This window comes from Solanum dulcamara, chromosome 10, assembly GCF_947179165.1.
Source record: "Solanum dulcamara chromosome 10, daSolDulc1.2, whole genome shotgun sequence".
Classification (NCBI taxonomy): Eukaryota; Viridiplantae; Streptophyta; class Magnoliopsida; order Solanales; family Solanaceae; genus Solanum; species Solanum dulcamara.
In genome coordinates this window covers 9682799-9754887 of record NC_077246.1, presented here as the reverse complement: position 1 = coordinate 9754887, position 72089 = coordinate 9682799, and the positions used below count along the sequence as shown (strand labels likewise).

At 34.2% G+C, this 72089-nt stretch overlaps 3 protein-coding genes and 2 pseudogenes across 3 annotated transcripts; 3 read left to right on the top strand and 2 right to left on the bottom strand.

The window, feature by feature from the left end:
* Positions 1-2401: 2401 nt before the first annotated feature.
* LOC129870196 (autophagy-related protein 18f-like) lies at positions 2402-8456 on the top strand (annotated as a pseudogene).
* Positions 8457-24926: 16470 nt separating this feature from the next.
* On the top strand, positions 24927-27569 carry LOC129905018 (F-box protein At5g03970-like; annotated as a pseudogene).
* Positions 27570-30872: 3303 nt separating this feature from the next.
* Positions 30873-38298, top strand: LOC129870982 (NADP-dependent malic enzyme-like). Its single transcript, XM_055945849.1, has 19 exons — positions 30873-30994; positions 32118-32238; positions 33374-33448; positions 34214-34365; positions 34450-34555; positions 35077-35142; positions 35223-35318; positions 35427-35498; positions 35579-35662; positions 35741-35839; positions 36151-36198; positions 36285-36338; positions 36455-36553; positions 36643-36732; positions 36815-36892; positions 37184-37258; positions 37359-37449; positions 37916-38044; positions 38210-38298. Exons 1-19 carry the CDS (start codon positions 30873-30875, stop codon positions 38296-38298), a joined length of 1746 nt encoding a protein of 581 aa, XP_055801824.1.
* An 18720-nt stretch (positions 38299-57018) lies between these two features.
* LOC129870361 (uncharacterized) lies at positions 57019-58191 on the bottom strand. Its single transcript, XM_055945118.1, has one exon. It carries the CDS (start codon positions 58120-58122, stop codon positions 57157-57159), a length of 966 nt encoding a protein of 321 aa, XP_055801093.1. The 5' UTR covers positions 58123-58191; the 3' UTR covers positions 57019-57156.
* Positions 58192-61503: 3312 nt separating this feature from the next.
* LOC129871393 (kinesin-like protein KIN-14N) lies at positions 61504-68996 on the bottom strand. The gene is made up of 17 exons (XM_055946301.1): positions 68597-68996; positions 68063-68314; positions 67714-67858; positions 67525-67634; positions 67303-67422; positions 67008-67211; positions 66298-66507; positions 66137-66211; positions 65875-66021; positions 65649-65787; positions 65435-65544; positions 65033-65194; positions 64737-64951; positions 62505-62586; positions 62315-62419; positions 62113-62217; positions 61504-61919 (listed from the first exon to the last, which is right to left on the bottom strand). The coding sequence occupies exons 1-17, from the start codon at positions 68651-68653 to the stop codon at positions 61740-61742; spliced, it is 2418 nt and encodes an 805-aa protein (XP_055802276.1). The 5' UTR covers positions 68654-68996; the 3' UTR covers positions 61504-61739.
* Between the last annotated feature and the right edge of the window lie 3093 nt (positions 68997-72089).

Sequence of the window (72089 nt, the reverse complement as noted above, 5' to 3'; positions counted from 1 at the left end):
ATTCCTCATTTCTTTTTATTAGTAAAAGATCCAATGCATCCTCCAATCATACTTGAAAACCCTTTTATTAATACAATTTATCCTTTTTCAAAAATTAATTCGAAAAGATTCACTGCTAGTTATAAAAATAAGGAGATACCCTTTTCATTCATAACTAAGCCAGTTACTAGAGATATAAATGCTTAATTAATATGAAACAAAAGTATGTTGATTCTTTACAACTGAAAATATACAATATGAATATTTTTGATATATTATGACTTGCTAAAGTACAGAAAAAAATTAAATTAATTTCTGAATAGCTGGCCATTGACATTTGTGCCGATCATCCCAGTACTTTCTGGAATAGAAAAAAGAACATTGTGACTCTTCCATATGAAGACAACTTTTGCGAAGATGACATTCCCACTAAGTCACGTCCCTGTCAAATGAATACTGAGTTAGTGAAATTTTACAAAAAAAGAGATAGATAATCTTTTGCAAAAAGGTTTGATAAAACCATCAAAATCGCCTTGGTCATGTACTATTTTTTTATGTCAATAATGCAGCAGAAAAAGAATGTGACGTTCCTAGATTGGTTATCAATTATAAACCGTTAAATAAATTTTTAAAATGGATTAGGTATCATATTCCAAAATAAAAGAGATCTTTTATCAAGATTATATGACGCCAATATATTTTTAAAATTTGATTTAAAATCAGGCTATTAGCAAATTTAGATTTTCAAAGAACATACTTATAGGACTGCTTTTAATGTTTATTTTGGGCAATATGAATGAAACGTTATGCCTTTTGGATTAAAAAATGCCCCCTCTGAATTTCAAAAAATTATGAATGATATTTTTAATCCTTATTTAGATTTTATCATTGTTTATATTGATAATATTTTGGTCTACTCCAAAACCTTTGAAACTCATATTAAGCATCTTGATATTTTCAAAAAGATTGTTATACAAAATGGTTTGGTCATATTTAAGCCAAAAATGAGTTTATTTCAAACTAATGTTCGTTTTCTTGGACACAATATTTGCCAAGGAAAGATTACTCCTATCCAACGATCGATTGATTTTGATTCAAAATTTTTTAATGTTGTAAAGACAGGACTACGCTCCAAAGATTTTTGAGAAGTTTAAATTATATTTCTCCTTTTTACAAAAATCTGTCTAGAGATTTATCTCCATTATATGAACGATTAAAAAAGAATCATAAATCTCTTTGGACTGATAGTCTAACTGAACTGGTTAAATATATTAAACAACGTGTTAAATCTTTACCTTGTTTAACACTAACTAACCCGACTTGGCCAAAAATTATAGAAACAGATGCATCAAACATTGGTTATGGAGGAATACTAAAACAAGTAAACCCCAATGATTATAGTCATTGTCCTTGTCCACAAAAATGTTATTTTGTCTCTGTGACCGAGGAGAAAAGGGGCTCGGCGGTTATATATATATAAGAGAAACATACTTAAAATATTAAAAAATAATTTATAATTAGAAGAAGGTAAAAAAAGATTTTTTTTATTAAGAGTGGAAATTAGAGAGGTGTGAGTTATGAATAGTTACTCCTTGTAAATTGATATGTGAAGAGTCTTTGTTATAAATGTTGCTACATTAATAAAATATTTATTTATAATAAATTAAGTAGTTTACTTTTACAGTAAAGTAGTTTATTTAAATAAGAACAAAAGTCAAAAAATAGAGAAAAATAATAAATATAAATGGATGCTATAAGAAAGTATCATATTGATTGATTTTATTTTTTTCTTTACTTGACTAATTTAGCAAATTAAGAGAGTTTTGTTACTTTTTTTTTTTAATATTATCCTTAATATTAAAATAACTAAATAAAATAATTGTAGTCAAATTTAGAATTTCAAAAAATTATTAATAAGATTAATTTAAAAAATTCACCTCTACTAAAAGTTTTCTTAATGATTATGTCAAGTTAACATAGGTCAAGTAAAATAAAATAGTAGAATACTTTTTTTAAACGTGTGTTAAATCAAACATGTACACCCATTTAGTCATGAATATTATTTATTTATTTATTTTTGACATATTATTTAACTTTATTTAAAAAATAGTGTTTCGCCATGAAAAAATTTCAAATATAATTTAAAATTGTATTTAGAATTTGAAAAACAACCAAAACTTTGATAAATTTCACTTTTTTCATTTTTATTGTTTTCAAGAAAAAATTCTAAATTTTTTATTATCGTAAAATAACCCCATTTGAATTATATTTCATATTTTTAAAAATATATATTTAAATTTTAAATATTAATTGAAAAAAGGTATGACTAAATACAATTCTAACTCTAATTTTGAAAGATAAAATGATTTTTTAATTTTTATTTTTCATGTTATCAGACACCAACTCCAATACGTTTACATTTAAAACATCTCCATTCTTTGTATCTTTCAACCCTGCCGATTCAAATTCGACTCATAATCGTATTTCAAATCATATTTTTAAGAAAGATACTATTTTTATAATTCATTTTTTTTCTGGGGGCCTCGTTGATTTGATAAGTTAGGTGTAAAGTTTATCAGATAGTACATAATTTTCTTGAAAAAGTGGTTGTATAACTGTGAATATCTGAAAAACCCAGATTGGAATTGAAGTGGGTTTCTTGTTTTCTTGTGTGATTTGGAAGTATATGGATGTTTTGGGTGTAGGAAGAAGCAAAGGGGTATTTTTGATTTGTGTTTTGGGTCATGGGGATGAAGAACAATGATGGTCAAAAACCAAAGTCAGGTAAGAGTAATAATGGCTTCATTCCGACGTCGTTTCGAGTTCTTTCCAGGATTGTATCCTCTGGTGCTTCTACTGTTGCTTCAACCATTAGGTCAGTTGCTTCGGCTATTGTGGACAGGGACAATGACTATAATCATGATCAGGTGCAATTTCCGTGTTTCAAATCACTTTGAATTAGTTAGATATTATAGTCAATAGATTGTATTTCAGCAAAAGGTTGGAACTTTACTTGTCGGGGGTGTTTGAATTGACTTATTTGAAGTTGCTTAGAAGCTAAAACCTATAAGTTGGGACATCCAGCTTTTGATTGTTTTTTTTTAAAAAAAAAATAATTTAGCCAGGTGTTTTTTGTGTTTATCAGACACTTTCAAAATAAAAATAAAAAGTTTTAAAGCCAAAAACTACTTAAAATAAGCCAATCCAAACACCCAATTAGTCTTGTCAATAAATTGATGGTGTACCCTAGTAGTCGAGTCAATGAATTGAGCGAGAGCCTGAGGTGTCAGGTTCAAATCCCAATGAAGACAAAAACACTAGGTGATTCTTTCTGTTTGTCCTAGGCTTGGTAGACATACCGTGGAATTAGTCGAGGGGTGTGAAAGCTGGCCCGAACATGATGGTCATAAATAATAAAAAATCTCGCAAACAAGTTATAGCTGGATCACAATTGTTGGATGAATTTTTGATGTTTAATGGTGCTAGCTAATGCAGCAAATTCTTTATATTTTGAATGCTGCACTGTGCTTTATGTATTCTAAGGTAACTATAGAGAATAGGAGTAACTAAATGCAGTTTATAATTTTATGTGTGACAATATTTGTTCCCTCTTTTTTCATGAATATTTTTGGGACTAAAGTTAGCTCCCTGATAGAACTTTTCCGAGTTTTGTATCTAGTTTCAAGAATTTTTCCATATGTGCCACTAAGTTTTGTAGTTTAGACTTTTAATTTCATTCGTCACATGTTGGTTGAGCCTTACTGTAAATTAGGGTGGTGTACATACTTACAGACAGGTGATCACTTTTTCCTTGTTCTCCTGTGACCATTTCTCATTTTGGTTGGGTTTGAGTGGGAGCAGTTCAAGGTGAATAAACTTTGACCAACCTTCAATGGGATGATATGGGGCCCCTTGTATTCGTGATTGGGGGTGGGGTGGGGTGCAGAGAATTGAAATCATAGGATATCTATGTTAACTCTGTGTGAAGTCTTGTATTACTTTCTAACAACTTATGTTTTATGGTTAAAATTGCTTAATTGATGAAACACGTGAAGAGTGCTGCGATCTTGATGATATATAAGATCCTAATGGAAATTTTTGGCTGTTATCCAGAGTGAAAATTAGCTTTAACGCTATGATTTGACCAACTTCTTGGGCCCACCCCCCAAAAAAATAAATTTTCATCTAGGGTGTTTTGAGGTTTAAGTTGATGAATTTCAGATTGATCTTGGTTTAAGGTAATCAGGGTTTAAGTGGATGTAATCTAGATTGATGTTGGAAAAATATGAGTTCATATAGATGCAAATCTTGCGATTCAAAATCCTGTGAACATAGTTTGGTTTTTGGTGCCTATGGCTGGTTGATTTCCAATCAAAGAGCAATTTTTTCTTGCTTTCACTCTGTTGCTAATCATAAATAAGTATTATGGTGCTTTGTCATGGATGTCGAAACTCGGAAGATAGATGCTGGTGTTGCTGAAGCCATATGTGCTTTTGATTTCTGATGGGCAGGAAGGTCCAGTATATCAGAAAGAAGCTAGTTTTATTGGATTTCAAGATGAAGTTCTTTTTTTAAGCTTGGTAATTGGCTGTAATAGCTACTTTGACTCTAAGAAGTTTGATTGGAAGTGCAGGGCGCCCTGGGTAATACTCATGGGTGACAAGTGCTAACCTGGGAAGAAGAAGACTGATTTATATGACTATAGTCTGTTTTGTTTTGACTTTTGAGGATGAAAGACTATTAATTTCCTTCCATGAGTGAGCTGGTTCTCAGTTGGTTCTGTAGTGGTTGTAGGTCATTCAGGATTCCATCTCTAGTCAAGGATTTAATTTCGTTATGATTCTTCATTTAGGTAATCATTTGAACTGTAGTAAGTTACCTATTTCAGAAATAGATAAATCATTTAAAGTGTAATTCCAAATATATGGTGGATTAGAGGCCACAGGAGGTCTGAGGTAATCATCATTGAGAAACTTAGTAAACTTAGTACTGCAAGTTTCTCAGTATACGACTTGTATATGTGGTTTCGCCCCATCATTAATCAATTATTTACCTTTTCTTAAAAAAGGCTTAATAAAGAAAGGTGGCAAACAAAAAATTTACTTGTTTGATGGATCAAATAAATTATAGATTGTTGAACATTGATATCTGATCAACAACATTGTCAGGATATCAGTTCAAATATTTACCTGCAGTGCTAAGAGGTGGTGGTTGTCGCATTGCTATGTGAATTTTCTTTTACTCCTTTACTGCACTTCCCGATGGAAATTGTGCCGTCTCATATTCTTCTTCTACCACATCAGGTTCTGTGGGCTGGATTTGACAAGCTGGAATGTGAGGGAGGCACTTCTCGTCAAATTTTGCTCTTGGGTTGTCAGAATGGTTTCCAGGTTTGGGATGTTGATGATTCTGATAATATACGCAACTTAGTTTCCAGGCTAGATGGTCCTGTTTCCTTCATGCATATATTACCAAAACCAATAGCATCAAAGAAGCACGAGGACAAGTTTTCTGGTAGTCGCCCAGTTTTTGTACTTTGTACTGATGGATGTTTTTCTGGAGGTAGCAACATTCGGGAGGGCCTAGGAAAACTTCATGATGCAACCATCCAACAGTATCATGACCAAGAAAGTACCAGTTTTGTGCCCACTATTGTTTGGTTTTATTCCTTGACATCTCACTCTTACGTGCATCAGTTGAAGTTCAGATCAGTTATTCATTTGGTTAGATGTAGCTCCCGAGTGATTGCAATTTTACAAGAAGCTCAGGTATGTGTAGCATATTATATACTTTTAATCTCTTCTTGCTAGACATCAGTTAAGTTTCTCCTATTGCAGATACACTGCTTTGATGCTGCAACTCTAGATAGGGAATATACTGTTGTTATCAATCCTGTCATCACGGGTTTTTCAGGGTTCGGTAGTACAGGTGTGGGACCTCTTGCATTAGGTCCCAGGTGGATGGCCTATAGTGGAAGTCCAGTTACAATCTCAAATTCTGGTCACGTTGATCCGCAGCACCTTACTCCTTCAGCTAGTTTCCCCAGTCTAGCCCCAAATGGCAGCTTAATTGCTCATTATGCAAAGGAATCCAGCAAGCAACTTGCAGCTGGTATTGTGATTCTTGGGGACATCGGGTATAAGAAGCTCGCTAGGTACTATTCTGACTTGTCACGAGATAGTAATTGTTCCCCATCTGGTACGGCTTGTGTGAAGATATCAGGAACTGCTAATGGTCATCTCCCAGGTGCAGACAATGTCGGAATGGTACAAGTTACTCTGATCAACATCCATTATCTCACCGTCTTCATGTGCCATTTCAGTCACTTGTTCTATATCTTCTCCTTGTTGTGGACAGAATAATTCACTCTCTTCCTCTTTTGAGTTTATAAGTAAAACATTAGTTCTTGGCTGATTTTTTTGTGTTCTGTTGATTTTACAATAAGTTCCTTTCACATCATAATTAACTCTTACATTTGTGGTTATTGTGTTGTGGGTGTCTCTTTTCATTTAGTTTGAATGTTTGGAAGTGATTGGCATTTGGTGCTTTATGAATACACTGTCGTGGATCAACATTCAACCTCTATGTTAACGTCTTGAATTTTGTGCATCTTAGGTCATAGTCAGGGACATTGTCAGTAAAGCTCTTATTGCTCAGTTTAGGGCACATAAGAGTCCTATTTCAGCTCTATGCTTTGATCCTAGCAGTACTCTTTTGGTGACAGCTTCAGTTCAGGGTCATAATATCAATGTATTCCAGATAATGCCTATACTATCTGAAAATACCTCGCCTACTCCTGGTTCATCTTATGTCCATCTTTACAGGCTGCAGCGCGGATTCACTAATGCGGTAGGAGTAGTTTGTCTGCTTTCTTTTCCTGTTTAAATTTATTGTTGTTGAGGTCTGTAAACTGAATTTTCCTTTTGGATATCTCAGGTCATACAAGATATAAGTTTTAGTGGTGATAGCCAGTGGATTATGATAACTTCTTCCAGAGGGACTAGCCATCTATTTACAATTTCTCCTTCAGGGGAAGCAGTTAATTTTCAATCTTCAGATGCATATCTTACTGCGAGGAGTAATGACTCTAGTGTCCTGGAAAAACCTGCTGTTCATTGCACCTCGAATTCAAAAATTCCGGTGCTTAAACAACAGAACATCTGTGAGTCTGGCCCTCCAGTGACTCTTTCTGTTGTTGGTCGCATGAGGAGTGGAAATAATGGTTGGAGAAATACTGTAACCGGTGCTGCAGCTGCTGCAACTGGAAGGACGATTTCTTTTTCTGTGTCCATTGCTTCAGCTTTTCACCACTGCAATAGTACTAGTCAATATGCAGATTCAGGCCTTCTAAAATCAAATCATCGCCTGCTTGTTTTTTCATCTCTAGGCTGTATGACGCAGTATGCATTGCGTATGTGTTCTGAGCTAGATTCCGGTACAACCATTCCTTCTGTTGGTTCAACTTACGAGGCAGGTATTGAAACAAGATTAGTGGTAGAGGCAATCCAGAAGTGGAATATTTTCCAGAAACAAAATCACAAAGAACGAGATGATAATGCTGATATTTATGGTGAATTTGGATGTTCTGATAGCAGTAAAGTATTTCCTGAAGGAATAACCAAGGGAAATAGTCTCTGTTCCGAGACTAGGGACACAATCACTCGAGAGAAGATAAGATCTGAGGAAGGACATCATATATACATATCTGAAGCAGAACTCCAAATGCATAAACCTCAGAATCAACTGTGGGCAAAATCTGAGGTACATTAATCTTTGTATGTTAACGAGATCTTTTATCAGCAGATCTCACTTCCATCCTTTGTGTAATTGCTGAAATCTCCATTGTCTTTTTAAATTCATATGCAGGTATGTTTTCAATCATTTGTTATGGATAGGATTTACGTAGATGACGGATGTGGTGGAGAGGCTGAGATTGAAGTAATACCAACTCATATGGTTGAGGCAAGGTTAAAAAAACATTCAATTCCAGTTTTTAATCACCTTCAAGCTTCCAAGACCGAACAAGCGAGGTAATCAACATTTTTCTGTGTTAGAGGTGGAGAGTAATTTGCTTTATCTGAAGTTGCTCTATCAGAAGTGAGATTTTTTTTTTTTTGTTTAATAAATGAATAAGGGTTCGTGTTCATGGCGACAATGGCCAACAGTTATGTCAAGGCCAGAGGTCTTTGAGAGCACCAAGCTCAAGTTAAATAGTGGTTCTGTCTCTTCCCATTCCATGGATGAATCCAGCATTGAACTTCACCATGGCAGAGAAACCGCGAGGAATAGTGTTGGAGCGACAAGCCAAACGACTAGCCTAGATTTGGTAAACAATGTAAGAAGCTCCATGAAGGAGAGACAATCGAAGTTCGTAAATATTAACCTAGGTGTTACAAAAACAGTAAAGTCATTTGGAAGATGAAGCTGGTTTGTTTAATTGAATTTGAAGGCAATGAAATGCATGGCAACTTATATTTTGGTTTTGTTGGTTCTGAATTCTGATCTGTTTGATTATATAAAACAGAAATGAAAGACTCTAAGCTTATCACAGACTGGTTGACAACTCAATAGTGAAACATGGGTGACAAATATGGGTTTCAAAATACCTACTGTATCAGCCTAACAGATACTATAATAAACTAACCTGAACAACATATAATTAAATAGGGGCAAAGATTATATCGATTTACTTTATTAGGTGTACTCCATATGAAATAACCATAGGAGGTGAAGATAAATAACAAAGTAAAACGATATAATTTCCGTTCTTATTTATATGATGTAATTTGACTTGACACGAAATTTAAGAAAAATATGGTCTAAAATTAATCATAAATATTTGTGTGGCTATAAATCATTTCATTAGGGGTAAAATGAAAATTTTAAAGTTAAATTTTTACTAAATATAGAAATGTGTCATCTCTTTTAGAATTAACTAAAAATAAAGCGAGTCATATAAATTGAGACGAAGTAATGTTTTTGTGTCATGTTGCATATTAGGGGGTAAATAGTTTCAAATATTCATATTTGAGGGGGTAAGTAAAGATTTTTCATACTTTAGATGTGCATTTAATAAAGTGTATCAAATTTAAGGAGGCTTTTAACTAATAACTCTCAATATAATAGTTGATAAGTGTGACTCGGGAGTTGTATCTTGATATTTTTTTATAGATCAAAGATAAAAGTACGTAAAATAAAGATCAGTTTTTAAAAATAATCTAGTTTCTGCATTAGAGAAAGAAGATCGGATATATTTGAATAAAAGGACAATGATTTTTTTTTTATCTTTCTTCATATTATTAATGCGCTCTCTATTTTAATTTATGTGACATATTTTTACTTAAGCAAAGACTCTAAGTGTCATATCCTACCGTATGCAACTTATCTTAGGGTCCCGTTATTTGACAACTTGCAAAAATTCTTACTTTATTTGCATGTTAAAGTTCATTTCACAAAATTTAGAATAATTTTAAACTCGAACTTAATTTGTGTCGATTTAAAAATATATCTTAATTTTAAATAAGTATTTCTTTTTCTAATACTTAAATTCATTTGATGTCATGATCTAACCCCGTGGGCCATGACTAGTGTTCGAATTGGACACTCGTATACACACCTATTATCTATAGTCAATCGGCAATTAAACATGATATAGGATTTATACGGGCAGCACATCGTCTCAAACTGTCACTTATATATATACCAAAATCACCTATCTCGTGGGGAGTCTTAATTGTCAAAAATACGATAACATAATACGTAAGCCGACAAGGCTTCCACTCCGAATGTAAACGTCCAAAAACATAAGCCATACTAGTACACCGGACAACATCTATACACAACCCACTCATGTGTCTACAGACCTCTAAGAGGATTAACAATAGCATATGACGGGACAGGGCCCCGCCGTATCCCTAAATACACAAATATATATATATATATATATATATATATTATAAGGATTAGTACCAAAAGTTCAGGCTCCGAGAGAATGGAGCACTTCAAACCCGTTGAGTAGAATCCTAAGCTGGCGGCTCTCCAAAATGAGTATCTGTACCTGCGGGCATAAAACATAGCCCCCCGAAGAAAGGGGGTCAGTACGACACATGTACTGAGTATAAAGCATGAAATACAGTAAGAAAAATCATAGCTAAAGTAGAGGTTTCACGAGACAAGTATGATACTCAAGAAGTCACTGTACCTGTACCTTATAAAATAAAGTCATGCATGCTTATATCATATATCATATCCGGCCCTTTAGGGACTCGGTGAATCTGTCGTATACATACATATCATATTCAGCCCATCATGGGCTCGACACCATCATCATGTCATCATGTCCTCATGTCATATCATCATATACATATATACCGTACCCGACCCTCTATTGAGGGACTCGGTGAATTATGCAGTGAAACTGTGCACGAATACATACTCGATCCGGGACTCGATGAAAGATACATTAAGGCATGCACGAGTAGAGCAGTGAGTAACCGTATGCATTTAAATCATCATTTGAGACTCAATAGAATAATTCAAATGAACAATCATTTGAAAATCAAGACAATATTCATTTCAAGTAACCTCCGATTGACATTATAAATTATTCCAATTATGAATTATATAGAAGTATGATTTATACTAAAATATGACTTATACCAACTTGGATGGCTGGAATCATACATATGAGTCAATACATAACGATATAAATTCTGAAAATTAAGAACATTCGCCATCCTAGTATATCTAAGAATAAGAGCTTCGTTGGAATTTCATACATTCGTCGTCCATTTATTTCATAAGATCATGCCAAAAGAAAGAAAGGTTAGCTTTACATATCTTTAGCGTTTATACGAATATATTGCCCAATATTTTCTCAACCTATATTAAAACGTTAAGCACTAGGGTTAAGCTATGGACATGAATAAAACGTACTCTACCGTTAGTAGGTTATTTCTAAAAAAATTTGGACAACACCTCCCCTATACCACTCACTTTTTCCACTTTCAAATCAGCCATATAATCATCAAGTAATATCAACAATCCAAAATATTGACATAAAACAAAATTTATTATTGACAATAAGCCTAGAATGTTGCCACCCGAATTATGTTACCCAAAATAGTAAGTTCGGAAAACCGAGTACCTCAAGTTGTGTCCACATTTTGAAATTGAAAATGGTAAACCTGGACTTACTGACCTTCATGAAACTTTTAGATCTATGTCTTAAGTTTTCAACCCAAAAGAGATCAATTCAAAACTCGTTTTGTACAAAACGATATCATCAAAACACTAACAACTATACATGAGGGATTTTTCAATCCAGAATCTGGACAGAATTTGTCTCATGATTCATCCCCTTTTTTCGACATAATAACAGCAGATATAGACTACAACATAAACATAAGAGTTGTAGGTACGTATATTAGCTTTCCAAAACATGTTTAATATCTAAAATCAAAGGTCTACACAATGAGATATTCCAGAATTACTACCAGCTACACAATCCCAAAAACGAATTTGAACACTCACAATCTTCATACACCTTTTACCTCCAAATTCAAGAACAACAACTCATCAACAACATCAAAGCAATATCAACCATTATTATACATCATCACTAAGCTAATTCCATCCATTTAAGCTAACTAAAATAACCCTTTAACCCATAAATCTCAACAAATCACCAAACTAATTTATAACGCTATTTTCTCCGTTCTAATCCGTTAAAACTCTAACGAAACTTGTTAACAATGAAAAAGGGACTTTAATATTACCTCAAGTGTGCAGCAAACACATTAAATCTTCTCCTTATTGGCTGATATCTAGCTCAAATTGAAGCCAACGCGACGTACAACAATTTTCTCTTCATGAGCTTTGGATTTCGAAACTCGAATTTTGATCGGATTTGGTATTTTCTCTCAAGAACTTCCTCTCTCTCTCTATGGAAATTTCTAGATGTTTTCTTATTTGAGGATGAAGATAGAAGCTTAAACAAATCCCTTAAGGATGTGGTTATTGGGCCTGACCCGAGTTAGAATCGGGTTGGGCCGAATCTACTATCCAGCTTGACTCCTCTGTCTTAAAATATGCATATCTCCTTATTGCGATGTCACCTCCAGACTCACGACCTATGGTTGGAAATATATTTCAATTTTCTACAACTTTAATTTTGAGGATTTTCCCAAATTACCAAATTATAAAGGGGTTATGGCCTCCCGAAGTCAGCTTATCCAAAACGTGACTTTAAGAAAAAAAAATATTTGATGACTTCTATTTTGATTTGGCTCAAGGGTACTTCTTGAGATGTCTTTTACTTCACATAAATTATCCATATAACTAGTCATTTACAACAAATCATGTCATTTTAAAATTCAAAATTAAAAGTCCTTGAATTTATATCCGTTAGCTCACGAATAGTCCAAGAAGCAAAAATCCGGAATATAACATTTGAACTTGAAATTTTTTAGTTGAACCTATAATTTTATCATTGATTTGTGATGGTTGAAAAATATATCTTAATTATGAAATTATGCAATTTCAAAAAAAAAATATATAATATGATATATGCAATCACCATATCCCTAAGTTTTATCTTTGTGAACAACCTCTGCAATATTTTCAATTACTTTCTTGTTTTAGTATAATTAGTAGTATAATCAACAACCATCCAAACTTTGAGAAAAGATAGCTTGAGTTAATAATTAAAACTAGTTTAATTTAATAAATAGTTAAATATAAATTATTGTAGTTTCGACATTCAATTGCTTGTAATCACATTATTACGTATACGACCACTTCCATTTGCATGTGCAATTTGGGAGCAACAAATTTTTAGCATCATTGTTTAGGATTTAGAAATTAATTATTTATCTAGATTTGACTTTTCCTTATTATTAGTTCAAGTTTTTATTTTTTCTTTTTTAATTTTCAAATTTGATCATTGATGAGGGCAAAAATTAGAACTTTGAGTTTGGCATCCAAACTTTTACATGATCAAAGAGTAGTGTTTGTTAAATTTTTAATTACAGTTAACAATAAAATGCATATACTTTTACTTCTTTTTTATTTGCTTCCATTAGTTAATATTTGAATTTTGCTTTAGAACAACTTCTCATATTTACTCTGTATATGTTAAATCAAATATAATTTTTTTTTAAAATCTTGTATTTAAAATTTTCCCTTCTAATATACATTACAAGGAAAATGCATGACCTCTCCCTCTTTCATCTTTCACCTTCCACTAACAAGGAAATAAAAGGGATAGTTTCAAATATATCCAATAAATAATTAGTTTATAATAAATATACTCATGTTATTATTTACATTAAAAAAATAGCCAAAAATTATAAAAAGTATACATTGACTATACAATATAACTTGTCAAAAGTCATAGAAAGTATACACTTACTATATAATATAGCTTGCAAAAAATCATAAAAAATATACACTAATGGATCGTTTGGTACAAAGATTAATAACATAGGGATTACTAATGCAGGAATTAGTAATGCAGGGATTATTTTTTATCAAGTGTTCGGTTCATTGTTCCCACATAATTTTGTGTTTGGATTAAAATTCTACAAAAATTCTTTTCAATTATACCCTTGAATTATTATGAGATTTTCTATGTTATGTAATTGAGTCAAGATAGATAAATGCGGGATTAGATTATTTCTTTTGTGGTCTCTAACTAGCTAGGAGAAGAACAATTTTGTTGTCATGTTTGTTGTTTTCTCACTTGAATTATTTTAAATTGATCACAAAACATCAATTTTCAATTTAAAAAAGACAGACCTTCTACTTTTAAAATCAAAAAAATGGTAAACGGTTGTAAAATCGAATAAACCATTTACTTTTACACATAAAAATTGCAAGTTGTAGTTTTAATATGTATGCAATTTGATAAATTGTTCAAAATACAAATAATTAGAAAATCACATACATATCAACAAATAATACATTCAATTAAAATCACAAACGTCATGTGGTGATATATTTACTTTTTCAATTAGTAAATGTTAAACAACTCACATTTCAAATATTGTATTGATTTGTATTTGATTTATTTAGCAACAAACAACTCTCTCTAAATAATGAAATTTGTAAGCTAATTTATTTAAATAAATTTACTTTTAAAAATATAAAACATAAAATAAATAAAATATTTAAAAGGATTTGATGGCTATTTTTGACTTTACATACCTTAATCCCATGGTATTAGACCTGTATATTACTAATACCACCAAATGGAAAGTATTAGTTAATACCATGTAGGGTGTCAAAATTCCTACCAAACATAGTACTAAATAATACCATACATAATACATGGACTATTTCTCCTAATATTTCCTACCAAGCGACCCCTAACTATACAATATAGCTTAAATATATTTGAGTTATACATTGACCATACATTATGATACATTCAAAAAATTGAATATAACTTAACTATACATGAAGTATACATGACTATTCAATATCTATCAACTCAAAGTTACATGTAAACAGTCCCAAATTTTAGATATGAAAATTTGATATACAATTCGGTCGAACGATTTACATTTACGGTAGGTCGAATTTTAAAGAAAAAGAGGAAGCAACGAAGAAGAAGAAAAAGATGCAGAAGAAGAATGATGAGAAAAGGCAGAAGAAAAAGAAGAAGAAGAAGAAGAAGGGCGAAAAAGAAGAAGAAGGAGGAGGACGACGAAAATTGCAGAAGAAGACGACGACGCACAACTATTATTTTGGGGAAAAATTAGAGCCAAATGGCCATCTTAGTTAATTTAAATAAAGAAACTTACAAAAAGCCAACTAATTTAGGAGCTAATTACTTAGATATATGCTAGTTTGTAATACTACGAATCTTACCAGATTTTGGTGCGTCCAAAAACGTCTAAATACATGTATCTTGAGATACAAGAGATCAAAATTAGGTGTAATATGTTCTTGATACACTGTATCCAAATGGATTCGCATGTATCAGGGATATATAGACAAATCTCGCTCGTCACTCTCATATCTCGTTCATGTATCTGGTATTCACTTGGATATAGTGTATCTAGACCAAATTACATCTAATTGTGACCCCATGTATTCAAAATAGATGTATCTGAAGAGTGCAGATACATGTATCTAAAGTCAAATTCTAGTAAATTTTGTAATAATGAAGAGTAAAGGGAAGAGAGGTAATTAGGTACTAAACTAGTGAGATTTCTGTAAGTTGCCCATTTTTCTTTACCCTTTCTCCCTTTTCATGCATATTATTATAAAAATAAAATTTTAATTATTAGTACTTAATAATTTTTCATATGCCTAAATAAATAATCTTAAATATCTCAATTATTATTTTCATACTTTTATTAATGGAGATGGAGTCTCAATTATTATAGTTACTACCACAAAATTGTGTTTTACTTTGTGTTTATGACTTCTGAGATTGTAAGGAGAGTTCAATTAATAAAGTCGTTAAATAGGCATGTTTAATTGACAATTCAAATAAAATATACGGATTATTCCACCAAAAGAGATTAACCCAAATTGAACCCATTAGGGTTTTCCGATCCCCAAATAAATTTGGATTGGCTTGGTCAGTATAAAAATCTCATTTTTATAACGATCTTGTATCGTCTGTTGCTTTGGTATATGTATAAAAATCTCATCTTTGGAGTTTTTCTGAAACTGAAGGTCAATATAAAAATCTCAATGTTTGTGAGTTTTTTCTTAACCTGCTAACCGTGGTGGAGCTAGAATTCTTATTAAGGGATTCAAAATTTGAAGAATAAACAAATAAACTAGTCAAAAGTTGTTCGAAATTTACTATACATATATGGCGGAACCCATCGGTGGCCCCCTAAAGTTGACACCAACTTTCACTTAGACACCTCAACTAAGCTTTGTTCATTTTAGACACCTCAAGTAAGGTTCCGATGTGTCATTTTGACACTTTTTTATAATCACCCAAATATCTAAAGTGTGTAATACACTTGCCGATAATATGTCAAAGTGACCAATTAAATGAAGACACGTGGCATATATATCAAAAATAATTTTAAAATAATGACTTTTGAGTAGAAAAAAAGTGGGCCATGAACTTGATGACATGTGGCAGTTTTTACCCAAATAATAATTAAAAAAATGGGTCCACGATCCTTAACGACACCCTTGCACATGACTTCTCCTTTTTTGGCTTGAGAATTGGAAATCTCATTTCTTCAGGTTTCTATGTTTTGCCCTTTGCAATGCTTGAAACTAGGGGTGTACATGGATCGGGTTGGTTTGGATTTTTTACAAACTAAACCAAACCATTTGTGTCGGGTTATTAAATCTATAAACTAAACCAAACCAATAAAAGTCGAGTTTTTCGATATCAATTTTTCTCGGGTTTTTTGGATTTTTTGGGGTTTTTTGGATTTTTTCGAGCTTTTCGGTTTTTTCATAGTATCTAATAAAAAACACAGAGCAGTGCTTCTTAAAAAGAGTTCTAGTACAAAATATCAACATATAAGATGGAGGCAGAACACTGTTTGAAGTTTTAACTTTATAATATAACTTTATAAGATGAGCTTTTTTTGTATATTATTTAGATGGACTTCTCAAGTCCAAATCTAAATGTAAGAAAGAAAACAAAAATTATGAAAAAATTTTAAAAAATATTTATAAATTACATTTTAATAAATATTTTTATGTATAACATAATTTAAAAGTAGTATATCTATAATCGGGTTGGGTTGAGTTCAGTTTGACTTTTTTTAGTTAAAACCAAACCAACCCTATAATGGTTGGGTTTTTTTTCCAAACACCAAACCAAGTCAAACCAAACCACTAGTCAGGTTTTTTTTCCGGTTTATCGGTTTGTCCTGTACAACCCTACTTGTAACTTTACGACATTTGCAAGATAATAACAGTTGAATCCCAAATCAAAGAATGAAGCTTTCTTGGCGAATCACGATTTTCTACATCTTTCTTTACTTTTTTGCATCTGGGTCATATTCTATTGAGAATTTTAATCAAGCGTAAGACTTTCCCACAAATTTTGTACATACCCTTTTAAAAAATCAGTTACTAATTAACAATAATAAAAAAATAAGAACTAGATCAAGGCAATGACAATGAGATTACAAAATCAAGGTCCAAAGTTATGGAGGAAAACATCTAGAAAATGGAGAAGAAGAAGAAGAACAAGAAAAAAAATATTTTTTAAAAAACCGGTCTTCACGCTCTCAAAATGGGTGCAACACACGCAATGTGCCTAGTCAGAACAAAGTGTCAAAATAACACATCAGAACCTTACTTGAGGTGTCTAAAATGAACAAAGCTTAGTTGAGGTGTCTAAGTGAAAGTTGGTGCCAACTTTAGGGGGCCACCGATGGGTTCCGCCTATATATATATATATAAATTATTTTAACTATGTATAGATAGTATAATTTTTGACCGAAGAGATGAACTCCTAAACCCCCAGGTAATAATAAATATTTGTGACAATTATCCATTACTCTTGTACTTGCAAGAAAGTCAGAGAAAGGACGCACTGTCCAAGCAACTTTTGAAAAAGTTGGCAGCAACTTTTTGACAGAAAAACTTTAGCAAGGAAATTAACACGTAAATTTTTTATGCGTTTTCATCCTCCTATAAATAGAGGGTCTCGTGCCCTCATTTGATTCATTCATAAAAAGTGAGAGTAAAAAACAAAGAGAATTATACACCAAGATAAATATTATAGTCTTGAGTGTCCTCTTTAGTAGCCTTTTACAAGAGAGAAGTGTTAATTATTGTTTTTTCCTTGTATTTGAGAGCAGTGTACTCCCATATTATCATAGTAAGATCCTTCTACCCCATGATTTTTCCCCTCTATCTGTTTGAGGGTTTCCACGTAAAATTCTCATGTCCAATTTATTTTCATTATTTATTATCATATCAAACTTTAGTTGTGGTACTTCCTTTCCCCAATAGTGGTATCAGATCCCTCGGTTATTTTTTTTTTATGCGAAGGTACTATCTGTAAATAGTAACTTTTTGTGAAAGTAAAATTTGGTGAAAAGTACTATTCACATAAATAGTAAATTTTGGTGACGATATATTTTATCACGATTATTCGCCAAAATATTCAGAAATGATCTAGAAAGGTGTGAAACAAATAACAATATCGAGTACAACAAAGTTTGACGTTGAAAAATTCAATGGGACTAATTTCTCATTGTGGAAAATGAAAATAAAAGCGATATTGAGAAAGGACAATTGCTTAGATGCAATTGAAGGCAGACCCACATACTTTATTGATGATAGCAAGTGGAACGACATAGACAGCAACGCAGTTGCTAATCTACACTTGGCACTAGCTGATCAAGTGTTGTCTAGTGTGGCTGAAAAATGGACTGCGAAGGAAATATGAGATACTCTTACGGGATTGTATGAGGACAAGTCTTTGCATAATAAAATCTTCTTAAAAAGAAGATTGTATACTCTTCAAATGGCAGAGTCCATGTCAGTTACTGAACACATCAATACTTTGAATACTTTGTTTTTGCAACTTACAACAATGAGTTGCAAAATAGAGGGGACTGAACGTGCGGAGCTTCTACTTCAAAGTCTGTCTGACTCATATGATCAACTCATCATCAACCTGACGAACAATACAGACGGTCTAGTTTTTGATGAAATTACAGCCGCTGTCTTAGAAGAAGAAAATCGGCGCAAAAATAAGGAAGACAGACAAAAAAGTTCGCAGCAATCTGAAGCTTTGATGATGGTGAGAGAAAGACCAACGAAATGTGGCCCCAGTGGGAGTCACAATCATGGTAGATCTCAATCAAGAAGTAAGAAGAATATCAAGTGTTACAACTGTGGCAAGAAAGGACACTTCAAGAAAGATTGTCGGTTCAAGAATTAGAGTGAACACCCTGAGCCATCAAATTCTTAAGAGAATGTTGCAAGTACCTTGGATGATGGAGATATTTTATGTAGTAAAGCAATATCAAATAATGAAGGCAGAAAATGATTCACTAATGTCTGAATCATGGACACAGGTTCAACATTGCACATGACTTCCCAAAGAAAATGGTTCCATCAATATAATCAATCTCAGGAGGGTCTGTGTTCATGGGAGACGATAATGCTTTGGATGTTATTGGTATTGGGTCCATTAAAATAAAGATGTATGATGGCACGATACGCACCATCCAGGAGGTACGACATGTAAAAGACTTGAGGAAGAATCTATTGTCTTTGGGACAATTAGATGATAATGGATATTCATATAAGACTTATGATGGAGTTATGAAAACATCCAAAGAGGCGCTTGTAGTGATGAAAGCAGAAAAACTTGCTGAAAATCTATATGTGCTTAAAGGTGAAACACACTAAGAAGAAGAAGCATCAACTGCGTCAGCAAGTTCATTTGAAGAATCAATGATGATATGGCATCGTAAACTTGGTCATATGTCGGAACGAGGTTTGAAGATTCTTGCTGAGCAAAAGCTTCTTCCAAGGCTCAAAAAGGTTTTACTACTCTTTTGTGAGGGTTATGTTACCAGTAAGCAAAATAAACTGAAGTTTAGCAGTTCCTCTACTTAAATCAAGAAAATATTAGATCTGGTTCACTCTAATGTTTGGCTAGCACCGGTGAAGTCCCTAGAAGGAGCAAAATATTTGGTGTCATTTATCGACAATTACTCCAAGAGAAGTTGGGTGTATCCAATCAAGAGAAAGACAGATGTTTTTCTAGTTTTCAAAGAATTCAAAGTGCGGGTGGAACTTGAATCTGAGAAAAAGATCAAGTGTTTAAGGACAAATAATGAAGGAGAATACACTAATGATGAATTTGATAACTTCTGTAAACAAGAAGGTATTAAACGACAGTTCATGGTGGCATATACTCCACAACAAAATGGAGTAGCAGAGCGGATGAACAGAACCTTATTAGAACGGACAAGAGCTATGTTGACAACTACAGGGTTGGAAAAACCATTCTGGATAGAAGCAGTCAAAACCGTCTGTTATGTGATCAATCGGTCACCATCAACCGCAATTGATCTGAAAACACCAATGGAGATGTGGACAAAAAAATCAGCTGATTATTCTCGCTTACATATATTCGGAAGTCCTACTTATGTTATGTACAACACCTAAGAAAAATCGAAGTTGGATCCAAAATCCAGGGAATGCATTTTCTTAGGATATGCTGATGGAGTCAAGGGGTATCGCTTGTAGGATCCCACTGCCCGCAAGGTGGTAATCAACAAGGATGTTGTATTTGTTGAAAACAAGATACAAGCAAAATAAGGTAGTACTTCAAAAGAAAAATCAGAGATTACTACAATTGAAGTTGAAAAAATAAAAGAAGTTCCAATTCCTTCTAAAGCAGTACTAGAGTACGAAGAACAAGAGAAAGCTGAGATCGAAACTCCACAAGTTCGAAGGTCAACTAGGGAGAGAAGAGAACCAGCTTGGCACTCAAATTATTCTATGGAGGGCAATTTTGCATACTGTCTATTAACAGAAGATGGAGAACCTTCAACTTTTTACAAGGCTATGAAAGGCCAAGAATCATCTTTTTGGATAGCAGCAATGCAAGAAAAAATTGAAGCTCTCCATAAAAATAAAACATGGGATCTTGTTCAACTACCACAAGAAAGAAAGGTCATTGGAAACAAATGGGTCTACAAGATCAAACGCAATGGTAATGATCAAGTGGAGAAGTATCGTGCAAGATTGGTCGTAAAAGGATTCGCTCAGAAAGAAGCTATAGACTTTAATGAGATATTTTCTTCGGTGGTTCGACTCACAACAATTCGAGTGGTCCTGATGATATGTGCTACATTTGACTTGTACTTGGAGCAATTAGATATCAAAACTGCATTTCTTCATGGAGAATTTGAAGAAGAAATTTACATGCTCCAACTGAAGAACAAGGTAAAGAGAACTTGGTTTGCAGGTTGAACAAATCTCTATATGGTCTCAAATAGGCGCCGAGGTGTTGGTTTGATTCCTTCATTATAAGCCTTGGATACAACAGACATAGTTCATATCCTTGTGTTTATTACAAGAGATTTGGTGATGACGATTTTATTATTTTGCTGTTGTATGTTAATGACATGTTGTTAACAGGCCCCAACAAAGATCGTCTCACAAATTTAAAGGCACAGTTGGCTAGGGAGTTTGAAATGAAGGACTTAGGACCAGTAAACAAGATTCTAGGGATGCAAATTCACCGAGACAAAATTAATAGGAAAATTTGGCTTTCTGAAAAAAAAACTACAACAATAACAACAACAACCCAGTAAAATCCCATAACGTGGGGGCTGGAGAGGGTAGAGTGTACACAGACCTTACTCCTACCAAGGTAGGACGGCTGTTTCCAAGAGACCCTCGGCTCAATAAAAGCATAAAAGCATAAAAAAGGGTCAGATAAGGTTTAGAAATTCAAAGCGATATAGGAAAATAAATAACGAAAGCGGCACAGATAAAATAGAATAATTGAAGACGGAAAGTAATAAATAATAACAGAAATAGCAGAAATGAGAGCATAAGAAATTGTAATGCGTTCATGCGCCTACAAATAGGGAAGAATAATGAGATTATGTACTAGCCTTCTACTCTAATGTGGTTCCTCCACACCCTTCTATCTAAGGTCATGTCCTCGGTAAGCTTTAACTGCGCTATATCCTATCTAATCACCCCTCTCCAATACTTCTTCGGCCTACCCCTACCTCTTCTATAACCATTCATGTCCAACCTCTCATACCTCCTCACTGGGGCATCTGTGTCTCTCCTCTTCACATGCCCAAACCATCTCAATCGCATTTCCCGCATCTTGTGTTCCACGAAGGCCACCCCACCTTATACCGAATAGCCTCATTTCTAATTCTGTCGCTCCTGGTGTGCCCACACATCCATCTCAACATTCTCATCTCGACAACTTTCATCTTTTGAACGTGAGAGATCTTAACTAGCCCACACTCTACCCCATACAATATAGACGGTCTAACCATCACTTTGTAGAACTTGACCTTAAGTTGTGGTGGCACCTTCTTGTCACATAGCACTCCGAAAGCAAGTCTCCATTTCATCCACCCTGCCCCAATACGATGTGTGACATATTCGTCAATATCCTCACTGTCTTGCCTGATAGACCCAAGATACTTGAAACTACTTCTCTTTTGGATGACTTGTGCACCAAGCCTAACTTCCACGCCAACCTCCTGAGGTGTCTCACTAAACTTGCACTCTAAGTACTCTATCTTGTTCCTACTTAGCTTAAACCCTTTAGACTCCAAGGTATGTCTCCAATACTCCAACTTAGCGTTAACTCCTCTACTAGTCTCATCGATCAGGACTATGTCATCCGCAAAAAGCATACACCATGGCACCTCACCTGTAATTTGTCGCATCAATCCATCCATCACCAAGGCAAATAAAAATGGACTAAGAGCTGATTCTTGATGCAACCCCATCACAATTGGGAAGTGCTCTGAGTCCCCTCCTACTATCCTTACCCTAGTTTTGGCTCCCTCATACATGTCCTTGATCACCTTAAGATATGAGATAGGTACATTTTTAGCCTCCAAACATCTCCATAGTATTTCTCTTGAAACTTTATCGTAAGCCTTTTCTAAGTCGATGAATACCATATGCAAGTCCCTCTTCCTCTCCTTATACTGCTCTACCAGTCTCCTCATAAGATGGATGGCTTTTGTAGTTGAGCGTCTCAGTATAAATCTGAACTGATTCTCTGAAATAGACACGCCTCTCCTTACCTTCATCTCCACCACTCTTTCCCACACTTTCATAGTATGACTTAGTAGCTTGATACCTCTATAGTTGTTGCAATTATGGATATCTCCTTTGTTTTTGTATAAAGGGATCATTACGCTCGACCTCCATTCTTCGGGCATTGTTTTCATTTTAAAGATGACATTAAATAACCTAGTCAGTCACTCCAAACCTACCAAGCTCGCTCTCTTCCAAAATTTCTCAGGAATCTCATCAGGTCCGGTTGCTCTTTCCCAGCGCATCCTACTAACAACACCCTTAACCTATTCGACCTTAATACTCTCGCAATTCCCAAAATACTGACGCCTCCCTGTATGCTCCAAATCTCCCAACACAAAGTCTCTGTCCCCTACGTTATTCAAGAGTTTATGGAAGTATGATTGTCATCTCTGTTTAATGAGAGTCTTCTCTACCAATACTTTTTCATGCTCGTCCTTAATGCACTTCACTTGATCCACATCGTGTGCCCTTCTCTCCCACGCCCTGGTTAGCTTGAACAATTTCCTATCCCCACCTTTCTCTTCTAGTTCAGTATAAAGGCATTCAAAAGCTGTCATTTTTGCCGTCGAAACAGCCGACTTTACCTCCTTCCTCGCTATCTTATAAAGTTCCTTATTCGTCCAGTTGAGGAGGCCGATCACGAACGCTACAGGTGTGGGAGCGATCCTGGTCAGGGAAGGCAAACGAGAAGCTTTGGCTAGCCGTTCACTCACTTTATCCACCTCATCCGTGCTTTCTATAAACTTCGTGTACGTCATCTTTTTTGCTTCCACCTTCCCTTGCACTTCTCCATTCCACCATCAGTCCCCTCGATGTCGACTACGACTACCTATCGAGACTCCCAACACTTCCTTTGCCACAACCCTAATACAACTAGCCGTCCTATCCCACATACTGGTTGCATCCTCACTACTATCCCAGGCCCCCATGTCCTTCAATTTCTCTCCCATCTCTAGGGCACTAGCCGTGGTTAAACTCCCCCATCTGATCCTTGGTCGATCATCCCCGACCCTCTTCTTCCTCGTCATCTTGATCCATAAATCCATCACCAAGAGCTTATGTCGGGTTGTAAGGTCATCTATTGGAATGACCTTACAGTCTTTGGACAGACCTTTATCATCCTTCCTAAGGAGTAAAAAGTCTATCTGAGTCTTAGCCACTGAACTACGGAAGGTTACCAAGTGGTCTTCCTTTTTTGGGAAACTCGAATTGGCTATCACCAATCCAAAAGCTCTTGCGAACTCCAAAAGTGAAACTCCTCCTCCATTTCTGTCTCCAAAGACAAAGCCTCCATGCACATCCTCATACCCTTCTGAAATAGACCCGATGTGCCCATTAAAATCCTCTCCCACGAAAAGCTTCTCAGTAGGCGGTATGCTTTCCATTAACTCATTCAAATCCTCCTAAAAATGCCTATTTGCCTCCTCGGCTAAGCCCGATTGCGGCGCATAAGACTAATAATGTTCAAAGTGGTCCCTTCAACGACCACATTAATCAACATCATCCTATCAGTAATTCTCCTAACCTCCACCACCTGATCCCTTAAACCACTGTCTACTAAAATGCCTACCCCATTCTTATACTTCGATCTACCAGAGAACCAAAGCTTATACCCGTCTACCTCCTTAACTTTAGTACCAACCCATTTGGTCTCTTGGACACAAGCTATATTAATCTTCCTTTTCTTAAGAATCCTAACTAGCTCTATGGACTTTTTCATTAATGTCCCAATGTTCCAAGAACCTACTCTCAGTCTAGACACTCCTTTAACCCACTTACCCCTCCTTACCCTCTTGTTCGACCCTGAATGAGAACATGACCCTATTCTACCATCACTACCCAAAGCCACGAAAACGTGTATGATCTAGTAAAGTAATCAATGGTCTAAAGTCAGCAAAATATAACGACAAGTATATGAACAAAGAATATATGGAACTGGAGGTACCAACTCCAGTTGAAAAGAACCTGTTCACGCCGGAAATACTGTTCATGCCAAAAACCTTATTCACGCCGGAAATCAAAAAACCATTGGACGTCGCCAGAAATCAATAGATCTAGCCAGATCTGAACAGATCTGGTCCTTGTTGCAACAAACCTTTCAGGAAAATGCAAAAAACAAGTGCGACGAAATATAGATCCTCTGGTGTTGACTTGAAGACAAAGAGGAGAATCTGCAAATGGTGAAGCTGACACCAATGGAGCTCAGATCCTTTGAGTATTCGAATTCTAGGGTTTTGAATCAACGGTAGAAAATGATAGCTCATTTGCAACCGCGAATATAATGAAGTGTTCTCCCACATACTTAAACCTATCTTTTTATAGAATATGGATCAAATTTAGGTATGTAAATCAACTAACAAATGCTAATTCAATTTGGGTAATGAGAAGATGATTCCTTGAAGAAAATCTTGCGACGCTTTAAGATGCAAGACTGTAAGTCAATTTCTAATCCACTTCCTATTAATTTCAAGTTATCCTCAAGAATGAGTCATAGAAATGAAGTAGAGAGGATAGAGATGTCTCAAGTACCATATACATCAGCAGTGGAAAGTTTAATGTTCGCTATGGTATGTACAAAATCTGATATTGCACAAGCAGTGAGAGTGGTTAGTCGATACATGGCTAATCCTGGTAGAGAGCATTGGAATACTGTTAAGAGGATCCTGAGATATGTCAAGGGTACCTCAGATGTTGCAATGTGTTATGGAGGATCAAACTTTACTGTTAAAGGTTATGTTGATTCAGATTATGTAGGTGATCTTGATAAAAGCAAGTCCACCACAGGTTATGTGTTTACTCTTATTGGAGGAGCTGTAAGCTGGATTTCAAAACTGCAATCTATCGTGGCTACATTTATGATGGAAACAGAATATATAGCAGCTACACAAGCTAGCAAAGAGGTAATATGAATGCAGATGTTACTGGAGGAGCTCGGCACAAACAAGAGAAGGTTGCTCTATTTTGTGACAGTTAGAGCGCTTTGCATCTTGCAAAGAATCCGGCATTTCATTCAAGGACAAAGCACATACGAGTTCAGTATCACTTTGTTCGTGAGAAGGTGGAAGAAGGCAGTGTGGATATTCAAAAAATTCACGCTAATGACAACTTAGCAAATATGTTTACAAAGCCGATCAACAGTAACAAGTTTATATGGTGTCGATCTCCTGTTGGCCTAGCAGAAATGTAACATTGCAGTAATTGGGTAGAAAGGATGGTGTGAAGACTTAATTGATTCTCAATTAAATCTTCTAGTGGGAGAATGCAAGAAAGTCAAAGAAAGGAGGTACCGTCCAAGCAACTTTTGAAAAAGTTGGCAGCAGCTTTTGAAAAAGCTGGCAGCAACTTTTGAAAAAGTTGTTGCCCCTTTTTGACAGAAAAACTTTGGCAAGGAAATTAACGTGTAGAAAATTAACGCGTAAATTTTTTATGCGTTTTCATCCTCTTATAAATAGAGGATTTCGTGCCCTCATTTGATTCATTCAGCAAAAGTGAGAGTAAAAATACAAAGAGAGTTATACACCAAGATACATATTGTAGTCTTGAGTGTCCTCTTTAGTAGTTGTTCCTTTTACAAAAGAGAAGTGTTAATTGTTGTTTTCTCCTTGTATTTGAGAGTAGTGTACTCCCATATTATCATAGTAAGATTCTTCTACCCCGTGGTTTTTCCCCTCTATCTGTTTGAGGGGTTTCCACGTAAAATTCTCATGTCCAATTTATTTTCATTATATATTATCATATCAAACTTTAGTTGTGGTGTTTCCTCCTCCAACAGTATTCTGTCTTGAAAATTTGAATTTGCGAGTGTGAATAGTGTGTGTGCAAAGGAGGAGATTTCTGAAGACATGATAATAAAAATATTGGATTTTTGCCTTCAAAATCTCTGGCAAAGTTTAAATGTGTATCCAAGTGTTGGAAAAAGTACATTGCTGATTGTCGTATCCAAGTTTAAATGTGTATCAAAGGATCAAGTGATTGATGGCACTTTCGATGACTCATTAGACAATCTTTTTCATGAACATATTGTCGCAGCATCCAATGGTTTTCTTCTTTGCAATGCGAAAAAGGTTTATTATTATGTTTATAATCCTGTCACGAGGCAATTTTTGGCTCTTCCAAAAACTCAAATCTCCATGGAGGGCGATAATCCAACTGTTGGATTTATTTGTAAGGTAGATAACCCTGATAAAGATAATATCTCCTTCACTATCGTTCGGTATGCAATACCTTCGTATTTTGAGTCACACTTCACTATAACAATTGAAAGTTTCTCTTCTGAAACTAATGTGTGGACTACAAATAAGATTCTTCTTGATGTACCCCTAAGTCTGTTACATTCTACCTATATGAAATCACCATCAGCTAGTGTCATCGATGGAGTATTCTGTTGTCTTGATGATTCACCACAGATCACTGTTTATGATAGTATACACAAGTGCTTCTGGGCTCTGAAATTGCCTCAAGATATGGAGACTGGAAAAGGTTGTTATCTTGGATCATCAGGTGGTGAATTTTATTTTGCATTGAATATTAGACTTGAGGCAACCATCATTGTCTGGTACCTTGCGAGCAATATTCATAGTCGAAATGCAGTATGGGTTAAGAAGTATGTTGGAAATATAACCAGCACAGTTCTATTATTTTGAGGTGACAAACATGGCGATTCATTTTACTGTTCCACACATGTTTTATTTGGTAAGATTATTTCTTATGACTTTGAGATGGATGTTGCACAACTTGTCTATAATCTTACAGGATGTAGGCAAACGCATCGCTACAAACTTTTTCCTTATGAATGGCATCAATGGCCACGTCTTTTGTAGACTATTGCCTACTGTTGGCTCTTACTTATTTGAATAATATTTATTCTATATTCTTTGAACTTAGATACAGATAATGGAATTCCTTTTTTCTATTATAGCTAAATGCTTGATTTGATCCTTCATTCTAATCTATTTGAGAAATCCAAAAGAAAAAAAAAATACTCTAGACAAGACACGTCTGGGCTTGTTTTAATTGTTCCCACGGGCTCTCGTAGAAAGTAGGATGGATTGAGTTGTATAGTAGGAAGGGAAAGCGCATTGTTACAAACATCTTTCTCAGTTTATAGTTTTTGTTTGCATTTTATTATATTGTGCTGCTCTTAAGTTTTTTGGAGGTAAAATAAACTCCTGCTCTGTCTACTGTTATTGAATTTGAAATGTTTAACCTGCTTCTACTTTTTACAAGTGTTGTTGGGGCTTAAGCTTTGAGGCAGTATGTTATGCCATACTAAAGATTATTTTGAAGTGCATATATTTCATTATCTGGTTCTCAATTGCTCAAAGATTGGGTCAATGTACTCTAGCATATGAGAATATCTGTCTCCAAACTCCCAAGTGTGATTGTGGGCTAGCCTAAAGAATTAGTGAAACTCTTGACCTAAGGGAAGTCATAAAGAAACAAAAGGCAATTGTAGAAACTAATGCAATTATTTATATAAAAGAAAGTATTTCGTTCGAGTCATCAAGAAAGTAAAAATGTGGAAAAAAAGAAGCAGACAAGTTTGAGAAAGTTGTTTGGATTATGGAGGGGGCAGGGGGGTTTCAAAGGCTATGATTAATTAACACAACTCTAATATCAAGATGATGAAAATAATTTGAAAGGAGGAAAACAATGTGTTGGATCTTGGAGAGATTAACACATATTTTCACATTTATAGAAATTTGTATACTAGTACATAATAAGTCAAGGTTACAAGGATATAAAACTCATTCAATTAATATTCCCTTAAGGCTTCTAAATACTCCTGTCTTTTAACAATTAAACATGTATAATACAGAACCGATACAAAATTTCGACGGTATTCTTTGCTAATTTGCAATTAACAACCATCGTAGGTGTTCTTTGCTAATGTGAATACAAAATTACATTTGGTCAAGATTATGTTTTATGCCTATATAGTATATATTAAATGTTGAATCTGTTTCCTTTTTTACTTCTTCATATTTTGTTTCTCCTTAGTGAAAATGATAGCCCCACCGCTAACTAAAATTTGAGGAATTTCTGTCACACCATCCTAAAATCAGTTTCAACTTTACCAAAAGATATTCAAGACAAATCTAATGTAGAGACAAATGGATACAACGCACAAAACTCACCAAGAGTATTCACCTAAACGTATTCTCTACCTAAATGATCTCTATTATAATCTATTTATACTACTAGGGGTAATTAAGATAAGAAAAGACATAAATATCTTTAACTACATGTACACCATACTAGATTGAAAGGACCCTAAAACATAATTTTAATATTTTCTTGTATTGGTTCTTGGTTTTCATACTCTCTTGAAACACTCTAAGCTCTTGATGTCAAGTGGAAGTACTTGTCAAACTTGCATCACTAGGAGCTTTGGTTTTGTCGGAAGAAGAAAGTACATGAAACAAATGATTGCCCTATTAAGGGTGTGTTCAACAAGGTTTTTCATGGAAAATATTTTCTGAAATCTAGGAAAATATGAGAGTATTTTTACTTATTTTCTTGTGTTCGATAGTAAGTAAAAGATATTATTCAAAAAATATTTATATGTAATTTAGATAAATAAATTAGAAGGTGGGAGTGAGGAGGTAGGAGTGGTGAGGATGAGGGCTATGGGGGGGGGGGGGTGACGATAAGTTATATTAAAAGGGTGGAGAGGACACAATCAATATGAAATGTTATTAGTGAAAATTGTTTTTCTTACTTTCATTAGGGAAGAAAGCGATATTCCTTGTCTTTAAGTGGTTTGTTTTCTTAGAGTTAATATTTGAGCAACCGAATATCAGAAAATTAAAAAACGTTTTCCCTCGCAAGAGAAAAGAAAACTATTCTTCTTAGCAGCCTTTTCAACCTACCCGAGGTAAGGTGCGTAGCAGCAACCAATAACGCACCCTAACTTGAACACAAAAGAGAAACTTGGGCCGATCACAAAGAGTTGGGCCTCAGTAAGTGATTTTCGTCAACAGACATACGAAGGCCCAGATATAAGAAGAGGAATTATTTTAGTTATACAAATACACGTGTAGAAAAAAGAAAAACTCAAAACAGCAAAAAAGTGATAATAAATAAAAATAAAATAGAACAGAAAAATATCTAGACTTTTAAATGTTGACCTTTTTTTGAACAGAAAATCACTTGGATGCTATTATTTCACCTATCTCCTTAGCATCCTTTTGAATTTTGGCATTAAAAAAATTATTTTCTTTCATTTTTTATTTTCAATATTCCTCTAACCAGAATAGCCTACATATTTTTGTTAACTTTCTTAAAAAGGATGTGAAAAATATGTTTTAAAAAATTTATATAAGGTAAAGTTTAAATTGATATTAAACTCCTAAATATAGGCTTTTCTACTTATGTAAGATACAAAATGATTTAATAAGATTTTTTTAAAATTTTTATGAAATTAAAAAATTGTTTGAGTTATCTGATATAGTTAGAGTACTGTTGTACTCTGAAGGGACCAAGTTAAGAGTTATATATAATACTGATTCGATGAAAAAAAGAAGAGATATTTGTAATAAATTTTTGTTTAACGAAAATATTTATTGCGCAAAAACATTTAGTGGCAATACAAAAACATTTAGTGGCGATTGAGTTAACTTCATTACATTGAGAGTCGCTTGAGTCATTAGCGATATTTATAAAAGTATTGATTATAAAATACTCCTAAATATATTATTATTGCTAAATATAATATAGCAACAATTATATTGTTATCGCTCAATAATTTATCACAAAATCCGTAAAATTATACCACAATAAACTTAAATAATCTCCTAAAAAAAGCAAAATATATAAACCTTAACGTAAATAAATATTAATTTTACTTTTCAACAATAATATACGATATTTTCATCAACATATTTTATTTTCACAAAATTTGCCATTATATTTGTCCATATACCATGCAAAAGAAGGTGACACACTCATCATTCACATCTTTCAATAAAATGACATGTGGCAAAGTGAAGGAAAAATCAAGAATTCATCAGTACTACAAATGTTGTGCTGTAGAACGTATTTATTTATTTACGTGTGCTATAATGCTAATTTTATTATTTATAGGTGGCAAAAGAAAATAAAAATACTTACAACTTACGAAAATGGAGAGCAAGATGAAGGAGAAGAGTGAATCAACGGTCGGAGGTGGTGTTGAGGATATCTACGGTGAGGATCGTGCCACGGAGGATCAACTCATCACTCCCTGGACTTTCGCCGTTTCAAGGTACTCGAAAGTTTAAAATGAATTAATTCTCCATAAATATATTTGTATTCAAGTTACCTATATTAGATTTTTTTTAATAATTGTAATGTTCGTGTCAGTGTCAGCTTGTACGTGCACATTTTATATTAGTTTCACAACTTGCTATCCTTCTTTCCATAAATTTTTAAATTTTAACTATCGAGATACTGGTGAATTCTAACATACAAGTAATCAGTTTTTTTTGTTTGAAATGCTTTCTCTATTTCAATTTATTTCGCTTGATTCAAGTTACAACTTAGTCAAACTAACTAATGTTGAGTCTAAATTCATATATAGAATCTTCAAAAGTTTTTAAATAATTTTTTTTATATGTTTAGAAAAAATTTCTAAATAAAAAATAGTAATAAGTTAATATAATAATAGTTAACCATTTAAAATATTGAAATAACATTTAAAAAAATTATGATCAAAGAAAACATCTTTTATCATTTTTATATAAAAATCGAGATAAATAAATTGAAATGAATAAAGTAAAAATTGAAATAGTAGAAAATATTGTATGAAGTGCGTATGGGTTTGCCGTCAACATGATATGGTGAAATCAACTTCTTGTTTCTTTCTAGGAATATAAAAGTTTAATTTTCAATATACCAAAAAATACAAATATTTAGATATTACATAAAAAAATATATAAATCAATAATTAATCGCTTAAAATATTTAGGAGGCATATAAGAAAACTACGGTAGAAAATAGAAAAATTGTTTGAACCTCAAAATTTGAGAAGTGCCACGAAAACGAAGAGAGTAGTAATATTTTAGTATCTACGTTTTTTAACCTAACAACTCAAGTAGAAGTGTATTCGTGATATCCTTAATAATATGTTGTTGAATGATTAACTTAAATATTGATAATTACACCAAGTAAAGTTTGTTAGTGGTATCTTTAAGAAATATTATTGACCAACTAACTTCTGATCATTGAGTAGGGAGATCATATTCATGAATTATTAAGAGTTGCAAGTTTGTGAAGAAGTAGTTTTCTAATCATTTTAGGGAGTATGTCTTTTTTTACTTTTTTTTTTAATCATCAAATTTGGCTGTAAAATGTTGTATATTTATTAATTTTTGTCATGGTAAAAATAGTGGTTACAACTTATTGAGGGATCCACGTTACAACAAAGGGCTCGCCTTCACGGAGAAGGAAAGAGATGTTCATTACTTGCGAGGCCTTCTTCCGCCTGCGATTATGCCCCAGGAGCTTCAGGTACATAAATTGATTAATGGATTTGGGCACTAGGCCCAAATGAGTGTTGTATTCCTTTATTTGAATTATCAATAAAAGCTGAAAATTCCATTAAAAAAAAGATTAATGTTACAAGTTGGAAAAGTCTTAATATGTTTTAGGAGGAACTTTATTGATTTGAAGGGGTGTTGGAACAACAGTAAAGTTGTCCCTGTGCAATCTATATTTAAGTCACAGATTCGAATCGTGAATAAGTCATTGCTGTGCTCGATTGCTAGTAATTTGAGGGAGAGTTTCGAAAGTTTTGCTTTGATTCAATAGGTAATAGAGAGCAAAGATAAGTGCATCATCACTATACTCAAAATGAGACTATAGTAGTTATTATCCGAATCTAAGGTCAAAACCACGTCTCTGACTAATACATAAGGTAACAGGAAACTTCTTCAGCCGAGTTTCAATGCCACCCACGCTGGTCATGGGAAAAACACTCGTTGGTTGTCAGAAACAGTTAATATCTATGAGAAGTTTCCTTCTCATCCAACTCATTCAATATCTTTCTCGTAATATCCGGCTAATAACCAATGAATATGCGCTTGTCAGAAATCATCTTCATTCTTCGATTCCTAGTGCACTGATTCGAGAACACGCTCACTTTCGTTCGCTTCTTGTTGCTCCTACTAACTCTATTGCTACCTACTCCTTTGCTCCAATACGTGCCTGATCGAAGTCTTGCTTTATATATATTCTTCCTGAAAAGATTGTAACGCCGTCGACTTATTGGGTAAAAGGAGAAACATGACTTTAATATCTTGTTTCGGAGAAATAAGTGGCTCACGAGGAATGAAAAGAAACATATTATATTAATCTCTAAGTCCATACATAGAAATCCTAGGTGGGTCATCACTTGTAGGAATGACATAATGTTAATCCATATTCAATCCATATTCCACACGGCTAAGGAATCATCAGTTTTTAATCTCATTATGACTTGGTTGTTCAGAAGAGCAATTAATTCGATCAGTAGGATCTTATACTATATCCCCTTGTAGAGTGGCCCTTCCCTAGACCCTGTATGGACACAATTCAAGTGTTTTTTTTTATATAAAAAAAAAATCTATCAGAATTTTGTTAATATCTTGTGTTATGCCCATTTCAGGAGAAAAGATTTATGCAAAGTTTTCACCAATATGAAGTCCCTTTGAATAAATATGTTGCATTGATGGAACTAGAGGTAAACTATAAGTCAAATGCTTTAACTTATGAATTTAGTTATGCATCAAGTTTTGATATTCATTAGAAAGGATGTTGGTTTTTGTCACGCATGATCACTTAACTTTATTCACTATAACTGTAAAGTCATTAAACTAACTTTTTATCCATTTTAAGTAACAAATTTACCCACTATAAGAGTTTTGTAATAAAACTTCATGCACTATAACACTCATGTCACCTTGATAGATATGTTTTGTCGTTAAAAGTGGAAAAAACTTAGTGACAAGATTGTATGATATGGTTTGTATTTCGAGATAGTTTTGATTTCAAGAGTCCAAAGAAAAACATCTTTGACCGTGATTCTTTCGTATTTCCTTTGATATTTTAAAATGTTAATTTTTGTGACTTACCGTACTTTTTTGTAGTTTTTAAATATGTAAATTAGTTTTCAAAAACCTTAAAGATTGTATGTCCAAATTCACAGTCAAAGTAAAATAGTTTTGACTCTCAAAATTTGAACTATGACATATAAATTGGGAACAGTCAAAATAAAATATTTTTGACTCTCAAAATTTGAACTATGACAAATAAATTGGGACGGAGGGAGTATGTCATGTTATTGTTATAGTTGGTGAATTTCAATTTGTCAAATGTGGAAAAAAATTGTTTTGTGACTTGGCTATTATAACGAGTAAAGTTCAGAGGCCATACATGAAATTGACGCTGCAATGGAAGCCACAATTCTCATTCTTCCTCTGTTTTCTTTTTTGGATTGTATTTGTAGGAGAGAAATGAAAGATTGTTTTACAAGCTTCTAATCGATAATGTAGAAGAGTTGCTTCCGATTGTCTATACTCCGACTGTTGGTGAGGCTTGCCAAAAATATGGAAACATTTTTAAGCGTCCACAGGGTTTATACATCAGTTTGAAAGAAAAGTATGGTACTTTTACGAGTTAAAATGTATTTACTGCTTCATTGTGAATGTAATATCAACTAAAGGTGTAAATATGTAATTGCAGAGGAAGGATCCTTGAGGTACTGAAAAACTGGCCTGAAAGGAAAATACAAGTCATTGTTGTTACTGATGGTGAAAGAATTCTTGGACTTGGAGATCTCGGCTGCCAGGTAATCCCTTGGAACCTATTATATTAGGCTGTAGTCGAGGATCTATCATAAATAACCTCTCTACCCGACAAAGGTAGGTGTAGTATGTACTGCTTTCCTCATACTCCACTTGTGGGAATACAAGGAGTATGTTGTTGTTGTGTATTATGTGTGTGGTAGCTAGGTGTATTGAACGGGGTTCACTTGAATGGAGGTGATCCTTGCGGCAACGGTAAAATTGTCTCTTCAGGTTGCAGGTCATAGGTTTGACAATGGAATTAATGGCTAGTGTTGGCGTCAGGATAGATTGCGATTACACGCCTTATGGTGAGGTCCTTCATGGACTCCCTCGTCATAAGAGAAGTTTGTAGTATAATGTAAAAATTGCTCAAATTTTTTGTTAAGTAGTGACATTCTTGCATTATTTTGAATCCCCTAGTAAGATTCTTTTGCCCAAAAAAAACAAATTTTCTTTTCTTGTTCGATTTCTTAATGCGTTGAATGAGTAATCCTGATATGAATTTCCATTATGTTTGTCACAGGGAATGGGCATACCAGTAGGGAAGTTGGCTCTGTATACTGCACTCGGAGGAGTCAGACCTTCAGCGGTACCAAAAACTAGTTAAAACTTATATACTACTATAATTTTGTAACTATGAACAACCTATCGTTTTGCTCGCATGTGCAGTGTTTGCCTATAACAATTGATGTGGGAACAAATAATGAGCAACTACTGAAAGATGAGTTCTACATTGGGCTCAGAAAAAAGAGGGCTATCGGCGAGGTCAATTTTATAATAACATCACTCTATATCGTACCTATTACCACATAGAAATATAAATTGAAATTTGCAGCATGTTCTTGAGATATGTCTGTTTCTTTTTGCTCGTAGGAATACTACGACTTTCTTGATGAATTCATGAAGGCTGTGAAGCAAAACTATGGTGAAAAAGTTCTTGTACAGGTTAGTAATTTGAAACTTGTTAAGGACCATATCTCCTTTCATGTAACGTCAAATTCTGATATTTGTGACATCATCTGCAGTATGAAGATTTTGCGAATCACAATGCTTTTGAGCTGTTGGCGAAATATGGTAACACACATTTGGTATTCAATGATGATATACAGGTATGTTGCATTTCTTTATGGCCTATATCACCGGACATTTGCGTTCTTTTGGATTTTTGACCCCATTAATGCTGCCAGGGGACAGCTGCTATGGTACTTGCGGGGCTTATTGCATCACTTAAGCTTCTTGGAGGGTCCTTAGTTGATCATACATTCTTGTTTTTCGGTGCTGGAGAAGTAAGGCTAGAACTTTCTTTTAAAGACTCAAGTTTTCAATTGTTTCGGTAAACAAGTTACTAACAACTTGTAAAAAAGGATCAAATCGTAGCAATGAATAACTTAGGGAAAGAATACGATAATTGGATGACATCCCAACTCTCTAATGATTCTGTGACTCACTCATGATGCCATTTACTCCTTGAAATCATATAATATTTCTGCATCTACTCGTGTCGTTAACAGATATGGAGGATTACTTACACTAAAAAATAATGAAACGATTTAGAGTCATCACATTGTGCTTTATGTTGATCTCTTCGTGATCACAGGCTGGAACTGGTATAGCAGAACTCATAGCACTTGCTATTTCAAAGAAGGTAGGAGATTTTGGTAGCCAGTGGTTGTCAAAGTCATATTCTCGTTTAGTATGTTTCACTTGATAAATTTTGTATGTTGTCTATAGACAAAGGGCCCTGTGGAGGAAGCGCGTAAAAATATCTGGCTCGTGGACTCAAAGGTTAGAAAAAATATACCATCTCCTAGGCTAGTATTCGTCTTATATTTCAAGTTTCACAAAGTTTACGATTGGTTCCTCCGCTTACATAGTCTAGATAATTGTATGATTATGTGCAGGGATTAATTGTTAACGCTCGAAAGGAATCACTTCAAGCTCACAAGAAACCTTGGGCACATGAACATGAACCTGTCAATAATCTCCTCGATGTTGCTAAGGTTTGATCGATGAGCTCCCTAATATATTGAGGATTGCCAATTTGAAAGTAAATTTATTGTATGATCTAGTACTTTCACAACTTATCTAGGCCATTAAGCCAACTGCATTAATTGGAACGTCTGGAGTTGGAAAAACATTTACTAAGGAAGTGATTGAGGCTATGGCCTCCATAAACAAGGTGCTTTATTTCCGCAATTTTTCATTTCCTCTCTCCCCTACCGAAATTTTCTTGAGCTGACTGACTAAAATATGATTTGCAGAGGCCTCTCATTATGGCACTCTCAAACCCGACTGCACAATCCGAATGCACTGCTGAAGAAGCTTATACTTGGAGTGAGGTACGTAACTAATATTCACGAGAGCAGAGGCGGATGCAGCCTTTAGTCGTTTACATTTTTCACACGGAACACACACATACGTATTGACAAATCACTAAAATTTTGAAACCATAATTTCAAAAGTACAATGAATTCAATGTTAATATCTTAAACGGTGAATCCATCAAGTTTATATCTTGGATTCGCCCCTGCACGAGAAGCATGTCTATATGCACATTAAAGTTGTGTTTTGGTTAAATCTTATACTCAATGCTCACGACGTTGATCAGTTTCTTATTATTTTATGAAAAGGGTCGAGCTGTCTTTGCAAGTGGAAGTCCTTTCCCTCCTGTAGAGTACAATAACAAACTCCACATTCCTTGCCAGGTTCTCAAGTGCATATATATATGCTTAAATTCCTTTTGTAAAGTACCATCACAATTAACTCGATTATGGCTAATTTACGCTCTTTCGTGCAATATGACAGGCAAACAATTGCTACATATTTCCTGGGTTTGGTTTTGGCTTGGTCATGGCTGGCGCTATCTGTGTGCACAACGACATGCTTTTCGCAGCTTGTAAGTACTCTCTCGTTTCATCAATTTGTTTGTCATACTTTCGTTTTTAGTGCGTTTAAAAATGAAAGGGTTCCTCCGTAATCAGTCATCCATAATATCAAGTAAATCATTTTCGTCTACGGGCTATAGTCATAGTGAATGCCACTTTTTTTTGAAAATTATTTAATTTCAACTTCACATTTGACATGTTTATGTACCATAAAATTAAAAAAATCTTCTTTACTTTCTTAAACTCCATGTCTAGTCAAAATCTGAAAACAAATTGAAATGGAGGGAGTATTTGAATTACAAACCTTAAATCAATACCTCATATCTTGACCATCTAAGGTGGTAAATGGGCGAGTTAGGTCAAATTTGGACCAACTCAATAAACGTTCTTTGAGTCAACCCCCTCCTCAACTGTCCAATGTGTCACATCCTCCCCTCCGTTTAAACTTTAGTGTTAATTTATGCTTATGCAAAACAGCGGAAGCGTTGGCCAGTCAAGTAACTGAGGAGCACAATGCCAAGGGGATGATTTACCCTCCTTTTGGTAATATCAGAAAGATCTCAGCTCATATTGCTGCTAATGTTGCTACTAAAGCATATGAACTCGGTGAGCCCATTTCTTCCTTTTTCGTCATCTTAATTGGATTTAAGTTAGCGTTACTGATGATAACGCTAAAAAGTTTTACACCCTCAGCATAAATTAATGTCCATTATAAAGAGTTATTTATAATTATCTTTTAATTGATCTGATTGTATTATATAATATGTGCAGGGTTTGCAACACATCTGCCCCAGCCTGCAGATTTGGTGAAGTATGCTGAGAGTTGCATGTATACTCCGAGTTATCGAAGCTATCGTTGATTAAGTTAAATAAATAACCTTTCACATGTTGTAGTTTTATATATATGTAAATTAATGCTCCCTTTAAAAGGATACTCTTTTTGTAAAATTTGTAGTCTATGTAAAGGCAGCAATGTGTATGTACTATAGTTTGAACAAAATGGATCTTGATTACCCTTCAATCTTCACGATATATGACAATAATATTCTAAATATAAGATTTAGATCATTTTATGCAAAGGATATATATAGTAGATGTTGAATCCACTTTTTCGACTTCTTTGTGTGTTTACTTTTTATATTTTTACATCATAATGAAAATTCTGACTCCACTATTATGTCGGACTCGATGTGGAATGAGTGCAAAAAAATTGACTAAATGTCATATCACCAAAAATTTCATGAGCTAAGACACACGAAAAACTGAAAAAATTGTTTAATTTCTGTTGAGGGGTCCCTAAATATTAAGAGAAGTCGTGTGGATCATGGCAAGCTTATAATAATTCTTCCCCAGATTATTACACAAAGGTTTTACAAAAAAAAATAGACTAAATGTCATAGTGCCAAAAAATACATGGGCTAACTTACAAGAAAAACTGAGAAAATCGTTTGATTCCTATTAAGTGGCTCCTATAAGCTAAGAGAAGTCATGTGGATCATGACTCGTCTATAGGATTTCTTCACAAGTCATTACATATTTGTTTTGTAAAGGTTTTGAAAAATAATTGACCGAATGTCATATCACCAAAAAATTTATAGCCAAACACAAAAAACTGAGATAATCGCTAAATTCATGTTGAGTGGCCCCTAAATGCTAAGAGAAATCGTGTGGATCATGGAGAACCTATAAGAATTCTTTCCTAGGTCATTATAGATGGATCTGTAAAGATTTTGCAAAAAAATTAACCAGATGACATATCCCAAAAAAATTCTTGGCTAACAACGAAAAACTGAGAAAATCGGTTAATTTATGTTGAGTGGCCCCTAAAAGCAATGAGAAATCGTGTGGATCATGAGTAGTCTATAGGATTTCTTTCCAGGTGATTACGGATGGTTCTCTAAGTATTTTGTAAAAAAAAATGATTGGGTGTCATAGCACCAAAAAATTCATAGGCTTATACACACGAAAAACTTAGAAAATCGCTTTAATTCATATAGAGTGGCCCCTAAATGCCAAGAGAAGTCATGCTTATCATGGAGAGCCTATAGAAACTCTTCCCCGGGTCATTACGGATGGTTCTGTATAGGTTTTGCAAAAAAATTGATCGAATGTCATATCATCAAGAAATTAATGGGATAACACACATGAAAAATTGAGAAAAATCGCATAATACATGTAGAGTGGCATGTAAATGCTAAGAGCAGTTGTGTGAATCATGGAGAGCCTACAATAATTCTTCCTCATGTCCTTACGGATGGTTCTATAAATATTCTGCATTGATGGAATGTCATATCACCAAACAATTCATAGGCTAACATATACGAAAAACTGAGAAAATCCTCTAATTTTTATTGAGTGACGCCTAAATACTAAGAGTAGTCGTGTGGATCATGATGATCGTATAGGAATTTTTCCCAAGTCTTTACGAATAATTCTATAAAGTTTTTGTAAATAAATTAAGCAAATGCCATTTCACCAAAATTTTCATGAGCGAATAAACAAGAAAAACTGAGAAAATCGCATAATTCTTATTGAGTGGCCCTTAAATTCTAAGAGAAGTCCTATGGATCATAGAGATTCTATAGGAATTCATTCATTACAGATAGTTGTATAAAAGTTTTGCAAAAATATGGATCGGATGCCATATTACCAAATATTCATGGGCTAACATACACGAAAAATTGAGAAAATCGTCTAATTCCTTTTAAGTGGCCCCTAAAACCTAAGAGAAAATGCATAGATCATGGCTCGCTTATAGGATTTATTCCTAGGTCATAAAAGATGGTTCTGTAAAGGTTTTGCAAAAATATTGATCGGATGCCATATTATCAAAAATTCATTAGCTAACACGCACAAAAAACTGAGAAAATTATTTAATTCCTGTTGAGTGACCCATAAATGCTAAGAGAAGTCATGTGGATCATGGCGAGCCTATGATAATTTTTTCCCAGGTCATTACGAATGGTTCCGCAAAAAAATTGACTGAATGTCATATCATCAAAAAATTATTGGGCTAACACACACAAAAAAAAACTAAGGAAATCATCTAATTTCTGTTGAGTGGCCTCTAAATATTAAGAGAAGTCACGTGGATCATGGCGAGCTTATAAGAATTCTTCCTCAGGTCATCACATAAGGTTTTGTAAAAGTCTTGCAAAAAATATTGACCGAATTTCATATCACCAAAAAATACATGGGCTAACACACAAGAAAAAATTGAGAAAATCGCCTAATTTTTGTTGAATGGCCTCTATAAGCCAAGAGAAGTTGTGTGGATCATGATTCGCCTATAAGATTTCTTCATAGGTCATTACATATGGTTTCGTAAAGGTTTCGAAAAATAATTGACCGAATGTCATATCACCAAAAAATTTACAAGCTAACACACATGAAAAACTGAGAGAATCGCCTAATTCACGTTGAATGACCCATAAATGCAAAGAGAATTTGCGGGGATCATGGAGAGACTATAGGAATTTTTCTCCAAGTCATTTTAGATAGTTCTATAAAGGTTTTATAAAATAATTGACTGAATGTCATAGCGCCAAAAAATTCATGGGCCAACACACATAAAAAACTGAAAAATCATCTAATTCTTGTTGAGTGACCCCTAAATAATAAGAGAAGTCGCGTGGATCATGGCGAGCCTATAGAAATTTTTTTCAGTTCATTACGGATGGTTATATAAAGGTTTTGCAAAAACATTGACTCGATGCCATATCACCAAAAAATTCATGGGCTAATACACATGAAAAACTGAGAAAATCGCCTAATTTCCGTTAAGTGACACCTAAATACTAAGAGAAGTCACATGGATCATGGAGAGCCTATAGGAATCCTTTCCCCATGTTATTAGAGATGGTTCTGTAAAGATTTTGCAAAAAACTTGAGTGAATGCCATATCACAAAAAATTCATGGGTTAACACACACAAAAAAATGAGAAAATCGTTTAATTCCGATTAAGTGACCCCTAAATTCTAAGAGAAGTTGTGTGGACCATGGCGAGCCTATAGGAATTATTCCTCAGGTCATTACGGATGATTGTATAAAGATTTTACAAAATAAATTGACCAGATGTCATATCATCAAAAAATTCATGGGTAACACGCACAAAAAACAGATAAAATTGTCCAATTCCTTTTTAGTGTCCCTAAATGCTAAAAGAATTGCGTGGATCATGGAGATAGAAATTTTTTCCCATGTAATGTCGGATGGTTTTGTAAATATTTTTGCAAAATAATTGACCGGATATCACATCACTAAAAAAATTCATGGGTTAACTCACAAAAAAAACTGTGAAAATCGCCCAATTCTTGTTGAGTGGCCCTTAAATGCTAAGTTTTTCATGTGTGTTAGTCAATGAATTTTTTTGGAGATAGATTTTTGGAAACTTTTTTTTCAAAAACTTTTACAGGACCATCCGTAATAACCTAGGAGAACAATACGCGTAGCCTCACCATGATCCACGAAATACAATAAACAAGCTTTACTACGTAACTCCAAGAAAGTCCAAGTTATTTTGGAGGCTAACTGGACATGATATGCTATGCTTAAATTATGGAAGGTCATAAACAAGGTTTGGAAGGTTGCACTAGTTTCTTTCTAAAAGAAGGGAGCTCCACCTATACATGTTGGCAAGACTTCTGACTTGGTTAGAGAAAAAGGAGCTGAAGACATGGATCCCCTCCGTGCCATAGCTAAGAGAAGCAAGTTTTTTGACTGGTATATTTGCTTCTCTAAAGCAAATGGCTTATGTGGTATCCATGCTCTTCAACTACTTTCATAATTTCTTGGATCATATCATTGAGAAAATGGCCAAAAGCCCCTCCAAGCTATAGCCGGATTTTCAACTACACACTCATTCTTTACGGGGATCCTATAACCCCTCTAACCTTTTTTTTATATATTATTTAATCCTTCTACGCTGATGTGTTCATATATATCAGATATATAAAAATGTTTGTAAACACGCGCTGGCCGCGTATTATTGATTGAACCCGCGACCACAACTTTAGAAATGACTTTAGGAATTCCTCTTTCATTCTATCTTACCTTTTCCTCTTTCTTCTTCCATTCTCTCCAAATTCACCCCCATTCTTCTTCAGTTGATGATCAAAGTTCGGTTGAAAATATGTGCTTAAAAAGGCGACTAAAGGTGAATTCTTTACTAACTGTAGGTTATTTTTTTGAGGTGTTTCATTTTAGTTCTGATGGTAGTGTTTGATTAGAATTTTTTATTTTTACTGCTAATTTGAAAAATGTGAAACAACACTATGTTCAACAATATATGTATCTTAGTATCATTACGCATTAAAGGTTATTTAGTTAAGATCTCTTATTTAGTTCATTGTTTGATTAGGGATTAATGTTACTAGTAAGTCAAAAAATAAAGAATAAAATTGTGTGCAGCAGTATGTCTATTTTAGTATCATGGAATTCATTTTCAGTTTATATCATATTGTGTTCATATAGTCATGAAATTTGGTGTTTCCTTTCTTATGGCCATTTTCTCTAATGTTACCTCTATTCAGTTTATATTCATATTGTATGTGCGTATTTTGTTCTAATTAGGTAGAAGATGAATGAGTTTATTTTGGTTACTTTAAGATGATATCATGGTGGGGTGTTAGATTTAAGTAGTGGACAACCAGTGTATAATGGTGGACAAGTTACAAAATTTTTGAATGTTGATGTGGATATGATGTCCTATTTTGAATTGAGAGGCTACATTAAAGAATTAAGATATACTACAAATTGTACATTTAGTATTAAACCACCTAACAGTGAAAATTTGGAAGATATTGATGATGATATGGATATTTTAGACTTATGTTATTCTTTGGAAGATGGAAATATTGTAGAGGTATATGTTAAGCACTTGATTGATGAAGAAGAAGTGGGCCCCATATTATTAGAAAATGTTAGTCATGGGGATGTGGAGGAATCTAGTTCATCTTTTAGTAAAGTAAATGAACAAAGTGTTGGTCCAAACAATGGGGTAGGTGAAGACCCTTTTACTACAACTGCTGCCTTTAATACTAGATCTCATCCTACCACAACTCCTCCTACTACCACTTCTGTCTTTGATACTAGATCTCATCCTACCACAAATCCTCCCACTACCAATACTACCTTTGATACTACATCTCATCCTACCACAACTCCTTCCACTACAACTGCTGCTACTAGAGAGCATTCCACTAGAAAATCCGGCACTACTGCAAATCCTACTACTAAAGATGCTGATAATATAAGTTTAGGTTCAGTTGAATCTGATTTCATAAAAGAAGAAGGTTCTGAATTCTCAACAAAAGATAGTGTTGAGTCTGAATGTGGATTTGTTGGAGATGATGAGGAGGATTATGGTAGTGACGAACATGAGGAGGTTAGGGAGTTGAGGGTTGAAAATAGAACTTTTAAACGAAAAAAAGAAGTGAGAGAGCACCAGCTAATACTGAAAAGGTACCAGTAGGTGAAGCTGGATCAGATTTAGGTTTTGATGAAACTCAAACAAGTAAAATAAGTGTTGAAGGAAGGTTAGGAGGTGATGAACCTTTTTATGCAAGTTTTGATGCTGATAGTTTTGAAATAGATGAAGTTATATTTAGTGATGAAGATGTTGAATCTAGTAGAGTAAATTTATCAAGAAGTGTAAATTTATCTAGAACAAGGCAAGAAAGCAGAAAATTATTCATGATCCTACTGCCAAGAAAATTGTGTGGCAGTTGGGTATGGTCTTTGCAGATGTGAATGAATTTAGAAGAGCTGTAACTAAATATGCTGTCCAAAAAAGAGTGCAGATAGAGAAGTGGGTGAATGAGCCAAAAAGAGTTAGAGTTAGGTGCAAGGATGATTTTCCATGGCTTTTATATGCATGTCTTGACCACACAACAAATGATTTCATGATACAATCCAAAGAATACTTGTAACAACACAAAAAGAAATTATTTGTGAATGCAATGTTCATATCTTCTACCTTTAGAAAAAGAATTATTGAGCAACCAAACATAAGAGTTTTCAAGTTGCAAGAGTTAATTAGAAAAAAGTTTAAAATTCATGTTGGCAAGACTATTGTTAGAAGGGCAAGATCTAAAATGTTGAAAGATATCATGGGTGATCATATTGTGAAATTTGGCAGAATTCTTGACTAGAAAGATGAACTGTTGAAGACCAATTCAGGGAGCACTTGTATTGTTAAACTTGGTGAACCTAATGCACTTGGTAGGCTAGTATTTCAGAGCTTTTACATTTGCTTTGATTGCTTGAAGAAGTCATTCTTAACTTATAGAAGGTGCATAGGTTTAGATGGTTGTTTTCTTAAAGGAGTTTGTAGAGGCCAGTTGTTAGTTGTTGTGGACAAAGATGGTAATAACCAGATGCTGCAACTTGCTTGGAAAATAGTTGAGTATGAAAATAAAAATACATGAACATGGTTTGTCAAGTTGTTGAAGGATGATTAAGACTAAGAGATGGTGAAGATCTCACATTGATTACAGATATGCAAAAGGTATGTATACTCTTTTATTTTGTATTTGTATTTATTATTTTTCATGTTTTATTTATTATTTTAACATAATTACATCTACTATAGGGATTGTTTGTAGCAATTCAAGATATTTTACCTGTTGCTGAACATAGAAAGTGTGCTAGGCACATCTTAGCTAACTGGCTAAGGATTGGAGAGGTCGTCAAAGAAGACAACAATTTTGGTTGATTGCCAAGAGTACATTTGAATCTCAATTGAGGAAAAATGTGGGGAAGATGAAGTTGCTTGGTCCAGAAAGAATGATGGATGATTTAATGTACTACAACATAGAGTAATGGTGTAAAGTTTACTTTAATATTAAAGTGAAATGTGACTCTGTAAACAACTACATGTCTGAGTGCTTTAATGCATGGATCTTGGCAGCAAGGCACAAGACAATTATCACTATGCTTGAAGAGATAAGAGTGAAGATGATGACAAAAATAGCTAAGTTAAAAGAGTTCACAAATACTTGAAAGTACAATTTCTCTCCAATGGCTTTGAAGGTACTAGAGGAGAATATTGATAGGTCAATAAATTGTAATATTGAATTCAATGGAGTTGATGGGTTTGAAGTGAGAGAAGGACTATGTCAACACAGTGTAGATCTTGGCAGGTAGACTTGTAGTTGCGGGGCATAGCAGTTAAAGGGCATACCATGTGCACATGTTGTGGCGGCAATTTACTTTAAGAAATATGATCCTCTTGACTACATTGACAACTGCTACAGTAAGGAGACTTACTTGAAGACTTATGCCAATGTTTTTCAACCAGTCACAAACATGGAAATGTGGCCTGTATCTACTAATTCCACAGTTTCACCACCAGAAATCAAAATCATGCTTGGCAGGCCAAGTAAAGTAAGAAGGAAAGAAGCTGGTGAAAATAAAAAATCTGAAAAGTTAAATAGAACTGAGCTTGCCATGACATGCAACAAATGTAATGTTAGAGGCCACAACAAGAGAGGATGTCCACAAAGTGTTGAGTCATCAACAAGGGAAGAACCATCAAATTCAGGCAGGGAAAAGGGCAACACTTCAGGTTCAGGCAAGGGAAGAGGCAGGCCAAAGGTAATATCTTAACTTTAAATTGATATGTGATAACCACAAATAATTATTTTTAACTTTTTATTTATATCTATAGAAAGAACAAACTGAAGGTGAGCCTTCTGTAAAGAAGGCAAGAGGAAGACCAAAAAAAACACCTACTCCACCTGCAGCACCTAGTGCACCTCATACATATCCAATGCTTGTTGATTATCCTGCATCCTCTTCTACACCTCCTGACTATCATGCATCTTCAATACTTACTAATATCCAAAGAGGAAGGGGCAGGGGTAAGGAAAGGCCAACAATCATTGGAATGGGTGTGTTTTAAGCTGGAAGTAGATTCAAATTCCTTAATATAAGTGTTTTATATTAATTCAAATATGCTCGAAAATAGCCTTCCTACCTTGGTAGGAGTAAGGTCTACGTATACTTTACCCTCCCTAGACCCCACGTTGTGGGATTTCACTGGGTTGTTGTTGTTGTTGTATTAATTCAAATATGATTTCTTAATGTAAGTGTACTAGTTCTTAATTTAAACCAACTTTACTTGAAAGGGAGTCTTGGAGTAACTGGTAAAGTTGTTGCCATGTGACCAGGAGGTCACGAGTTCAAGCCTTGGAAACAGTCTCTGGCAGAAATGCAAGGTAAGACTACGTACAATAGACCCTTGTGGTCGGGCCCTTCCCCGGACCCTGCACATAGCGGTAGCTTAAGTGCACCGGGCTGCCCTTTGCCCTTTTTTTGTTTTCATTACTTGAGTGCAGCTTGGTATGCCAAGTTGTATCTTCTCTACTAGTACAACAAAGGTGACAAGATCAGCTGATGTTACTGATGATATTGGTTTCAAATCAAGTACTACAAGCAAGCTGAAATGGAATGGAAGAGCAGCTATCTCAACAAGAAAATTTGAAGAAATGAGAATGAAACAAAGAAAAAAATCAAGTAGAAGCGATTCAAACAATCCAATCCAATCCAAAATGACATTTCTTGACAATTTAGGAAGCACTGATGTTGCAGTACTTTTTAAAGTTATTTAGTAGACATGGAAACATTTTCTCATTTTGTTTTGTTGTTTGATGATGTATTAGTATTAAACTACGACTTCTATTTTTGTTTTTTATTGTAATTTGACCTTATGTAAGGCCTATTTTATAATGGTGTTTTGTCTACTAAAGACGACCTATTTACAAATGGTGTCTATGTCTATTCAATTGCTTCACTATTTGTTGTAATATAGGGAAAAAATCAGTAGCATAGTGTGGAGGAACAAAGTTTTGCCTCATGTCTTTACACAAAATTTTAAAAAGATTCATTGATATAGAACTTTGTCATATTACATATTGCAATCAAGAGTGTTCCAAAGCAACTACACAAATCAAAATACACAAGATAGGTTGAATCACTACTTGAATCACATCTAACTAAGCTATGGCAATTTAATTACCTCAGTACTTGAATCACTACTTTGAAATAGGTTGATGAACAAAGCAACAACACAAATCAAAATACACAAAATGACCTTCCAATTGAACATACACCATTTCCACTTTCTTTGAACTATTTGAAATGACCTTTCTTTGAACCTCTTTTTCAGATTTATCAAATTGTCAATCTAAACCTGTTGCTCACTTATTTGATTTTGCCTCCTCCAAATTTCATCTTCCAACTCTTTGATTTTGTTCACCAATTTTGGAAGGATAAATTTTGATCTTGAATCGACTTCTTCTTTGCCTCTTCATCGAAAAAAATTACAACTCTTAGACTGAAAAAAAGAATCAAAACAGTACATTAACATCAATTAAACCTAAGAAAATCAACAATAGAAGAGAAATCACATATGCCATAGCAGGGGCAAGACCAAACTCGTCTTCCAGGATTTTTCTTCGACCAAGAAGTCTGCATATGCAGTAAAATTTCATGTTTGCATCGCACCATGGCTTTGAGCATTGGGTCCGACTCTTCCATGCATAGCTTATTCAAATCGGCATTTGCCATTACTAACCCTAACAACACAAAAAATGAGAAATTGAGGAAGATTACGCACCCTCCAACACCCTCAAGCTTTAAGCTTTGTAGCGGAAGATAGAATTAAAAGCAATGACAAATATCACCCTATTCTAAGCTTTGAAAATGGTGGATTTGAAGAAGATGAAAAAGTTTTAAGCTTTTCTCATTTTAGTGACCGTTATAATGGGGAAAAAGAAAAATTAATTGCTGATCTGGACTCCACGTGTAGCTAAAATTAGAGTTTAACGCGCCTAGAGGAGGTGGTTTCACTTTCTATGACACATCAGCGTAGAAGGGTTAAATAATATATAAAAAAAAAAGGTTCAGGGGGGTCATAGGACCCTCGTGAAGAATGAGTGTGTAGTTGAAAATCCGATTATAGCTTGGGGGGGCTTTTGGCCATTTTCTCTCATATCATTGGAGCAATTTGCCAGGAGCAGTGAATCAGTTTCCCCCCAGACATTTGTGAGGCTTTTATTTGCACACCATTTAAGGCCGAATAGTAAGGTTGCTTCTTCAACCATGTTACTTGTGCCACGCCCTAGATTGATTGAGTAGGCAAAGATAGTATGATCAAAAGAGTCTCGGACCGGTCCTCCTCCTCCACAAGAACCTTGAAGGCAACTACCATTACTATTAAGTTTAAAAGTCGTGGCGGGAGGTTTGATCCATCTAAAGGAGTTGATGATATGTTGGTGAATGTTGGCATAAAAAATGTTGTATAAGCTTCTCCACGACTCCCCTATATTGGCTTTCCCAAACTTCCGCTTGGTGATCGACAAATGTCCATTTGTAGATCATTTTGTATATATAAGCTTCAAGTTTATTTCATTTTGTTTTTGTATATAAATTTTTGAGTAGTAACTTTCTTATCATTATTTATATGACATTCATTAAAATTTAAATTGATCGAATAATGGCTTTTTTACTATGGTGATCCTTAGCTGAATTGTGGAGGACCCTACTTATGGCAAAACTGTTATAATATTTTTGGAAATGGATTGTGTGCACCTCCCCAATTCTTTGAGTGGAATATTTGTAATATATGTAGTGGTAAAAATGGTTATTAGAATGGTTGGTCTAACTCTTATTCCCCTCCGCTGATCCCTTATTATGATTCTTATGTTATTTATGATGATGGCAGATATAATGAAGCGATGGAAACACTAACAGAAATTATTAATATACTAAAGCAACATGAGGAAACCTATGCACGGGAGACAACAGGCAAAAATCTTGGAAAGGATCAGTGCCAAACTCACAGAGATGAAGGCGAAGGCTGAAACTTATAATGATCAGCAAGTTATAGTCGTAGTCAATATCCAGAATGAACCTCAAATAAAAGAAGACAGTGAATTCCCACAAGCAGAAAGTTGTGACGAAGAAGAAATAGTGATCGAGTCAATCTTGACTCGAGAAACAAGCTCAACAAATAAAAATTTCATGGGTTTATCCGGGATGATCTTTCCAATATGAGAAAACAATTGAGTGAAAGAAGAATAGAACTCAAATAAGAGATAGAGCAATTAGACTCAAATTTTCATGACCTGTAGTGTAACACCTCATACCTCCAGTGAATTTGGTAGTACTTATGTGCAAAGATCAAAGTTTAAGAATGGGGAGTGTGTTTGATGTGAATTAAAGTTATGAGGAAACTCTAGGACAAAATTGGGTTTAAAGCTTCCCCATAGATTAAGTTTTCGCATATTCCCACATAAGATCCAACTTCAAACAAGCATATCTCCTTAGGTATGAAGAGTTACATGGTCCATTAAATATCAAATTAAAGGTCTTCAAATTTTGTTTTCAACGCATCAATCCGTTTGTCAGTATGAGCTTTGTAGGTCAATATGAGTTCTTTAAGAAAGAGCTGCCATTGGTGCTTGTCCACAAGCTCACAACACGAGCAGGCTAGCGTCCCATGGCAATGTTGTGGCGTACAAGCAGCAAAGTGAGGCCAAAATCATGCACGAACCAAGTATCTACACACACAGGCAAGGCAGCACATGCTGATGGACACGCAAAGCGTCCTCCATGGCATCATCATGTGATCCCTAGAGCCTTTTTTGAATGTCCTACTATCCATGTCGTATTCATGCTAAATTATGATTATTTTTTCCCCTTTTTTCTCAAAATATGAACTTAATGTTATAATGACTTGATTTTTCCATGATTTTATTTCACGAATTATCACATCGTATGAACCATGATTTTTCTTCAAAATACAAACTTTATGATATTATGACATGATTTACATGACTTAGATTTATGAACCATGTTGTATGAAACTTATAAATTTTGCAACCTAATACACATGAATCGAACTATGATTTATGAGCTCTTGATCTAATTTTTCCGAGCAGGCCAGAGGCAGAGGCTTCGAATGCGACCATCATAAGTATTATTCAAGTTTGTCATCAGTGAAGTACGATATTATTTGATCCAGGCTCTATTTATGCTCAAGTGTCTACATACTTTGCTTCGGGCTTGGACATGTTATGTGCTTTACCTATTCATGCTTTTACTCCTATCAGTGATTTTGTGGTTGTGGATCGAGTCTATAGATCTTGTGTGGTTACATTGGTATGTGGAACTTCATGAATTTAGAGTGGGTCCCATAACATGGACATCCACTACTACTTTTCATAACACTCCCCCTTGGATGTCCACGTGTAAAAGAAAAATTCTAGTGAAAGAATAAATATACATAGTTATCTTGAACATCCATAGATGTTGTGTCATGTTAAAACCTTACTAGAAAAAATCCAGTGGGAAAAAGCCCAATGAAGGAAAAAGAGTACACACATCTGGTAATACGCCTTGATTTCTGCCTCATTAAAAACCTTACCAGGTAAAACCCAGTGGAACAAAACCTTGGTTAAGGAAAAAGAGTGCAGCGCGTATTTTACTCCCCCTAATGAAAACTTCATTTGATATTTTGTAGACGACGCATTCCAACCTTATATCTCAGCTTCTCAAAAGCTGATGTTGATAATGCTTTTGTGAATAAATCTGCAAGATTATCATTTGAACGAACTTGTTGTACATCAATATCACCATTCTTCTGAAGATCATGTGTGAAGAATAATTTTGGTGAAATATGTTTCGTTCTGTCTCCTTTTATGAAGCCACCTTTCAATTGAGCTATATACATGGCATTGTCTTTGAATATAATTGTGGTACTTTGACATCATTTTCTAGGCCGCATCTTTTTTTGATGAACTGTCTCATCGATCTCAATCACACACATTCTCTACTTGCTTCATGAATTGCTATTATTTTAGCATGATTTGAAGAAGTAGCAACAATAGACTATTTTGTAGATCGCCATGATATAGCAGTTCCGTCATGTGTAAATAGATAGTCTATCTGAGATCAAGCTTTATGTGGGTCTGATAAATAACCTGCATTTGCATAACCAATAAGATCTGCACAACCTTTGTTAGTATAAAATAAACTCAAATCAATGGTACCCTTTAGGTATCGCAAAATGTGTTTGATACCGTTCAATGCCTTCGCATTGGGGATGAGCTATACCTTGCCAATAAATTAACAAAAAATGTTATATCAGGTCTGGTTGCGTTAGCAAGATACATAAGTGCACCAATAGAACTGAGATATGGTACTTCAGGACCAAGAAGTTCTTCATTCTCTTCTAGGGGTCAAAATGAATCTTTATTCACTTCAAGTGAACGAACAACCATTGGAGTACTTAATGGATGTGCTTTGTCCATGTAAAATTATTTTAAGATTTTTTCAGTGTAGGCAAATTGGTGGAAAAAGACCTCGTCTGTTAAATGTTCAATTTGCAGACCTAGACAAAGTTTTGTCTTTCCAAGGTCTTTCATCTCAAATTCTTTCTTTAGATATTCAATAGCCTTTTGGACCTCTTCAGGGGTTCCAATGAGATTTATGTCATCAACATAAACGGCGAGTATAACAAACTCTGATTCCGTTTACTTAATAAAAACATATGGATAAATGACATCATTTATATAACCTTCATTTATCAAGTACTCACTAAGGCGATTATACCACATACGTCCTGATTGTTTCAAACCATCTAATGATCTTTGCAATTTCATTGAGTACATCTCCCGAGACTTAGTACATGCTTCAGGAAATTTTAATCCTTATGGAGTTTCATGTAAATTTCATTATCAAGTGAACTATAAAGGTAAGTTGTAACTACATCCATTAGATGTATTTCAAGATTTTTATGTACAGCTAAACTGATGAGATATCAAAAAGTTATTCCATCCATAACAGGTGAATATGTTTCTTCATAGTTGACCCCGGGTCTTTGAGAGAATCCTCTTGCAACAAGGCGTGCCTTGTATCTTACAATTTTATTTCTCTTATTTTGTTTTCGCACAAAAACCCATTTATAGCCAACTGATTTTACACCTTCAGGGGTTTGGACTACAGGTCCAAAAACCTCACGTTTAGCAAGTGAGTCTAATTCTGATTGAATTGTCTTTTGTCATTCTGGCCAATCATATCTACGTCGACATTCTTCGACGGAATTAGGCTCAAGACTTTTACTATCTTATATGAGGTTAATTGCAACATTATATGCAAAAACATTATCCACCATAATTTTTGATCGATCTAAATTTATCTCATCACCGGTAGAACTTATTGAAAGTTCTTCATTCACTTGAGTCTCGGGTTCACTTATTTCTTCAGGAATATTAGGATTACTCAAATCTTGACCTTCTTCAGGGGTTCTTTTGTAGTATCATTTTTGTTATTCCTTACACTTCTCTTTCTAGGATTTGTATCCTTTGAAGCCAATGGTCTACCACACTTCAGGCATGTTTGAGATTCAAAAGCTATGATACTAGTAGATGGTCCTTTTGGGATATCAATCTGGATAAGCACATTCACTGCAGGGACATGTGACTTAGTTATCCGTTTCAAATCAGTAAATGCATCTAGCATTTGATTGGCCCTGCTCACATGTGCAGGTACGTGGATCAAAATGAGATAGTGATAAAACCTTTCACGCAATTTCTCTTGCGGTTCTTCCTTTCTATCCCATTTATCTATAAGAGTTGCTTGATTCTCCCCCATATTTAATAGGACTAGACTAAGTTCGGGTAGATCTCTGAGGTGCCGTCTTAGCCTTCCCTGAATAGGATCGCTCCCACACCTGTAGCGTTCGTGATCGACCTCCTCATCCAAAGCATGATAGAAATATCTTTAATCATCAGGCAGGTAGAAACAAACAGGCCATAGGCAGAGGAAGCCCCCTTTACCAAATTCTTTTTTTCTCCCCCTAATGGCGAAAAAACTGTTTCATCAAACCGATAATCTGCAAATCGAGCAGTAAATAAGTCTCCTGTCAACGGTTCAAGGTAGTGAATTATGAAGGATGAGTCAAACCCAACATATATGCCCAACCTTCGTTGAGGGCCCATCTTTGTACGTTGTGGTGGTGCTAAAGGCATGTATACCGCACAACCAAAAATTCGTAGATGGGCTATATTAGGCTCATGATCAAATACTAGTTGTGACGGAGAGTATTTATTATAATGTGTTGGTTTGAGACGTACAAGTGCTGCTGCATGTAAGATAGCATGACCCCAAACAGTAATTGGCAATTTTGTTTTCATTAGTAGAGGTCTGGCTATCAATTGTAGGCGCTTAATAAATGACTCTGCAAGGCCATTTTGAGTATGAACATGAGCAACAGGATGTTCAATTTTTATCCCAATTAATAAGCAATAATCATCAAAAGCTTGGGATGTAAATTCTCCAGCATTATCAAGGCGAATAGTCTTAATTGGATAATCTAGGAATTATGCCCTTAATCTTATTATTTGTGCTAACATCTTTGCAAACGCCAGGTTGCGAGATAAGAAGAGGCACACATGAGATCATCTAGATGATGCATCTATTAGGATCATAAAATATTTAAACAATCCACTAGGTGGATGAATAGGTTCACATATATCTCCATGTATACGCTCTAAAAAGGCAGGAGATTCTATGCCAACCTTCAGGGTCGATGGTCTGGCAATTAATTTGCCTTGATAACAAGCAACGCATGAAAATTCATCATTCGTAAGAATCTTCTAGTTCTTTAACAGATGTCCAGTTAAATTTTCAAGAATTCATTTCATCATTATTGATTTAGGATGACCTATTCGATCATGTCATAGCATAAATGTATTTAGATCAGTAAACTTCTGGTTTTCAATCATATGTGCTTCAATTGTGCTAATTTTTGTATAATATAGGCCAGACGACAAAATTGGTAATTTTTCCAAAATATATTTCTGGCCTGAGACACTCTTGGTTATACCAAGATATTCAATATTCATTTCATTTAGTGTCTCAATATGATATCTATTTCTGCGGATATCTTTAAAACTTAACAAGTTTCTTGGAGATTTAGAAGAGAATAGTGCAGCGTCTATAACAATCGTTGTCCCCTTAGGCAGAAATATAGTAGCTCTTCTGAAGCCTTCAATCATTTTTGAATTACCGGAAATTGTAGTAACATTTGTTTTTCTTCTAAGCAAGTTGGAAAAATATTTCTCGTCTTTAAAAATGGCATAAGTTGTTCCACTATTAATTACACAAATATCCTCGTGATTGATCATTGATCTAAACAAAATTTGAGGCATATCCATATTTTTCTTCAAAAAGAAATAAATTAAATATTATAATTAAAACATGGTTTATTACACAAATTTTATTTATTTACATGGATTAAAAAAATACAAACATATTATTTAGTACATACAAAAAAAAATATTTAAATATTATCAGGATTATCGATATTCATATTTCCTTCATCAGTTACATCCAGATACATAGGCTCAATATTATCTTCAGAGATAAAGTTTGTCTTTAGATTATTTTCTACCCTCTTCAAGGATGCCTGATATAGCTGAACCAGACGTTTTGATGACCAGCAAGTCCGCGACCAGTGCCCCATACCTCCACATCTATGACATATACTTTCTGAATTTTTCTTTGGTTAAGCTTCTGGCTTTTCACTCTTCTTTTTGTACTGCTGATCATTTCTCGGTACCAGCCGAGCATCATGATTATAATTTCTTCTTCGACCACGACCACGACTAGGGCCATGACCTCTTTCTCGTTGGTTATAATTTGTCTAATTCACTTCAGGGAGTGGCAAAGAACTAACGGACCGACTATCATGACTTTTCATTAGCAATTCGTTGTGGCTTTCAGCAATAAGAAGGTGAGAAAGTAATTCAGAATATTTTTTAAACCCTTTTTTGCGATATTACTGCTGCAAAGAACCAATGGGCTGACTATCATGATTTTTCATTAGCAGTTCATTGTGGCGTTCAGCAATAAGAAGGTGAGAAAGTAATTCAGAATATTTTTTAAACCCCTTTTTACGATATTACTGCTGCAGGAGCATATTTGCGGGTGAAAATGTAAAGTATATTTTTTCAAGTTTATCTTGCTCAGTGATTTCTTCTCCGCATAAATTTAATTGAGCTATAATTCTAAACAAGGCAGAATTATATTCAGTTACATTTTTAAAATCCATTAATCTCAGATTTAGCCAATCATGACGTGCCTGTGGAAGGATGACTAACTTCAGGTGGTCATATCTTTCTTTTAGATTTTTCCATAATTTAAGGAAATCCTTTAATGTAAGGTACTGTAATTTTAATCTCTCGTCAAGATGATGGCGGAGAAATATCATGACTTTGGCACGGTCATGACTAAATGTCATATTGTCATCTTTGATGGTGTCTGCCAGACCCATCAATTTTAGATGTATTTCGGCATCTAGTATCCATGATGAGTAGCTTTTTCCAGATATATCAAGAGCAACAAATTCAAGTTTAGAAATATTAGACATTTTAAGAAAATAAAATTCTTACCTTTTTTGTTACCTTCTTAAAAATATAGCTCAAAGCGATGGAGGCTCGTGCTGATAACGTGTTATAAAATAAACTAATTTTGCAAACTAATTAAAAAAAAAGAGCTAGTAAGAAAATGAGAGAATTCCGTATATTTTTTCTTATGTGCGTAAGGCTATTTATAGCCTGAATTGTTAAGGGATAAGGGGGAGTGTGCAAATTTTCTCCTTAAAGTGGGTCCCATAACATGGACATCCACTACTACTTTTCATAATAGTAATAACCTTCTTAAAGTTTTGTTTAGACAAAGCTCTTTGTTTTTTCAATAAACAAATTCAACTATTGAAGCTACTCAAAAACCCTTATTGAATCACTCTCTAATAAAGTTTTTCCTTTTTTCGTGCAGAACTTGAAATTATACCAAGTTTGTAGCAGGTAGGGACATTACCCCTGGTCTGATTAACATATGCTAGGATTCGGGTACTAAGACTATACAAGCATCGCAGATGCTCAACATTTCCACAACTTGGACCATTCTGGAGCAAATACATTTACTTCTCTGATAAATGTATCAAAAGCTGTCATATTATAGCATCTTGAAATTACCTCAGGAAGGTACTTGTAAATGAGAACATAAGTATAGGGAGAGTTGTGGATTTCTGGTTCTCTAATGTCATTTCATTCAGTAGTTTTAAATCTTATACAACAAATGATAATGGATTTTTCACTAAACCATGCTTACACAGATAACCAAAAGGTTTGGTATTGTCTTCAATACACTGTTAAGTGTGTTTTTCAGATTCATCATGCAGAATTATCCATAAGGATTAAAAGAAGGGAATGAAATCACCATATTGACAAAATGAGAGAGGGCATACACAGCTTTCACCTCCTAGCAATAACAGTACATATGTTGATGCTTAGTTCGCGAAGCCAATAGTTTCTTGTTCGTTCTTGAATGTATCTTCTTTTTTCCCCGTTTGGAGCACTAAATGTTTGTTAGGGGAGGGTTGTAGAGAGACAAGATAGCACAGATTAAGTTTTTATCTTTTTGATTGGCTATAACAGAGATTAAGTTTTGAATTCACTAAAACCTGGCAAAGCTAGTACATGGACGTAACACAGGAAGATAATAACGAATCTAGGCTCGAAACAATAATATCATTGCAAAGGTTCAATCCAAAACAATCACAATACTATTCGAGGGTATTGATAAAACAAACAAAAGCTACACAAAGTTGAAAAGATGTGAGTTCTAATACCTTGAATAACTTGTGCTTTTACTTTTTTCCCCTTACATTTGACATCAAATCCTTCAAGAACTTTGCTGATTTCGTAATTGGCGAATTCACAGCCATCAAGTTATACAAAACATTCTCAACTTCAACAATTGATGGCCTTGTTTTAAACCTTGAAACCACCTTCAACTCTCCATCTTCTTCAACAAACACATACCATTTTTCACCACTCAAAACACCATCTTTAACACATTTAAACATCACCCCTTTTCTATTACTCAATATCCCTCTAACCTCCAATCCCATAAATGAATACACAACCTCAAATGAACTCACAAATCCACTCAGCTCACCAAAACTACTCTCTTCATCAAAACCCCATTTAGGATTGAAAATCACCAAAGGCTTTGGGTACAATGTATCAGCAATTTCCTTCATTACAGTCAATCTTGAAGCCTCTGGAGCCATAAACACTGTCACATCTGCAGAAATTTCAATTCTTGATGAAATATCTAAATTTTCAATAATGGGGTTTGAAGATTTCTTCTCAAAGGCTGTTTGTGCAGCTTGGGTTAAGCTTTGGTTAGGCCATAAAAGCAGAATCTTGATTTTTGGGGATTTCTTTTTTATGGGCATTTCTCCAAAAATATCAAGAGCAAGTTGGGAAAGTGCAGAGGAGGAGTCATCAACAACTGGAATTTCAACACGAAATCTTGGTTGTTTGAGTTTCTTGATTCTCCCAATGAGTTTGGGATTGTTAAGGGGTTTCTCTAAAGTGGTTGAAAGAGAGAATTTTGCTTGAGAAATGGCATCTTCTTTGGTTGTAGGTGGGGTAGGAGAAGAAAGTGAACATTGAAGAGGTGAAAATTCTGACTTGGGTTTTCTGAAGAAAACAGAGTGATAAAGATGGTTAAGTTGTTGTTTTGATCCTAAAGAGCTCAAGGAACTTTTGTAAGAATGGGAAATTTGGATAGATTGTGTATGGAATTTTAGAAGATTGGAAGCCATTTGAAGTCAAATTCTTGTCAAAGGGGATAGAGTTTTGGAAAGAAAATACAATTTTGGGAACATTTGCTCATCTGGATAAGGCTTTATAGAAGTTTCAGTAGCCTCACAGAACTTAATATTGTAAATTTTTGGATAATGCACCAGCACCCCCAACTATGCTCGAAATTTCAACTACACGTCTTAATTTCATTAAGGTTTTATTACCCTCGAACTCATTTATTTTATAATTTCGTGCACCTTATTTGTATACGTGGCACACTGAACCAACACACGCGCTTCAACTGCGTAGATTCACGGGGTATGCCACGTATGCAATAAGGTGTACGAAATTACAAAATAAATGAGTTCAGGAGGTTAATAGGATCTTAGTAAAGTTAAGATGTATAGTTGGAATTTTGAGCATAGTTGGAGGGGATACTTGTGCCTTTTCCCTAAATCTTGGTTAGTCTATCAAAATTAGCTCATCAAATTATAACTCGTCCAACTTGTTTTAGTTCAAACAATCCGTCCATTTATATCCAACTTATTTCAATTCATCAAAGTATTTATGTTGATACAAAATTTCTCTAGGTTATTAAGTTGAAAATAAGATATGGCCATCAGAAATATAAATGGTCCGACTTTAGTGTATATATCTCTAAATAAATATATTTTAAGTTCAAAATAATGATAATTTATAGTCAAATCTTAAAATTTCACCCGTACTTTCTCTTTCAGACCCTCTCTCGCCTCTCTTCCTCTTTCTCTCTCTCGCCTCCCCCCTCTATCTCATCTCTCCCCCTCTCTATATATATATATATCTCGTCTTCATAGTTTCTTTTCTTCTTTAATGTTAGTTTTAGGAAATTACACAAGGTATCCCTTAAATTGTGTGGTCCTATTTTTGTCCTCAGGAAAACGTTTTTCAAAGACTAACCTTTCTTACTTTCTATGAATAGAAAAAATATATTCTTATCCATCTACATCTCAAATATTCTTAAACAACTCTTCATGCTTATTTGGCTTTCAACTTCTATTATTTTCTCGCTACTAAACAGAAAGATGGGTAATCTGGAAATATGATCTTCTTTCTTTGACATGGAAGTAAACTTAAGGGTTCTATTTTCAAGTTAGTTAACAACATTTTGTAATAGAATTTGGTCATATATCTTATGTAGGAAAACTGATGTTTGTTAGCATCTAACTGATAGAAAAGTCTACTGAGTAGAATATCTTAGTTTTAGAATAGTGTTACCCATAAGGCATAAGTTAATTTTTTTTAATCCCCCTGAGCTACATTTTGTCGCTAAGGCAAGAGTTATGGAGTATTCCATAAGTTAAATATAGTGAAATAGTGTAAATTGTTGTTCATGAGGCATACATGAACTACGTTCTGCCTCTAAGGCAAGAGTTATATAGTATCTTATTATTTAGCCTTTGTGAAATAGTGTAATTCGTTGCTCATGAGGCATTTTGCCTATAAGACAAGAGGTATAGAGTATCCCATAAGTAAGACTTTGTGAAAAGGTATAAATTATTGTCTATAAGGCATAAATTATTTTTTTAAAACACTTGATATACGCTTTGCCTCTAAGGCAAGAGTTATAGATTACTCTGTAAGTTAGACTTAATGAGATAGTATAACGGTTGTTCATGCGACAGAAGTTAATTTTTTAAAGCCTCTGAGCTATATTTTACCTTTAAGGCAAGAGTTATAGATTACTCTATAAGTTAGACTTAATAAGATAGTGTAAACTGTTGTTAATGGGACATAAGTTATTTTTTAAAAGTTCTTGATCTATGTTTTGCATCTATGACAAGAGTTATAGAATACCCATAAATTAGACTTGGTAAAATAGTACAAAATATTACCTCATGAGGCATAAATTGTTATTTTAAGCACCATGAACTTAGTTTTGGGCTTATAATATTGGAAATGATGAATTTTGTACAGTTGAAGACTTAGGAAAGTTATAAGAGAATTGACATTTATATTGTTTAACTAATATGGAGTTTTGTGTTTCTTTAGCTTATGTTGCAATTATATGAAGTTTATACCATGAGTTTTTTTAACAATTTAATATTGTTTTAGTTGATTCATGCTTGTGTGAATGTAAACAAAGGTGAACTCGTAAAGGTTTTATTATCATTAAGAGACAACCATCACGCCTTAATGTGAAAGTCTCTCATACATGAAGTATTTTTTATTTATGAGGTTTAGTGTTGGCGTGGGGCGTATAAGGTTTTAATTTACTTCTAAAATTAAAGTTATAGAGCATTTAATAAGTCAACATACAATGATGTAGTGTTAAGTCTTGTTCATGGAATGTAACTTGTTGTTTGAAAGTTTTTGAGCTATGTTTTATCTTTTAAGGCAAAAGTTATAAAGCCTTTTATAAGTCAAGACATAATGAAGTAGTGTCAGGTCATGTCTATGGGAGCATAATTTATTGTTTGAAAGTCCCTGGGGTAAGTTTTGGCTCTAAGATAAGAGTTATAGAGCATCTCATAAGTAAAGACACAATGAGGTAATGTCATTTTTTGTCTATGGGGCATAATGTGTTGTTTAAAAGTCCATGAGCTAAGTTTTTCCTCGAAGGCAAGAATTATAGAACATCGCATAAGTCATAAATGATTTTTGATAATTTTTCTAAAATAAAATTGAAGATTTCAATATAAATTTATAATTGCATCAAAATATTAGGGTGAGTTTTTACTTTATAAAAAATACGAAATTTTTTAGAGTAAATTATATAACTACACGACTTAAGATAACATAATTCTTAAAAATCCCTACCATTTGAATTAATTAGAAAAATTCCCTTTTTTCTTCTCTCTCTCTTAACATCCGGATACATCACTCTGGAATGTATCTGGTAGATTTTGTGTTTTTACTTATGTATTATGTTTATGTTTCAATTATCAGATGCATTACAACTTTATTTGTGTATAATGTATCTGGTACAAATTTTATTGTTGATACAGAAACCTAATTATTTCAAATCTAATTCAATATGTATCTGGTTTATAGTTATGTATTTGGTACATAAATATGTATCGTTTGCTATGTACGGGGTGAAGGAGCAATGTATCCACATGTTTTAAAAAATCCAAAATTATTATAATTTGGGAAACTTTCGGAATAGAATATAATTAACACCCAAATTGTTGGGATTTCTATACTTTATACATTTTTTTAACCAAGCCGAAAAATTTAAAATAGTAAGTATAAAAAAAATTCAATTGTTTACCTTGTAGAGCATACTTCCAAGAAATATTAAAAAGTGCAACATATAATACATTTACTTGCAAACCTGGAGATCAACTGTTTATACGTCAATCAATTTGTTTTTGTTTCACATTTTGAAGATTTCCAGCAAAATCATCTTTCTCCAAAGAAAGGTACAAACAAAAAAAGGGAGATAAATTATGACACAAGTTACTCCAGATGAAAATATGACAAGTACTAATACAAAGCCTCATGCTATTACTGATACAGAGACAATACTTTATCCACTATACAAATTGGAGGATGATGTTGTAAGAGGTAATATAGTTTCTCAGTTAAATATCAAACTGCCATACAGAATTACAGACCAACCAATTCTAAAAGCTAAAACGAGAGTTCCGCTAAAAAGTTAGCCAATGCTTAAGCGAGAATCTATAGGGCGCGAGCTAGTTTGACGCCTTGGGATCCCAATCTCACATGCATTAACCCTTGCTGCAAATCGGAGTGAACACAGGGATTCACCCACAGATGGAGGATCCGGTGAAACATTAACAAACATTAATGTCTTCGAGTTACCACCTAGACAGGGCTGAGTAAAACATAAAATGATCAGCAGGTGTGTGAAATAAAAGGTCTGTTAAAATGACATTGGAAACATACAGATCAATCCTACAAGTACTACCTTTACGCTAGAGAAATCTACTTCATATACGGGAAGTGCTTACCACCCAAGGAAATTACCCAGAACCATGTATTTTAAGTAGGAGCTGAATCATTTTTACCTGGAGAAGGTATGTAAGCTTTGAGTTCCTAAAAGGCACATGCTCCTCTTTCTTTGCTAGAGCAAATATGACATCACTTAGAGACGATAGACTCTTGTTGATGGCCTGAATGGAACTCGTGGAAACAGGGAAATAAGTTAGAAGAACATATTGGAAAGTAGGGAAGTTCTTGGAAAGAGGATTGAGAGTTTCAAGCAAATACTTGAGTTTCTTTTAGCCGATCTCCAGTAGAACCACTCTTGGATAGACGCTCACTTCCAGCAAGATCAATCAAATTGAGTACACCTTGTACTTGTTGCTCAGTACTCTAACATAGGATACTATTAGTCAACTGAAAATTTTGAAAAGAGGCAATCAAAATGGCATGCCAAATGTAAGGTGAATGTCCAAACCTCATTCACACCAGAAATTCTCAGAGTGAAGACAAAATGGCTCCTTGAAGATTGTTGGTTCATCTGAGTCTTCCCAACAGATCTACACACAGAAGAAATAGAACGATAACTCAATAGAGCACAGGTCTCACAAATTTTAACTCCATTTCAGTCCAAATGTAGGAATACTTGAACCCCCTAATACATACAAAATGACAAGTGGTCGCATATCAAACATATTAAAGGTACCAACGACAAAAAGAAAAGTTTCAGCAGTAAATCAAAGATATCAAAAAGAAATAATAAGACTATATTATGCAAAGGCTGATGTTACGCACCCTACATTATCATTGAGCTTTGAGTTCACATGCATGCTCTAAGTTGCAAAAATAATGTGTTTGATATGTTGGGAAAGGAGTTCAATGCTTAAAATTTATCTTGGGGGTGATAGGGATTTAAAGGACTAATTGGAGTTTGATTTTAATGTTAATGGAAAGATGTCCAAAGAGAGCATAGCCTAACTTCAGATATACACAACCCTTAGAAATTAAGTCGCCTATGATTTCAGAAGGAAAATTTTAGCTCTTGGGATCTAGTTTCTAATGCTTAAAACTTTCATCAATGGGACGCCTTGCGGAAAGTTATGCCAATTTTACCCCCTGTGTTCTATTGAAGAAGGTTTGCGCCAAACATTAGCATTTATTGCTGACCACTGGGTTGATACTAGGCATTGAAAATCAATGGCCACCATTAGAACCCTCCAGAATGCAAGCTAGGCATTAAAAATTTAATGCTAGATCTCGCTACAGAGTACTGAGCACTGGGTTGATACTAGGCATTGAAAATCTCAAAATCATCTCTCATTATTCATCTTTTTATGTCCTGGGGCCCGGCCTCTGTTGGCTAAGGTCCTCAGTTATCTCGTCAGAGCATGAAGTTCTTAATAGTCCTTTCAACTCTTTTCTATTCCGCAGCTGGACGATTACTCAACACTAGAAGCCTCAAAACTCACTGGAAGGGTTTGTGTTAGGCATTAAAATTTGATGCTAAACACAAGGCTTCACCAATTTTGAGTTTGACAATAACTACACCCACTCCCCACCCCCAAAAAAAAGACTCAGAACCAAATTCCCTCTGTTTCCATTTCTTCTTCCTCCCAAGTCTAGGGGGCACAATTTCAAAAGGATATTTTAACCCCAAACCACAATTCAACCACCAAGATAAGTTAAATAAGGAGTTGATTATTAACACCTTCGTTTTGTGATTTCATCTAGAACTCAAACTCTACCCAACTTCTTTCAAGAAGCAATGATTTCGGTCCCTTAGAGGTAACCTCTTCACTTAACTTGATATATTGATAAGATTGCGGGTAAGTTGATTTTGGTTGGTAACCCATCTGGTAGAGGTTTTAGCCATGGCTCACCTCAGAGTGGATGAATGAGAGGTTTTAGCATTTACATTTGATGCTCAGCACTAGGCTTCACCAATTTTGTATATTTATCAAATGTCATTTGGGACATTATGAAAACATGAGTTGATGTGCCTTCAGTATCAAGGTGAGTGGAGACCTAACTTTTGGAAATAATCTCCCTCAACTAATGCTTGTTTCACGAGTTATAAATGCAATAAATATCTTAAAGGTTGTTCTATGAACTCCCTCTTATGGGGACGAGTGGGTACAAGTGTTACCATGGTATAAATTTTATGACTACAATTTGATTCAAATGATACTTATGATAATTTTTTAAGGTTTTATAATTACGACTCGTGATATTTACATGATAGAAAAAATGATATATGAATGATATGACTATCACACTCATGCTTAAGCCTGAGGATTGTACTGGCGATATGAATGACAAAAACATATCTTGGGATGTATTGTTTCCTTCCATTACTCTTTTTATATTTAAGCAGTGTCCAAAGACCTTATGATGTACTTTGATAATCTTAAAGGCTCCAATCTTGCCTAGAGGCTTGTTTTGGCCCCTGTATGCTACTCTTGTTGTAGTCTGCATGCTGATTAAGACTGTAATATTAAAGTTGACTTCCTTATGAAATGAATTGGACTTAATGACGTCAATATGATGGTGTCAATATGGGCACATTATCAATGATAGATGTAGATGTTAAGGATTTGTTCGGCAGGAGAAACTTTGTCGGATGCCAGTTTTGGCCCCCCAGTTTGGACCGTGACAGATGACGTAATAAACTGCTAGAAAGATTGAAGAAAATACAAATAAGTGGTTTTACCTGCTTTCTGCTGCCAGCCCAAAAAGTTTAGAAACCTGACTATAGCAATGAACATCCACAATTGTCAGGTCGGATACATGGGTATTGCCATTCATGTCATGTTTGATGGCATATTGCTTTCCTACATTTTCTGGTCGAGATGCATCAAAACTGGACAAATTTGATGGTGATAAAAGATCCCGAATAGTTTCATTGTAAATTTCAAGCATTGAGACCTAAAATATGGCGAAAACACTTTCAGAGAAAAGAAACAAATCAAATTGAGAAATCGATCACGACAGACCTCCATTGCTAACCTGCATTTTATAGTTCCACCCTTGATTTTGAAGAGACTGTCTGGTCTCAAATACCTGCTCTAAAGAGCGTGGTATTAGCCCTTTCTGATTATCAGAGTCTGGCTTGCCCACCATTGTGTGAGTCTTACCGGAACCAGTCTGACCGTAAGCAAATATGCAAACCTGAAAAGGAAAAGGAAGTTAATAAACTAACAATTTTTGTGAGGCTGCAGATAAACATTTGCTTTCTCATTCAGCAGTGATTTGTAACTTTAAAGATTTAGTCTGTGTTTATATTTTCAAATGTAACACCAGTTAACCAGAAACGAGGAAAACATAACTAAGAATGATACGAAATATTCATTCTTTTGCAAGACTTAAGACTTCATTTGTGGTAGGGTACAAAATATAAAGGTACCTCACCTTATAACCGTCAAGAGCACTCTGTACAAGTTGGGATATCTCAACAAAAACATCTTCTTGTGAAGCCTCAGGCATGAAAACTTTGTCAAATGTGAATGATTGTTTTTGTCCTTAAATAACACAAAGTTCAAAGTTCAATATCAAAATAAAAACTAAAATAGAAAAGGAAGACACAAATTCCTTCTGGTTGAATGCATAAGAAACAAGTACACACCATTTTGTATCAAATCGATGCCTCTTCCTTGTGCTTCCGTTGATGTTGGAAAAGAGATAACCTTCATTTCTGCACTGACAGTGTCATTAGACAATAATGGCCTCACCCTGCAGAAAACTCTAATATTGCCTTTCAATTCCTGCAATGGGAGAAGATTTAGAGTGAACATCTAATTTGAATACAAAAGTCAATTCAAGGTAGCTTCACATTAGTGATCATAAAGTACCAGTATAGTATTGTGCAGTCTTTTCCGTAGTTTCTCTCCTTCAACAATTTTTGTTTCGGCATCAGCAAGACAGTTCTGCAACTCAAAAATAACATTCTTCTGCTCTTCATATTCTTCTTTTGTCTTCCCAGCTGACATGTCGGACATCTAACATAGTGATTAAACATTTGAAATATTTGAGAGGATTATCTTCTAAAAGCTTGTGAGGTTAGATATAACACTGTAAATTCAAACAAAGAAGGTCACAGAAATGTTGTGTCACCTCTAGTCTCTTCTCCGCAAAGGCAAGTTGTTGCTGCAATCTTTTCATTTGTTCACACTGAGACAAACATGTCTCCTGAGAAATAATTCAGGAAGAGATTATTATCTGATGCGCATATATATTTGGGTTTGCCTAGTTGAAATAAATCAAAATAGACAAACCTCCAGCTGATTGGTCTTTATTTCCATGTTTTCTAACTCAGCAACAGATCTTCCAGTGCATTCCTTATATTTTATCACTTCAGCTGTTAAAATCTGGACTTGTAACGATTGCTGATCACGATCATCCCTCATTTTTTGCAGATCTCCTCGCATGAATCCTACTTCACTTGCTAAAGCATCTTTTTGTCTGAGAGCCTCATCCTGAACAGCCTTATGAAATCGAAAGGTAAAAATAAGAACATGAATCAGTTGATGAAAAACAACACCTAATCTTCAGATTACAAAGCTGAGTAGTCCAGATAATCATGATGAGCAAACCAATTGGAGTTGTATCATGAAAAGCCCAAATAAAATCATTAAACTAATCATCCCAATACAATACACACAACACCATCATCAAGCAGAAAACGAGAGAAGGAACATCTATAATATTCATAAACCATCATTCAAAAATCTGAAAAGAGTTGTAAAACAATAAAATTCTAGACAGTTTGCAGAAATCAAAAAAACAAACATGGAAAGGTGTTAAATGTTCCTGAATGAAGTAAAATTTCTTATTGCTGCAGCGTACAAGTTTTCAGCAAATACATAATAGATTAAGTCGCTCAAATATGCAGAAAAAGCAAATAGATGTATTCATGAAAGTATCACTAGTGATGCTAGCAATTTGAATAACAAAAGGTTGAAGAAATAACTAATCAAAGACTTACTCTAGAAGAAGTGAGCTGTTCCTGTAAAGAAGTATAATGACCCCTTAGTCCACTGAGATTTTCAACCACTACAGCTTTCTCCTTCTCCACGCGCTTCAGTGTTTCATTGACTGTACCAAGGTCTTTCTGGAGCCTACTGTTATAATCCTGTAAATTTTTGTTGTACTCCTGTAACCCCTTGTACGTATTACTTAGCGACTGGATCTGCAGATATTAGGATTTTTAAGCTATGTATTTACCAATGGATTCACAACTGTAATGAAGCCAAAACTATATGCCTGGGATTCCTTCCTACCTTCTGATTTGCACTAGCATTGTCTTGTTGTGCTCTTTTGAGCTCTTCTGAAAGGGAAGCTTGCAGTTTCTCTGCTGTATCTCTAGCATGTTTCTCTCTACTATAAGAATCCTCTGCTTCCTGATGAACAAATTAAGCAATTTAGAGAAAATTACATCTATGAAGTCAGCTCTAAGAAATATCTAAACTTAAAGGACATGATCATTGCTCTGCAAAGCCTACCAACTTGGCTGACTCCTCCTTGGCAAACTTTTCCTGGATTGCGTCAATATTTTTTCTCAAATCCTTAATGATTGAATTCAACTCTTCTTCTTTGACTTTCATTAGCATCTCTAAAACAAAATGCAAAAGCTAATATAAGTCTAAATTCATTCCAGGACACAAACTCATACTATAGCAACACAACCATACCCATCTCATTGCATTTTTTCTCGGCAGACTCTAACAAGCCCCTGAGTGATGCCTGCTCTGTAACATAGTTTCCTTCAAGCTGCTGGAACCACTTAATACATAACTTGAGCCTTCTTATATAATCTGACATAAGATCACATTTTTCCTAATAGAAGCAGTGGAAATCTTTGCATCAATAGACATGAAGCAGATACATATTGTTTTAACATGAAAAACAGTTAACTTTCCACCCACAGCATTGGCTACTTCTACAACTTACTGTTACCACCTTAATTTACAAAATAACCCAAACTACAACCACATTCATACCAATATTACCATTAATCTGAAAAATAATTCATCCACTTACCTTTGTATTATACTTGTTCTTGGTTTTCAATTTCTCAGTGAGTAAAGCTTCAATGTCTTCTTTGCTAAATTCAATCACCCCGCTGTCTGAACCTGCACTACTTGGCGAACCACTAGTTGGAGGCAGATCAGCAACCCCATTCACCACTGCTAATGCTTGCCGGGTTCTTGCACCAGTAGCTGTGGATGGCATTTTTGAATTCCCTATTCTCCGTCTCTTCTCTAATGAAACCTCACCTGCTGTGTAGTTACTCTGCAAAAACCAAAACAGTAAACTTTCCGAAATTAGGAACTTCTTTGCTTAAACATCAAAATAAGGAAGGCCCAGATTCTAAAGTTCTCTTCCTCGACCAAATAACAGAACCCACAAAAAAAAAACACGAAAAACAGATCAAAAAGTAGTCTTAAAATGCACCGAAATGTGAAATTCGTCAATTTCAACTACAGAATCGGAGGAATTGAGCAAAACCCAAGTACAGACTGACGATAATATATAGAATAAAAATGGGTTCTGGAGAAAACAATAAATGCTTACATCGGAAGGGGTTGAAAGAGTACGAAACGGCGGCTTGTTCTGGTTCTTGGGAGGCATTTGAAATTGTGGTAGTACAGAGAGAGAGGGATGGGATTTCGGAAAAATTTATGGATGTGGGACCGTGAAGTACAACATTCTTCTACATCCACGACCGTTTGCTTTGAATTGCAGTAAAGGCAATAAGAAAAACTATCCTCACTCCTCTCTCAGAAAGCAAACAACGGCGGAAAATGATTCAATTTCTGAGTGTGATTGTTTCTCCGCCGTAATCGACGGCGGAAGTAGGATGAAACGACGGCGAAGATGGAGGAGGGAGAAGGGGGAAGGGGTGCTGAAGAGTTTGAATTTTTTTGAAATAGGGATCTGGCGCTACGGAGCGCTTTAGATTCGTTGAATTCAAACACTACCAATGTTAACCCCCACGCCCACCCCCACCCCCACCCCCACACACACAACATTACCAATTTCGGACCCGTTCGGTCATAAAAATTAATTTTATTATTTAAAAATTCTTGTTTAATTATGAAAAATTTAAATTCAACTAAATATTATATTTCAAATCTGAAAAATAATTTATAACTTATTTTTTTTCCTCTCTTTTCATATTATTCCAAATAATGTCTTAATTTTGATATTATAAGTTGATTAGGGCGAATCAATTTTACCTAAACATATATACTATTGAGCCTAGTGACATGTCAGTTTGTTAGGTTGTTGTAACTAACTTATGGTTAGTCAGTTAGCATTTTAGTCGGTGCACATTTTAGTCAGTGCACAGAGTAGTAGCAGTAGTCAGTTAGTTAGAAGTTCAATGTATGATTCAATGTGTATATAAAGCATTGTAGCTAATTGATTGTACTTAGGTTCAATGGAATGAATCATCTCTTCTACTTCTACAAAATGTTATGAATTTCATTCAAGAGATCTCAAATGTCCATCTCTAAATCCATGGTGTAATCCATGGTAACTAAAGTTTACATATACAAGGCTAAACCTGTTAAGTGGGACGGGTCGGGTCAGACCGGCCCACTATTTTTTTGGCCCATCAAATATTGGGGCTGAGCCTGATTGGACTATATCTTTAATGGGTCGGACCGGTCCAGGGCCAACAGTAAAAAAATCTTAAACAGCCCAGCTCATGACCCATTAAGGGTATAGTGTCCGGACCTAATGGGTAGAGTCGGGTTGGGCTTGAATTAATTTTTTCCAAAATTTATGTATTCGAAAATTTGAGTCAATCATCAATATAGTGTATCGTTATCTATTTAATTTAGAAGCAATTATAACAGTGTATATACTCACAATATACTATCTATTATAGTGATATACTTAATTATATATATATATATATATATATATATATATATATATATATATATATATACTTACAATCTATGTCTAATAGACTCACAATATACTATCTATTAGTATGTATATACTTATATTATAATATATATACTTACAATCTATATCTAATATACTCACAATATACTATCTATTATAGTGATACATTTACATTATACATACTTACAATGTATATCTAATATACTCATAATATACTATCTATTATAATAATATACTTACATTATATATTATATATACCTACAATGCATATCTAATATATTCACAATATACTATCTATTACTTGCATTATATATTATATATACCTACAATGTATATTTAATACAATCTCAATATACTATCTATTACTTACATTATATATGATATATATACCTACAATGTATATCTAATATACTCACAATATACTTACATTATATATTATATATACCTACAATGTATATCTAATATACTCACAATATACTATTTATTACTTATATTATATTATATATATACCTACAATGTATATCTAATATACTCACAATATACTATTTATTACTTACATTATATTATATATACCTATAATGTATATCTAATATAATCTCAATATACTATCTATTACTTACATTATATATGATATATATACCTACAATGTATATCTAATATACTCACAATATACTTACATTATATATTATATAAACGTACAATGTATATCTAATATACTCACAATATACTATCTATTACTTACATTATATATTATATATACCTACAATGTATATCTAATATACTCACAATATACTATTTATTACTTACATTATATTATATATACCTACAATGTATATCTAATATAATCTCAATATACTATCTATTACTTACATTATATATGATATATATACCTACAATGTATATCTAATATACTATCTATTACTTACATTATATAATAATATACTTACAATATATATCTAATATACTTACAATATACTATCTATTACTTACATTAGATATTATACATACCTACAATGTATATCTAATATACTCATAATATATTATCTATTATAATAATATACTTACATTATATTATATATACTCACAATGTATATCTAATATACTCAAAGTATACTATCTAATACTTACATTATATATTACATACACTTACAATGTATAACAAATATACTCATAATATACTATCTATTATAATAATTTTTTCAAGTATTGAAATCTTATAGTGACTACAAATTTAATTTTACATATATGATTATGTAAACTAAAAAAAAATATTTAATTGAATCATACAAAATTTCTAGGGGAAAAAGTAAGAAATGCAAAGACTGAATGAGTCATTGACTTTATTAATATATTGATAAAATTCAAAACATACAAGTTACAAAGTTACAATTAGTTGTATATAATAAATTATAACTTCTACATATTTCCAATCATTTTCTCCAATTCATCTGTATGAACATTAAGAGGAATTGACTCATAATTTTTAAAATCAACTAATTTATAATTTGGACTAGCTTGTGCCGAAGGATCTCTAATTGTCATTATTTCTTCAAGTTCTTCTTCTTCTTCTTCCGTATCTTATGTTCTTCCTTTAAATCTAAGCTCTGATTTAATCCAATCTCTGAGACAAACTAAAACATTCATGACATTGCTCCCAAAGAGTGTTGATTGTCTCCGATTTGTTATCTTCCTTGACTAAATGCGCTCTCCGATGTAACAGTTGACATTGGAATATTTAACACATCTCTAGCCATGATTGATAATACTATATATTGTTTTTAATTGTTCTTCCACCATTTCAGTGTAGTGACACTATTTTCATCATAGATCTCTGGAGCCTGTCTCAAATAATAACCAAACTCGTCCTGATTTATGCTCCATTGTGATGTAGGTTGTATTCTGTTCCAAATAGATAAATTAGAAAAATCACGGGCAGGCATACCACGTGTCTGTTTTTTAGAAGATGATGACTCGTTAGAAGGACGAGATATAGAAACAATATGAGTAGGGGTAGCATTATCAAGTATAATGATTATATAATGTTTGAATATGATTATTTGTAGCAGTCATCGCCTTAAATATACTAGGATCTTCATCTTGTTCAATTTCTATAGAAGTATATATAAGGCGAACACATTCAGACATAGTA

What these genes read in the sequence shown, in the direction of transcription:
- LOC129870982 (XM_055945849.1), top strand. Translation starts at nt 30,873, where the DNA reads ATGGAGAGCAAGATGAAGGAGAAGAGTGAATCAACGGTCGGAGGTGGT. An exon ending in TCTGGCTCGTGGACTCAAAG is followed by an intron (nt 36,339 to 36,454) that starts GTTAGAAAAAAT and finishes GATTATGTGCAG; the next exon opens with GGATTAATTGTTAACGCTCG. An exon ending in CGACATGCTTTTCGCAGCTT is followed by an intron (nt 37,450 to 37,915) that starts GTAAGTACTCTC and finishes TATGCAAAACAG; the next exon opens with CGGAAGCGTTGGCCAGTCAA.
- LOC129870361 (XM_055945118.1), bottom strand. Translation starts at nt 58,122, where the DNA reads ATGGCTTCCAATCTTCTAAAATTCCATACACAATCTATCCAAATTTCC.
- LOC129871393 (XM_055946301.1), bottom strand. Translation starts at nt 68,653, where the DNA reads ATGCCTCCCAAGAACCAGAACAAGCCGCCGTTTCGTACTCTTTCAACC. An exon ending in GACTGCACAATACTATACTG is followed by an intron (nt 65,788 to 65,874) that starts GTACTTTATGAT and finishes CTCCCATTGCAG; the next exon opens with GAATTGAAAGGCAATATTAG. An exon ending in AGCTTACATACCTTCTCCAG is followed by an intron (nt 61,920 to 62,112) that starts GTAAAAATGATT and finishes TGTTTTACTCAG; the next exon opens with CCCTGTCTAGGTGGTAACTC.